Source organism: Nicotiana tabacum, chromosome 23 (genome assembly GCF_000715075.1).
Source record: "Nicotiana tabacum cultivar K326 chromosome 23, ASM71507v2, whole genome shotgun sequence".
NCBI classification, from domain to species: Eukaryota; Viridiplantae; Streptophyta; class Magnoliopsida; order Solanales; family Solanaceae; genus Nicotiana; species Nicotiana tabacum.
Window position 1 is genome coordinate 92,688,660 of NC_134102.1, and position 72,089 is coordinate 92,760,748.

General features: G+C 37.3%; 4 protein-coding genes across 6 annotated transcripts; 1 reads left to right on the forward strand and 3 right to left on the reverse strand.

The window, feature by feature from the left end:
- Nucleotides 1–15,822: 15,822 nt before the first annotated feature.
- Nucleotides 15,823–19,200, reverse strand: LOC107803084 (carotenoid 9,10(9',10')-cleavage dioxygenase 1-like). The gene is made up of 12 exons (XM_016626693.2): nt 19,025–19,200; nt 18,800–18,934; nt 18,512–18,614; nt 18,094–18,356; nt 17,634–17,813; nt 17,430–17,508; nt 17,246–17,327; nt 17,068–17,130; nt 16,835–16,973; nt 16,446–16,734; nt 16,157–16,353; nt 15,823–15,946 (listed from the first exon to the last, which is right to left on the reverse strand). Exons 1-12 carry the CDS (start codon nt 19,127–19,129, stop codon nt 15,842–15,844), a joined length of 1,740 nt encoding a protein of 579 aa, XP_016482179.1. The 5' UTR covers nt 19,130–19,200; the 3' UTR covers nt 15,823–15,841.
- A 7,518-nt stretch (nt 19,201–26,718) lies between these two features.
- Nucleotides 26,719–27,210, reverse strand: LOC142177272 (serine/threonine-protein phosphatase 7 long form homolog). Its single transcript, XM_075245744.1, has one exon. The coding sequence runs from the start codon at nt 27,208–27,210 to the stop codon at nt 26,719–26,721; it is 492 nt and encodes a 163-aa protein (XP_075101845.1).
- Nucleotides 27,211–28,531: 1,321 nt separating this feature from the next.
- Nucleotides 28,532–35,160, reverse strand: LOC107802221 (exosome complex exonuclease RRP46 homolog). The gene is made up of 8 exons (XM_016625677.2): nt 34,941–35,160; nt 34,398–34,511; nt 33,904–34,004; nt 32,088–32,108; nt 31,269–31,341; nt 31,092–31,159; nt 30,848–30,980; nt 28,532–28,872 (listed from the first exon to the last, which is right to left on the reverse strand). Exons 1-8 carry the CDS (start codon nt 35,044–35,046, stop codon nt 28,757–28,759), a joined length of 732 nt encoding a protein of 243 aa, XP_016481163.2. The 5' UTR covers nt 35,047–35,160; the 3' UTR covers nt 28,532–28,756.
- Nucleotides 35,161–68,015: 32,855 nt separating this feature from the next.
- Nucleotides 68,016–71,744, forward strand: LOC107828146 (putative glycosyltransferase At5g03795). Of its 3 annotated transcripts, none has more exons than XM_075246926.1 (5): nt 68,016–68,414; nt 68,878–69,889; nt 69,977–70,107; nt 70,509–70,857; nt 70,995–71,744. In XM_075246926.1, the coding sequence occupies exons 2-5, from the start codon at nt 69,032–69,034 to the stop codon at nt 71,640–71,642; spliced, it is 1,986 nt and encodes a 661-aa protein (XP_075103027.1). In that variant the 5' UTR covers nt 68,016–68,414; nt 68,878–69,031; the 3' UTR covers nt 71,643–71,744. The 3 variants fall into 3 exon arrangements, with proteins under 3 accessions (XP_075103027.1, XP_016510893.2, XP_075103028.1); XM_016655407.2 differs by having other exon boundaries at nt 68,910–69,889; XM_075246927.1 differs by having other exon boundaries at nt 68,016–68,390; nt 68,910–69,889.
- Nucleotides 71,745–72,089: the final 345 nt, after the last annotated feature.

The window sequence follows — 72,089 nt, forward strand, 5'->3', positions numbered from 1 at the left end:
GTTATTAGATGAAGTAGAACTAGATAGAGATTGAGGACAAGATCCAGTTGAATACTTTTTTAGATACTCTTCAAACAAAGAATTCATATAAGCATACACCTTGGCATTTATTTTCTTCCCTTTAGTATTTTTTTATGCAACTTCTAATCCCTATCAATGAAGTGGGTTGTCAAATACATATAATTTATTCTTTACAATAAAGTCCATGTATCTGTTGTGAGGCAAATATTTAGTTGTACTTCTCTAAAAGATCTTCTTAGATTTTGCTTTAATTCGCCGTAAACTTCATAACAATCCTTTGTTATTGTTCTACGAGAAGGAAGATGAAATAGTGGTTGAGTCATTCTCATAAACATCATAAAGCCTTCCTTTTCTACAAAACTAAATGGTAGTTCATTAATAACTATCATCTCAATTAAGGCCCTCCTAACCACTTCTTGATCAAATTTCCAAAGTGATGCTCCATCATTTTGGCAAGATTGAAAATTTATTTTTGTTTGACTATTATCTTTATCAATGTTAGGTGGGTATTCTTTGCATCTAGTCAAATGATTTTTCAATCCTATTGTTCCATTCCTAGATGTATTAGCAGCATAAGCTTGCTTACAATGCCTAGACCTTGCTTTACCGACCCCATTTACATCAAATTTATCAAAATGTAGCCAAACTTCGGATCTAGGTTGCATGGCTTTTTTTTTCTTAGAATCTTGAGTATTAATTTTGTTGGTGTTGCTATCTTCAGTAATAGGTAAACTTTCAATTGAACCGACATCACTTACTCTACTTTCATCTCCCATATATATAAAATTAAAATAAATATAAACATAAATTAAGACTAATTCTAACAAATTGAGACTAATGCTAAGTTGCTAACAAATTGAAAACTTGCTCATAGAATTGAACACTTTTGGGAACAGACTCATCATTTTTAACTCACTAGATTTATGTCTAATGACTTTTGATGACATTCACATTCACTGTATATAGTAAATTGTAAAGTAATTTTTTGGACATTCTTAAGTGCAAACAACAGTAAATTAGAATCAAGGAAAGAAGTAAGCCTTTGAATAACATAGATCTTCATTATTTCAGCATCAAGTGGATTAAAATACCATGATATGAAAAACTGATCTAAATTGATATAAAAGAAGCTAACCAAACTAAAAGTGTTCTATATGCATAATAATAGGGCATTCAATAAGCAAAAAAGATGACATAAGTACATTGTACATCTCTCGTGCTAATACCTATAAAATGTAGGAAATGTGTGCATCTTCAAGTACATTACAATTTACATGCATGCCTTAATTCATTCATTATGAGTATCAGCTTATTCTCCAGTTTGGTAGTGAGCTTTGCTATTCCAAAGCAGCAGAGTGGAGAAGTTTTGCAGTACGTTCAAAAGGCAAGTAAACATCATAAGTATAATACATTATGTGTTATAAAAGGTAAAGGAAAGATCATTTACATGGTCCTAAAAGGTGGCATAAACCTTAATATAGCCAATTACTCATAAATAACAGAGAAATTTAAATGGAAAACTATTTACAACATTTACAATATATCTAGTGAGTTAAAAATAATGAGTTAAAGTTCATCAAAAGTCATTGAACTGGGCAACCAACTCACCCGAACAGATCTCAATTTAAATGTCTAACTGTCTTCCTTTCATACGATATGGAACAAAGACTTGGGATTAAGAATAACAATGATCTTATTGAATTAAAAATGTGCACTTTTGTTATGCGAAAAGCTTTACCACGATATCAATAGCTCAAAATAAAGTTTGAGATGAATCATTCAACTCCCATCTCATACCCAACCTGCCGCCGCAAAGAAATCCAACTCTATTTTTTAATTACTAGGTGCTTAAAGTTTCATAATAAATCTGACATATACAATAGTCAAGAAATTTCGAGATGTTTACTAAAATAACATTCCTTCTCCAACAGTACAACTATTATTATAAAAAAAACTGAAGATTGAAGAATGAAAAGTTATGAACCTGTTGAAGAGTTGAAGATTCAAGAATAAAGGTAAAAAATGAGGAAACCAACAGTCACACTTGAGATTCATTGGCACCGAAGTCGTGAAGTCGCCGTGACGTCGTCTCTATCGCACTCCAGTACTTAGGTTTCTCAGTTCTCACTTCTCTGAGTTCTCCCTCACAGCCGATCTCTTCAGTATATGTTAGGTTTCTAATTACTAATTCCTATAGTGACGTGAAACTAGGGAAAAGGGGTAAGGAAGTTGGGCCTAGTCTTATTGGGTTGGGCTGGGCAGTGTAGAGATACAACATTAAAACTTGGGCTGGGCAGTATAGGTCCTACATGAAATTCTTTAAAAATTCGGTATTTCGGTATACCTAAATTTCAAGATCCTAATACCGAGGACCATACTGTTATACAAAAATACCGAAAATTTAATACCGAACTATACCGAAATATCGAAAAAACTCAAACCGAAATAGCGAATTAATTCGGTCCGGTTCGGAACTCGGTTTTTCAGATTTTATGCCCACCCTAGTCCCTTACTCGATTTATTTTATCAGGAATCGGGCCGACTTATGGGTTCGGTTCACCCGTATATAGATAGTCCTCTCGTTTCTCGGAGAGTAAGTTTTACGGAAACGACGAGGAACGACATGAGTTTTGTGATCTCTTCTTCAACACGATGTGACACCAAACGACAGAGAAACCGAAACGTCCCGTCAGTCATTTCATTATGACCTCAAATGTGTGTCAGCCATCGGTTGGCTACCCCTAGACACGAAATGTCGTGGAAACCCTATAAATATCCCCTCATTCGTTCATTTTTCACTTTTCATCCAAACTTCTACCCTCGTGTCTTCAGGAATTCATTACCCTTTTATACTCTAGCATTTTTACCTTCGTTACTCAAAATTTCTCAGTACGTTGCAGAATTTTTACTCATCCTCTACTCAAGCTAACACATCTGAGCTTTCAACTTTCACCATTTCTCTATCTTTTTCAAGTTTTTCCAAGATAACAATGGCCAAAACATCCAAATTTGTTCCTCAAAAGGTCGCTTCTATCTCCCAACCGACTGCCAAAATTAACAAAACCGCTCCAGATGTGGTCGATCTCGAGAGGTCTGCCGCTAATGTGGCTACGGATGAACCGGCTCTTGAACCTCCCTTGAATATGTTCATTTCTGGGGGTTGTTCGGTCGCTGACGACTTCAAAGTTGAGAATCCCTCTTCGATGTAGGGTCGGCGTGAGGAGGCATCGAGATATATTTGCTTAATCATCAAAGATGACATCCCCACAGTCCGAAAGGACTGCAACTGGGATGACAAGGACATAGTGGTCCCCGACTCTGAGGAGGCCAGCCATTACTACCCATGTTGAGGGATACCTAAGTGTTTACACTTATCCCTTCACACTTGGCCCGGTGGACCCGCTCATTTTAGACTTCTGTAAGAGGTACGAAGTATGCCTCGGTCAGATCCACCCATCGTTGTGGAGAATCGTAATCCTCCTTCGATTTTTTGTGAACAAGATCGACTCTTGTCAGCTCACCGTGGATCATCTACTCCACCTGTACAGTCCCCGAATCTTTCGAGGGGGATTGATAAAGCTCATGTGTTGGGCTAGTAAAGCCCCATTCTCAAGCATCGATGAAGGTCGGGATCGAGGCTGGCAGGGACACTTTGTCCGGGTGAGGATCTTGGACTTGATTCCAGCTGAATTTAGGCTATTCCCTGAGAAGTGGAATGCATCACGTAAGTACAACTTTCCTTTGAATGTTGATTTCATGCTCATCTCCTTTTTCCTCATTGGTATTCGTGGTGGTGCATCTGTTGCTCAAGTCCCAAATGTTGTCCCTCGATTAAAGGAGTGGATCAAACACATTGTCTCATAGATGCCCTATTCCGAGCGCTCGTGGCGCAAACTCTCAAAGGGTCATTGGGAGGCCCGTTCCCATGGTAAGATCTCTTTCCCGAATAAGTTGCGCTAGGCTTCTTCTTCTAGCATCACGTTATTATTTCCTTTTTGCATGTTTTCCTAAGACCGTCGAGCTTAGGCCTCTGATCTGGGACGAGGACTTAACTGCTGATTCTTCTACTTCGGGGCAGCCCGGAGCCACAACAGGAGAGAAGAAAAGGAAGAGGGCCCTAAGTTCCCCGAGCTTGGAGAAAAAGAAACCAAGGAAAAGGTTGGTTCGTAAGTCAAAGGAAAGCTCCAACTCCCGAGTGCCTGACTCGGACTCACTCTACCGGCTCAGGGACGAGCCTGAGGAGGACGAAATTTTTGTGGCTCACGAGCCGTCTGTCCCTGAGGAGCAGGTGGCAGCCAAGGGGGAAACGGCGGAGGCTAATCCCCCTCAAGTGCACGAAGCTGGTGTAGGGGCGAGGGTCAAGACACCATCTCTGCCCCGCCCGGTGTCATAGAAATTTTAGGATCGCCTTCGTTCACGGAGTCTATGTTTGATGAAGCCCGAGCGACGATGGAGCGATCCAACGAAGGGGTCCATGGAGCGGGCGATCCCCTTCGATGCTTCTTTGATGGTATGGACTCAACCGCCCTGGAAGATTTCACCGGGTTGGGCGATTTAGAGGTGTCGAGGAAAAGTCCATCCTCGAAGGTCGGAGGTTGGCGGGTCGAACTTGAGCCCGAGGTTGATCAACAGGTTCCCCGCCCCGAACACAGATCCTGGTCGGAGGCGGTCTGTTGTTATCACCGTTCCGGAGGATGCCCGAGTTCTTTCCCCCTGTAGGGATAGCTAGTTACCTCCGATGCCTGGTAACCGAAGAAAACCAAGCAAAAAGGAACGAGGTGGATGTGCTATGCTTGTTCAACGAAGCACAACAGGTGCTGAATCGGGTAAGGTGTTATCACACTCTTTTATCTTCGGGTTCAGTTTTTGATGGCTCTAATGCCTTTAGGACGAGCTCGAAACACACACTTAAATTATGTTCGCTAATCAAATATAGTATAATATAATACCGTATCCACAGAGATTGGATTTAAATAGTATTCTCATAGTTTCTAGCTTTAAATGATTTCTAACTATTGAGATTTGGTTCAACAATTCGTATCCACAGAGATTTGGTTCAAAAATTGAGATTTAAATGATTTCTAACTTAAATTAACTAAGAGTCTAAAGCTATTGACTAATGACAATCGAAACAAGGAATAAACAAAGAAAGTTATCAATAGGAATAAGCAAAGAAGGTTGATAGGATAGGTGCAAGATAATTAGTTGGGATCTAACTCTAGATAATTCACTTCTAATGTTCAAGTGAGTCTCTCGAATTCACTCAATTATTAGTTCAAACGTTCAGCAAAAACTCCTCTCTCGATTAAGTCTTAACCTCACAAGATGAACCAATTTAAGCACGTGAAGATATGCAAGAATGCGTAGTGGATTGGTCTTTAGGAAAACCTCTTTCGATTATTCTCCTAACTAGGTTTAATCAACGATTCAACTAGCCTCTTTCGATTACTAAGAAAAATCTATGAACTCAACCAACAATATAATGCAAAGATATCACAAGTTATGCCTCTCTCGATTACATGAACAAATGAATATAGATGCAACAGTTAAATCATCCAAAAACTCTTCAATACATAAAACTAGAGTTATAATCCACAAACAATCATCAATACACCAAATTCATCAAACCCTAAAGAGAACTACTCCATAGATATGGAGCAATTCATCTCAAATATAATAAAAGTATAGAAAAACATAAATTCAAACCAAACTCGGGTCTTGAGTGAGGAAGGAATGATGAAATCCTTGTGCTTTTGCTCATCCAACTCCTCATTGGCTTCCTTAGGTCTAAAGTATGTCCAAAGTCCAGAAAATAACGTTTTTATGTATTTATACCAAGTAGGGTCGGGCCCAAACGAAATCACCCTTTCCTACTTGAAATAGGAAAACTTGCAAACTTAATGCTTTTCATGCGTCGCACTATGCTACGCCCAGTGCGTCGCATTAGTGCAATTTTCTCGGTCGTAAACTCTCTGAACTTAGCTTGTCTGATAGAATTTTGTACCGATGCTACGCACTATGCCACACACTATGCCTAGCATTAGTGTATTTTTCTTTCAGACCTCGGAAACCCATCCTTTGAACTTTGTCAATCTTCTGACATAAATTTACCCTACTGCGTCGCACTATAAGTTTCCCATTGCGTCGCACTAGTGCATTTCTTCAATTGTTGCTTCTTCCTTGATTTTTGATGTCCATAAGTGATCCTCCACCCTCGAACACAATCCCGGCTTAATCCTTTGGGCTTTTACTCAGATTTTAAAACTTCAAATAGCTCGAATTAGTTCTTTAACATCTACATAAGTTGGAATCATTCCTACAAGTCATAAAATACGCAATAAATGCAAAATACTACCAATTAAAGCTCAACACAAGTAAAGTGCAGTGAATTAGAGTGCAATAAGCGACTAAAATACGGGATTATAGCCTACCATGAATACCCCACACTTAAACCATTGCTCGTCCTCGAGCAATCAAACTATACTTCATATAGACACGACCTTTTTAAACAACTCTCCTAACTCATCACACCAAGAATATTTAAAATTGATTAAGTACAATATCATAACATCCTCGCCTCAAGATTTGACTCACAAGCTCCACGCATTATTTATAACCCGCTCACTTACTCTAACATAGAGGTCAACGACATTACCTTTCCTTCGTGAATCAAGTGCCCTCACACAACAATGGAGAGTAGTTCCACACACAATAAAATTTAAGAACAATTAGGAACTCAAGATAGAAAGAATTCGCTCACTCTCAGAAACAACATTCATGTGCGACAAAAGACATACCATAAGCTTGTCCATGATGTAATACTCTACTAATTGAGCTCATTCAGTCAAGGATCAAGTAGGACTTCAACTAGTTGTAATGTAGGCTGCGGGACGGGTAGGAGAAATTTAGATATAAGAGTGACTACACCTCCCTAAGTACTTTAATACATACAATTAACCATTCAAAAACCCACACTTATGTCAAACCATGACTCCACCTTCACATCAATATACATTAACTCCCTACTTCTTTAAGCACAATTACATCAAGTTACCACTATCAAAGAACACTTTTCACAATCATACACTTATTATTTTCTTTTTTTTCAATTCAAGTGGCTCTTACTTCTTCAAAACAATGCACATTTATCCTTATTTCAATAATTCCACTCAAAATCCAAACCAACCACCCCAAACTATAACTTTTACAAAGTTCATAACAAATTCAAGTGCTCACGAGAGGTACACGGTTCATATAGATGGTCAATTCAAACAAATGGGTAAGGCTTGCAATGTGGTTGCCAAGGAAAGAGGATTACAGGCTCAAAGGGGTTAACTAAGATACATAACAATTAGGTGGGTAAAAACATATAACTGGCTCAACAAAGAAATACCTATATCACTTCCAAGACTTAATACAACTACTATTTTGCTTTGCAAACACACGGGAAAAATTCTAGACATCAAATGCAATGCACCGAATAACATAAAACCTCTCACACACATGGCACATAACTCACTCAATATTGGATTATCAAGACACTCTAGTCAAAGCAGTTAAGCAAAGTTAAGATCATACAGTTTAAGGTACTATACAAGAGTCAAAATTGAGCCTAAGCATCACAACTAAAGCACTCACTATTCTCAAGGCATAATAAAGTCAAGAGACATTGCTTTCAATTCAAATCATAGCAGCTGGCATCGACGGAGTCCCAACTTCGAACGGCGGGGGAGAAAATTGAGGCCCGATCCCAAAAAATCAATGACCTCCAGTCTCAACTGGGCTCGGCCGCCGCGGAACGGGATACCCTTGCCAAGGAGCTTAAAGCAGCCAAGTTAGTGGCCGAAACAACCAGGGCTGACGCCGATGAGATGGTGGCCAGTACAAAGCTGACGCTGAGGCAGCCTAGGATCGCCTGAAAGTTATTGTCGAATACGTGAAATGGCAGTCCTGAAGGGAGGCTCTCGAGGAAGTTTATGCCCCGGGTTTTGACTTAACGGTCGAGATCAAAAACGTTAAGAGGCTTGAGGCCAAGGACAAAAAGTTGGCATTTCCCGAGAACGAGGAAGGCTCAGAGGGCTCTGACGGATCCGAGGGCGGAGAAGACCCCGATGGTGACGAGGCGGGCTCCGGCGAAGATCAGGCTTAGGCGCCTAGTAGAGTTTTCTTTGTTTTTGTATTTTTGTATATTTTGTTGAGGCCGTTTGGCCTTAGTAAAGATCTTTATATATATACAAGGTTTTTCTTTTTTTCCTTTGGCAATTTTCAAGTTTGTTTCTTTTGGCTTTTTCTTTATGATTGCAAAGATTTCAAATGCCTTAGCACGTAGTAATAAGGTCTTGTTCGGAGGTTCGAACAAGGCTTGTTTTTGATGTGATTTTGTTTATAACTCGTGGGGGCTTGGTATGACCGGAAGCTTTCCCCAAAGTGCTTATTTGGAAGTTTTTAGATTATAATTTTTCCGAGGGTAGCCTTTGGACCGGTTTGGAAATTTTGAAGGCATTATGTTTTGGTTACGGGTTTCGGACGTCTCCGAGCCATTTCTAGGATGACCGTAGCCTATTAAGTTTGGGTATTGCCTAATAGGCTTATTACCCTGGGCTTCGATGCCCGAGCTATCCGGGCTTGCCTAGGACGACAGTCCCCGAATAGGGGTGGCCATAGCCTTTAAAGTTCGGGCACTGCCTAATAGGTTTTTATGCCCCTTGGCTTCGATAGCCCGAGTTGTCCGAGTTTGCCTTGGATGACAATCCCCAAGTGGGGTGATCCCTTGGATCCGAATAGAGGTGGCCCTTGGCCCCAATGTCCTTAAGGAGCAAAATGTGGTGATTTTTAAGAGACAACATATGTATCTGCAAAGTAGAAACTTTCTTTCATTTCTGTGCGCAACATACAAGATGGAAAATGTGTACAAGCTTCGTGTTATGGCTTAGGTGATTTATGTGGGCACGATTCATTTGACCGTTTGTCCCTTACAATAAATCATATCCACCAAGCCCAGATTGTTCGAGCACAAAGTTTCCTTCCTCGCTAAAATCATTATCAAGGGTGATGGCCCCCAGTATCCGAGGCCGATTATAGAGAGGGTTCGGATACTGTTGATGTGACCCTTGACTCCGGTTCATAGCCGGTCTTCAATTCTAAGTTAGCACGATCCACTGTTGCCTCGTTAAAAACCTTGCCAAAAAACCCATTTGGGAGAAAATCGATTCAAGGAAAAAAGAGTGCAATGCGTGCTTTCATGCCTAATAACTACATCATTCTTTAGACGTTACCTGCAAGTGTTAGTTCAATTCGTAATATAGGTAAAGAAAAGAATGAGTGGGTTGTACCTTAGCAGTAGTACTGTTTTAAGTGGGTCACATTCCAGTTGTTCGATAGTCTCTCACCATTACCTGCTTCGAATTTGTATGACCCTTTGCTGGTGATCTCGATAATTCGATATGGACCTGCCCAAATCGGTCCCAGCTTGCCTTCGTTCGGGTTCCAGGTGTTTAGTGTCACTTTTCTTAACACCAAGTCCCCGATATTGAAGTGTCAGAGGTTGGCTCTCCGGTTGTAATATATTTCGATCCGTTGTTTTTGGGCGGCCAACCGGATGAAGGCGGCCTCGCGCCTTTTGTCCAACAATTTCAGACTCGTACTCATGGCCTCATTATTTGACTCTTCGGTCACATATCGGAACCTGAGACTCGGTTCCCCTACTTCGACCGGTATTAGCGCTTTAGCACCATAGACCACGGGGTAGCCCCGGTACTAGATTTTGAGGTTGTTCGATATGCCCACAGGACTTCGGGCAAAATTTCCTTCCATTTACCTTTGGCGTCGGCCAACCTCTTCTTAAGATTCTGGAGTATGGTTTTGTTCGTAGATTCTGCCTACTTGTTTCCACTAAGGTGGTAGGGTGTCGATAAGATCCTTTTGATTTTATGGTCCTCAAAAAATTTACTCACTTTATTGTCGATGAACTACTTCCCATTGTTGCAAACGATCTCGGCCGGCATTCCGAACCGGCATATTATGTGGTCCCAAATGAAGTCAATAACTTCTTTCTCCCTGACTTTCTCAAATGCCTAGGCTTCCACCCATTTAGAAATATAGTCAGTCATAAATAATATAAATTGAGCCTTACCATGTGCCTATGGCAGGGGGTCAACGATGTCCATTCCCCATTTCATGAATGGCCAGGGCGATAAGACCGAATGTAGCAGCTCACCGGGCTAATGAATCATCGGTGCATGTCTCTGACATCCGTCGCATTTTCGTACGAACTCCTTTGTGTCTTTTTCCATGTCGATCCAGTAGTATCCGACTCTAATTATCTTACGAACCAACGATTCGGCATCCGAATGATTCCCACAGGTGCCTTCGTGAACTTCCCTCAAAACATACTCGGTATCTCCCGGTCCCAGACATATGGCGAGTGGGCCATCAAACGTTCTCCTGAATAGGCTGTTGTGTTTGGACAAGCTGAACCTGGCCGCCTTCGTGCGCAAAACTCTCAATTCTTTAGGGTACGAGGGTAGTTTTCTGGTCTTTAGATAATCTATATACTTGTTTCTCTAATCCCATGTTAAGCTTGTCGAGTTTATCTAGGCATGGCCTTCCTCCACTACCGATCTCATGAGTTGTACAACCGTTCCCGAGTTGAATTTATCACCATCAACCGACGATCCTAAGTTGGCAAGAGCATCGGTTTCGCTGTTTTGATCTCGAGGTATATGTTGCAAAGTCCATTCCTTGAACCAATGTAACGCCGCCTGTAGTTTATCCACGTACCTTCGCATTCGTTCTTCTTTGACTTCGAACGTTCCATTGACTTGGTTCACCACAAGGAGGGAATCACACTTAGCTTCAATCACCTCGGCCCCCAGGCTTTTATCCAGTTTGAGACCTGCAATCATGGCCTCTTACTCGACCTCGTTATTAGTCAATTTTATAGGTCTAAAAGATTGCCTAACTATATTACCCATCGGTGGCTTCAACACGATGCCAAGTTCGGACCCCTTTGCGTTCGAGGCACCGTTTGTAAAGAGGGTCTAGATTCCGGAGGAGGTCCCCGATTTCAACAACAACTCCTTCTTGACCTCGGGTATTAGGACCGATGTGAAGTCGGCCACGAAGTCCGCCAAAATTTGAGATTTGATGGCGGTTCGGGGTCGATATTCGATATCGTACCCGCTGATTTCCATGGCCCATTTGGCCAATCATTTCAAGAATTCGGGCTTATGCATTATGTTCCTCAACGGGTAAGTAGTCACGATAGATATAGGATTGCATTGAAAATACGATTTTAACTTCCTAGAGGCGCTTAGCAAAGCGAGCGCCAATTTTTCCAGGTGAGGATACCTAGTTTCGGCCTGGCCCAGAGTTCTGCTAACATAGTAGATAGGAAATTACGTACCTTCTTCTTCCCGGACTAGGACTCCACTTTTCACTAACTCGGATACCGCTAAGTACAGGTACAACTGTTCATCTGCCTTCGGAGTATGAAGCAAAGGCGGGCTCAAACGGTACCGCTTGAGTTCTTCCAAGGCTTGTTGACACTTCGGGGTCCATGAGAAATTATTTTTCTTCTTCTTCTATAACAAGAAGAACTGATGACTCTTGTCGGAGAACCTTGAAATGAATCGGCCCAAAGCGGTTATGCGCCCGGTTAACCTTTGAACGGCCTTGACATTGTCCACCACTGTAATGTCCTCTATGGCCTTGATTTTATCGGGGTTGATCTCGATTCCCCGGTTATATACCATAAATCCGAGAAATCTCCCGGATCCGACTCCGAATGCGCATTTTTCCAGGTTGAGCTTCATATTATATTTCTTCAATATGTTGAAGGTTTCATGAAAATATTTCAAATGGTCCTCTGCTCGCAGGGACTTAACTAACATATCGTCAATGTAAACCTCCATTAATTTTCCTATTTGGTCTTCGAACATCCGATTTACTAGGTGTTGGTAAGTGGCACCGGCATTTTTTAGTCCGAAAGGCATCACGTTATAGAATTAGGTGTCGTACTTAGTGATGAAGTTTTTTCCTGGTCGTCCAGGTCCATTCGAATTTGGTTGTACCTGGAATAGGCATCGAGAAAATTGAGAATCTCGTGGATAGCCGTCCCATCGATCATGCGATCGATGTTGGGCGGAGGGAAAGAGTCCTTGGGGCATGCCTTATTCAAGTCTTTGTAGTCTACATACATTCTTAATTTATTCCCCTTTTTGGGACTACCACTACGTTTGCTAACCAATCCGGGTATTTAACCTCCCGGATGGACCTTATTTTAAGGAGCTTTGATACCTCGTCTTTGATGAATGCATGCTTGACTTCGAACTGAGGCCTCATTTTCTGTTTGCCCAGGTGGAACTTCATATCCAGGCTTAGCTTATGGGTAGTTATCTCCGGCGGGATCCCTGTCATGTCGAGGTGGGACCAAGCGAAACAATCTATGTTAGCCATAAGGAATTTAATGAGTTTATTCCTGAGCTCGGGATTTAATCCCGTGCCCAGGTATACCTTACGATCGGGCAGGTGCTCGATCAATATGACTTGCTCCAGTTCTTCGACCATTGATTTGGTGGCATCGGAATTGTCGGGGACTATGAAAGATCTGGGAACTTCGTAATCGTCATCCTTATCCGTCCCCCGCTTCTCCAGTTTGGTCGGGGCCGGTGTCGGTGATTTCTATTGGGTTCCTTCCTTGGCGAACGAACTCGGATCCTTTGGTGTAGAAAGTGCGGATATCGGAACCACCTCGTCGATCGTGAACATCTCTTTTGCTTCTGGTTGCTCTCTGTAACCTGTTTTAATCCCTCCTGATGTTGGGAATTTCAACACCTGGTTTAGTGTCGAGGGTACTGCCCTTATGTTGTGAATACACGGCCTCCCGAACAGAGCATTGTATCTCATATCTCCTTCAATCATGTAGAACTTTGCCTCCTGAATGGCTCCGACGGTGTTCACCGGTAGTGTTATCTCCCCTTTAGTGGTCTCATATGCCATGTTGAATCCATTTAGAACTCGAACTGTAGGCACAATTTGGTCTTGTAGACCCAGCTGCTCTAAGACTCTCGATCTGATGATATTGGCCGAGCTACCTGGATTAATTAACACATGCTTAAGTCGAGATTTATTTATGAGTACAGATATTACAAGTGCATCATTGTGTGGCTGCACGATGCCTTCAACGTCCTCGTCATTGAAAGATAAGGTTCCTTCTGGCATGTAATCTCGAGTCCATTTTTCTCTAGTGATGGACAATTTGGTGCGCTTTAACATCGGCCCCTGGGGGACGTCGACCCCACTGATGACCATGTTAATGATGTGCTGAGGTTCTTCCTGCTCGATCTGCTTATTAGAGTCCCTATTCCTGAAATGGTTTTTGGCTCGATCGCTCAGGAACTCTCAGAGATGTCCGTTGTTGAATAACCGGGCTACTTCCTCTCTCAATTGTCGGCAATCTTCCGTTCTGTGGCCGTGAGTGCTGTGATACTTACACATTATGTTTGGGTCCATTTGGTGTCTTTGATGCATCCGATGGCATATACGATGGCAGCAACATCGACATTGAAGTTGTACTCCGATAACTTTAGCGCTTCTTTAGGCCCGATAGGCCTGTCAAAACCACTTTTGCTCATGAGTCCCCGGTTATTTTGACCTCGATCGCTTCACCTTTCACTTCTCACAGGATTTTGTCCAGACCCATTGCCTCTTCGGTCCCCATTGTATGGTTAATACCGATCCCTATTTGATCTCGGTTCACGATCAATATCTCTTTTGGGTCTGTCGATAGTTCTGATGGGGTAAACGGACCCGGAAGGGTCCCCAAGCTGATCATCTTCGACCTTAATTTTTGATTGATACTTGTTATGTATGTCGGCCCAAGTTACAGCTGGATACGCTACCAGATTTTCTTCAACTGTTGTGAAGCCAATGAGCTTCGAGCATTGAGTCCTTGGGTGAAGGCCTAAACGGCCCAATCGTACGCAACTGGAGGCAGGTCCATCCGTTCCATTTGAAACCAGGACACGAATTCCCTAAGCATCTCATTGTCCCTCTGTTTCACTTTGAAAAGGTCTGACTTCCTGGTCTCGACCTTGATGGCCCCGGCGTGTGCTTTCACGAAGGAGTCTGTAAGTATAGCAAACGAGTCAATAGAATTAGGGGGTAAGTTGTGATACCATATCATAGCTCCCTTCGACAAAGTTTTCCCAAATATTTTTAGCAGGACGGACTCGATCTCATCCTCCTCCAAGTCGTTCCCTTTGATGGCGCATGTGTAGGAGGTCACATGCTCATTTGAGTCAGTTGTTCCGATGTACTTAGGAATTTCGGGCATGCGGAACTTCTTTGGAATTGGCTTCGGAGCCGCGCTCGGAGGGAAAGGTTTCTGAACAAACTTCTTGGAATCCAGACCCTTCAATATCGGTGGTGCTCCTGGGATTTGGTCGACCCTGGAATTGTATGTTTCCACATTTTTGTCATTGGCCTCAATTTGTTTTTCTCCAGATTCTACCCGTTTTGTCAGTTCCTCGAGCTTTTTTATGATCTCGGGGTTAGTCCCGGGTTCAGCTTCACTCGGACTCTCCGTAATTGGTTCATTTTTGTGAGTGATTTCCCGAGACAGCTCAGGCTCAATTCTGCTAGGGTGGCTTTGGTTCTGCAGCTGGTCTATCGCTGCCTGTTGGGCCTGCAGCATTTCGAAGATCACTCGGAAGTTGATCTCACCTCCTTCACCGTCATGTGTATTTTGGGCTGTTGATCGAACTCCTCGCGGATGCTGTTCTCAGGATCGGTAGGCAGATTCGCATTGATTGCCACATGTGAGTTAGTGTCGATCGGGTCCGCGATCGGAACTCCGCTGGGATCGATAGGGAGCACCTCGTTACTAGGTACCATATTGTTGTTCTCGCCGTGGTGACCGGACTCAGAATCCACGTTTAGAGGTGCAGATTGAGAGTTAGACATTTTGAACTTTGACCTGAAATTGAAGACACTTCAAAGAACAAGTGTAAAATAGGGTGCGTTATGAAAATTTGTATCAAATTGCCACTATTATCCTTAGTCACACCGTGGGCGCCAAACTGTTTACCCTAAAAATGAATAACAATTAAATTTGTAGGTAGTTTTAAGGATATGTGGATTAATTCGATACAAACGATAAATTGCGTTAGATTAAACAAATAAAGATATAGTAAATTCAAACCACGCGAGGAGGAGGATTCTAGCCTTGATGAAATATCCACCCTCGATTCGGATTCACAATGGCTAGCACTGATGAACGAGAAAAAGAGCTATGAATAACAGTGAAAAATAATAGTATATTACTTTGGGATGCGCGTTACCATGTTTTCAACGAACAATTTGACTCCCCTTTATATAGTAGGGAAGTTATACCCTAAGTACAATTCTATAAAAGGTAAAAATCTCTCGTTTAACTTATTACTGGATTCCCTCGGTACGTGCCGAGATCTGCGCCGTGATACCCGGTTGGTCGCGGATATTACGACCTTCCGATAATCGTGTTCGATTTTCCAATAATGCTCTCCGAAGTCTCTTGGGATTTGGACCGATCACGGGGTCATGGCCTCGATATACTCGAGGGCGGGTGTAGTGCCCCCGATGCCTGACTCGATGAGTCCCCTACCTCGATTCCGGTTTCTTGTCATCGCGTCCTTACTCGATTTATTTTATCAGGAACCGGGCCGGCTTATGGGTTCGGTTTCACCCGTATACATAACGTTTATAGACTATTTATTCATATGTATCAAGAATTGCAAGTTTTACACTATGTTTATTTTCTCTTGTTGTAAATAGCATTGAATTATAAAGGCATGAAAGCTCCATGAAATCCATAGGGCACTCTACTTGGTAATGTGATTGTTGCAACAGACTGTGTTGCAAAATTCTTTGCATCAACTACATAGACCTGCATGAAATATTATGCACCTAAAATTAGTATTGGCTTTCACTTGCAACATTTTAATACCCTACTTAAGTTTTCGGAAAGATTATATCGTTATGATAGGTTGTCTACATCACACCCCTTGGGGTACGATCCTTTCCTGAACCCTGCGTGAATGCGAGATGCTTTGTACACCGGATTTCCCTATATTCAGCTATAATTATGATAACTCACTTGAGATACATTTGTACTTTCATTGTGTGTGAATGTCACAACCCAACCATCATCCTCATCAGTGCCTTGAGTTTTTGGAACAAAGGTTGCTCCACTGCAAAAAGTGCCCTTTGGGAACATATGATACTCAACTTTAGCCAATTCCTCATCTTCTTTAAAATGAAGTTTGGCGAGCCCTCCATATTTAGCTAATCCTTCTGATTATAATTTCAAAATATCAAGTTACGTAGTCATAAGCAACCAAAAAAGGAAGAAATTCAGAAGGCTGTCAAGTGCAAATGATAGTTACCTGATATAGAGCTGGCTTCTAAATCTACCACTTGTAGATAACCAAATCTGTTTCTTAGACCGACGAACTTTTCATTTATCACAGGGAATTCCATAGAGAACTCAGTCGTGGCATTTTTCTCCTTTACTTCCCCTGTTCTCATGTTTAGTCTCCATTCACAAACATGAACAAAGAATGGTTCTACTGAAGATTCATTGTTGTTTTCTATGGAACTTATCTCCTTAGAACCTTTGAAACTTTGTTGTCTCGGTAATACTGATTCACGAGCTCTGCATGCCCTTACTACCACCTTTTACCGAACAAAATGGAATCACATATAAGTTATATTGGTCAATCACTCATATATAAGATGTTGAACTAAGTTTAGTTATAAACAGAAGTAAAATTACCTCATCATTGTCTTCAAAACAATTTACTAGGTGAAGTACACAGCAGGTTTGAACCTCAAACCATTTAACAGAATTAGCATCACCATAGCGAGGCATTACTCCAATCCGCGCATATCCATCTTTGTCATACTTTATTAATCTATAAACCAGAAGATATAGCAAATTATACTAATAAAAACGATTTCAGTAGATGGCAACATCGTTAATGGAACCGGATAAATTAAAGTACTCACGGGTCTCCCCTAAAGAGTCGATTTATATCAATGGTTAACGGAAAATCCATGATCACATTGTACCTATGGATGATTAGTATTACAGAATTAGCGAAAACATTAGCTTAATAATATCATAGGTTGAAACTTAGCTTTCTCTAAAGCTTGGATTTGAAGTAAAAGAATAAAGAGAGATTACTTTTGTGTAACTCCTATTTCATGGCAAAGGCTGCACCTATTGAAGTTGAGATCCACTTTGTGAACCATTTTCTTGCCATCAGCTGAAAATACGATTACACTAATTAACAAATTGTTACCTAATTTCTACACAAGTTTAAATTCCCATTTTAGAAGTTTAAAAGGAAATACTGCATGTAACATGCCTGAAATAACTCCTAGCTCAAAATAAGGTTTTCTTGGATATATCCCCATTATAACAAGTTCACCAGATCCAGGGGCTTTCTGCATAAAACAAGAAGGTTATCAATAAAAGAATCCTAAATAAATTGATAAATATTAGTTTAAGACGTTGAACAGTACTCTTACACAGACTCGCACACAATGAGATTTTTTTAGAAATTAATTACCTTTGGATGGCTAGTGAATGGTCGATCCCAAGCTCCATTGATATTCCAATTGCCCAGAGTTTCGAGGGAACTTATGTCTATCTCTTGAGGCATATGATTTTCAGCAATAGAGTAGTATTTCTTTGAGTGCTCAAAAATATTTGTATTGCTTAGATGTTTGTTTTCCATGCCAAATCTCAACTGCAACGCGCGCAAAACAAACAATACTGAGATTCTCACATCATATCAATCCACCCAGAGGCGGACCTATAAATGAGGGGTTACCGCCACCTGTAATGTTCGACATAAATTCCATATATACATCTATACGTCTTTAAAAAATAGTGATATATTAACATGACACCCTATACAAAACAAACAATACTGAGATTCTCACATCATATCCACCCCATTTCTTGTTCCTAAGATACAATTAATACTACTATCTCAGATACTAATAGTTATTCGAATAGTATCATACCCCATTCAAAATGTAAGCCACCAAAATGGCAGGAGAATCTCCTTCAATAGCAGGAAGAAAACCTGGTTTCTTTCTATCTTTTTCCATCTTGAAAGTGTCCGTTTGGACATGTTTGTTATTGTAGAAGGTAGTCCAAGTTCCTCTTATTTTTTCTCTAGTGAAATACAAAGCATGAAGCATTCCTTCCCCTTCAATCCAAACATGGCTTGATTTCCCAAATATAGACTTGGTCGATTTCAGTCCTCCAAACAGAGGATTTGAGCCTGCAAAGGGAGTTATTTAAGTTTAGAAGAGTCTAGCAAAAACACTTTATACATGTATCGTTAATTTTAATGTATTGATCACAACTTTCTTTGCATGGAAAAAGAAAAATGAAAATTAAGAGAAGGACAGGAGGTGAAAATGTAAGCATACTGACCATTTCTTATGTAAACTCCTTCCGGAAAATCATCTGGAATTTTTCCTTCCACTGTAGTTACTAGGACAGCTTCTCCAATTTCTTCCACTGGTGCAAAATTACTCTATCAAAATTAATTACATAAGTGAGCAGAAACAAGTAGCTAATTTTCAAGAACCAATAACAACAGACTCAGTTTAATTCTACAAGTGAGGTCTGGGGAAGGTAGTGTGTACGCAGCCTTACCCCTAACTTGTGAAGGTAAAAATGTTATTTCTGATAGACCCAGTAATTAATTAATGGACATACCTGAGATGGGAGTAATGGCTGGTCAACAAATTCAAATGCTAAGTCCACAAAGGCATCTAATAATTTGAAAGAAGTCTCCTTGATAGCTTTTGGAATGTTAACAATTGGAAAATGCACCAACTCCCTCGATATTGGCTGTTTCATTAATTTAAAACCAAGCAATATAAGATTTTCTTTTGAAGAATGATAGAAAATTTTTTGCACAAGGACTAAAGGGAAGTTTACGTTCAAAGCAGATGAGATTGAGCCTCTCAAGTCCTGAACTTTGCTTGGAACAGAAGGCCTTTGAAAAGAGCAATTTACTTGAAATGTGTAACTACAAAAGGCCATCCTCCCCCTCTCTATCACTGCCTCTTAGTTATACTGTTAAAAAATTACTTGCCGTCTAATTTTTTGGCATAAATGAGAGGATATTTATAGTTAGAAGGAGACAGGCGTAAACAATGAGGATCCAATTCCTAGGGTAGGAGCATATTTTGGTTGGCGTTATGTATCACTTTTACTTTTGAAAATGGTATTTCTCAGAATTGAAAATTATCAAGCTACTGTCAAGTATTTTTTGTATTTACTATCCATTTAGTGTCCGTAATTCACTAACTTGACTAATCCCGATTCATGTTGCGTAGGGGCTATTAAAGAGGAAGTGTTGCTTACTAGGAGTTTCTCTATCTCATGAACTCAAACTCGAAAAATGGAGGGATCTCATTCATCCTACCACCTTTTCGAGGACATATTTCTTTTAATTAATTTGCTTAATGATCAAGTGACTGTATTTATTTACTAGTCAAGCACACAAGACCAGCCAACTACTGATATAGTGTCCGGCAACTGCGTCGCTTGGACGTTTCTGGTTCTCAAGATGGATATATTAATCATTATTAGATGTGGCATATTCCTATTATTAAGTGCTTATTGGCTAAGGCTATGACATTGTGATTGTAATTATGAATTTAGTAGAACAAAAACTTTGTAACTTTCATGAGACTGGAGTATAGGTTTCATATGTAAGGCCAAAAAAGAATTTAGCCTATGCATTTATATGAGTTGTAAAGGACGATAAGATGAGGTGGGTGCAAGATAGAGTTTAGTCTTTGTTTATTTGAAGACCACTATTATTGTTGTTGTTGGACACGAAAATATTCTTAACATGGTATGATATTTTTCGTTGGTATAATTTTTCTAAAAAAACCTCACATCATTAAGAGATCTCTCCGACTTATATGTAGGCACCCAATCTTTTCAGCTACCAATATAAAACTTTGTTCGCACACCCAACAGTTTTCCCTTCGAACTAAATTCCACGTGGCGCACTACCAGCACCTTCACCCTGCCTTCCAGTTGTTGGAGTAAACCAGCCCAAAGATATTTTTTACATAGTATGATATTGTCCGCTTTGGACCAAACCCGCATGGTTTTTCTCAAAAGTCCTAACACCGTTAAGAGATCACTAAACTTTATCCGTAGGCTCCCAATCTTTTCACACTTTATTCAGCTGAGTTGGCTACAGTATCAAACGAAGTTAGACTTAACAGATCAACTGATCTTTTACAATATGAAGGGAGTTGAGCTAGAACCAAGTTCAGCTGAGTTTGCCAGAGCAAAATGTTCAATATTCAAGCCTAAATTGACACTTTAATGTTCATATCCGCGATGTGACTGTCTTTTGAAAAAATTAAAGTTATACAACTGGTTCATTAAGAGGAAAATTTACATATTAATCAATAGTTCATATTGAAAATTGAATTTGAATGTTACCTGATTATATAAACTAGAAACTAAATTAAAGACAAATTAATTAAACATAGTATATATAATTGAAATTAAAAGACAAACAATAAAATTACCGACGGACCAACCAGTATATACCAAAATAGATTCCCATCAATAATTGGAATTGCATATATACTAAATTTCTTAATCGTATTTTACATGCATCACTAGATGCTTTATGAGGTACAATCTCAATAAAAGTTTCATTACATCACATAAAGAAGAATTAGTACAATAATTACAATTATAATCTTAGCATCTAACTAGGGGAAGATTCGCCATTAGCATCTTAGCTGTAGACAAAATTTATGTGGACTTTCAATTAAATGGCTACACTAGCATCTTTTTTCATGCAAAAATGGTTCTTGTACTCATTACTGAAACCTTCATGAATCGTGGAATCCATACAACAACAGCAACATAAGCAACATACCCAGCGTAATCCTACAAATACGGTCTTGGGAGGATGGGATGTACGCAAACCTTACCCCTATCTTGTGTAAAGTAGAGATAAGGTTTTGATAGAACCTCAGCTCAAAAAAAGTGTTTCCAAAATATATTTGAAAAATACAGGAGTAATATATATATATATATCATATCACATTATACTAAAAGTGGGAAGGTCCTAAAGTAAAAGTTAAATTAGCAAGATAACCATCAAAAACTAAATGGCTATTCTACCCTTCTCTTAATTCTATCCATCAAAAAGTTAAATTTCACCTGCTGCTTCTTTGTCTCATCTCCACACTGCATATTCTTTCTTATTGAACGAAGAATTGATAAAATCATATAATTGCTCAATATCTTGCATGATTGCATAACCAACAACAGAAGAAGCATGGAAATCTTATTCATAGTCCCTTGATGACATTGCTTCTAAGGAATTAGAAATAGGAATTCACGTCTTACTGCGAACAAAAATGTGAATATTGTTGTCGTTTTGGAGATACTCCGGTAAATTTATCATTCTTCGAGTCTTTGGTTTTATCTTTGTGATACAGCAATTCTGCAAATAAATGCAAAGTATAACTTTCGCAACTGTCTGACCAGTGACCACACAAATTGATTATCTTCTCGTATTTTTTATCCATAAGGTATATATCAATGGAAGAGCTTTTTGCGCTGATAACGTACTTAAAGTATCTATAAATTATCATCGCCTTTGGTGTAGATTTCACAGTTTACACCCCGGCATGTATATATAGCAATGCTCCCTTATTAAGAAGAGAATTGTATTAGTTGTAGAACCTTAGAAGCACTTCACGTTCAATCCCACGTGTTCATTTCTCTCTATTTCTCTTCTTCTTTTTTTTCATTGTTTTGTCATTATCAAAATACTTTTGAGAAGTGTTTTTTTCTTTGAAGCGCTTTTTTTAAAATTAGTTTTATTGAGAATCAGTTTTTGTTTGAGTATTTAATTTAAAAAGCACTTAAGAGCAATAATTAGTGTTTGCTCGGGATTTTAAAAAGTATTTCTAAATATATTTTTCTCAAAAGTTCTTTTCAAAAAAAGTGATTTTGCGGAGAAATTATTTTTCTGCCTCTCCAAAACTGATTCTGCTTCTACTAAGTTTGACCAATCACTTTAGAGGACTTTTGTTGGACATAGTTTATTCGTATATTATGTTAGTTAAAAAATATTAATATTTATCATTTTCAGGAGCTTGAAGTTTCTTTTTATCTTTATTTTATAAATCAAATACACTTTGATAATATATATATTTTTCACAAAGTTTATAGTCATTTATGTCCTTCAAAAACTGAGTGACCATTTTATCCGTCTATCATACAATATTAGTTTTACTATTTTGAATTGTAAGTTACAATTAGTTATACAACAAAAACTCTTTAATTATATATGTAGAATAATTAGTCATAAGGTAAATGCGCTTGAGTTAACAAATTGAATATGAGCAATCAACAACGGATACAATAAAAAAAAGTTGATGCAATTATTAGACCAAGGTTGTGCTTTCAATTTTGAACTGTATATTCAATTGCAAGAAAAACAACACCAAAATAAAGATAGAGTAAAAATATTGGGTGACGTAAGAAAGAAATTGGGTAACACAAATAGGGAGTCCAGAACCCATTTCTGGTTCTTTTGGACAAGTGTGACGAAAATGTTTGTTTAAAAAAAAGAGTGACATTTTTATATATAGTACTCTTTTAAAGAGCATTATACTTTAACGGAGTTTTGGCCGTTAAAGTATAGCGTTCTTTAAAAAGCGCTATATATATATAACGCTATTGTAAACCGCGCTATACAGCTATATATAACGCCACTATAAACCGCGCTATATACATAGCGCGGTATATAACCGCGCTATACTTGTTTTATGGGCCCATCAATAAGTCTCTTGCGTTTAACTGACATAACAATAGCGCTATACCTAAAAATATTCAGCCCACCGAGCTAGGCATTGCCTTATTTAAAGGCGTTAGGATTTTACAAAAATCCATTCAAAAATATTCCTAACTCTCGTTCAAATTTTTCTTCTTGTTAAATTCTCGAGTATTTTTTCATAATGTCTGAAGAGCGAAAAGTAACAGTTTCATTATATTGGAGGGGTGAGGTTGTGGTGGCGAATAACTCTGTTAGTTATAGTCTATCTCCACAGTGTCATATTAAGTTGCCACTTACAATGCAGTACGATAGATTGGTATCGTTGTTATGTAATAAAATGAGTGTAAGGAAACGTTCGGTGAACCTTAAAGTAACCGGAAGATATCCGTATTCCGTCACTCCGCAAGGGGTTGCTTATTATGTTGAGTTTAACATCGACGATGATGAAACTTTGAGGGATTTTTTGAGGACTCCGGATGAATACCAGAAATTTCTTGTGATAAAAATGTTGGAAATGTACGTCAAGGTCGAAGACGTTCGCAATAATGAGGTTGCGTATAGTAGGGATAACCCTCAGTCATCGGGTGGTTATTCTGGAGTAGTTTTTGCCGGACAGGTTCCGGATGAAAGAGTTTGCCCTGATTTAAACTTATCACCACGAGCGAATGAGGAGCGAGAAAATAATTTCTCTCTTGCTTTACATAATCTACAAGACGAGTGGTAAACTTTAATTTTCCTTAGTGTTATGATGTATATTTTTGTTGTATTGAATTTGTATTAACACTCATATATTTCACAGGGGGTACCGGCCAGATATGACTTTTACAAGTTATGAACCCACGCCCAGTTAAAATATGCGTAGTTCTGGTATGTTGGATCATGGTGGTCCATCCGGGAGTCATTACCAACAGGATAATGTCCATCAAGGAATGTCAACACATTACGACTTGTAAGTGAAGTGATACAACTATATGGAAAGTATTTATTAATTTCAGTAACTTATTATTTTGTTGTTTGTGCAGTGAAAACGAGCAAGTTGAATCACTTGTTCTCACTCAATTGCCCGAAGACGACATATTAAATCGGGATCTGGCAGATGCACAGAGTGAGGAAGAGAACAGTGATTATGACAACAATGCCGATGATTCCGGAGACGACACACCCTTCCCTCGTGAGGATGGTGACGAGGAGGAAGAGAATGAAGGACCTGATTTGACGAGAGAGTATGCACCACCCCCCGTTAGACCAAGAGTGTACGAGTTCCAAGTGTCGTTTCATTCAAATAAGATTCCCTACCTTGATAACTTGCCAAGTATGCCGGATGTGGATGCTCTCACAAGGGATTTTGATGAAATTCGGACAGCAATGTGGGATGATTCTAGACCAACGGTGCTGGCAAAGGGCATGCTTTTTCCTGATAAAGTGCGCCTAAGCAGGGCGGCAAAAATATACAGCGTAAAAGAGTGTCGTGAGATGACGGTATAGGAGTCAAGTCCGGATGTATACAAGGTTGTTTGTCGCAGATGGTTTACGGGTTTTCATTGGATTCTGCATGCGAGCAAGAAGAACAAAGGTCTGTGGAAAGTGGGTAAATATATTTCCACCCACATATGTGAAATGGACACATTCAATGGGAATTACTACAACTTGGATATTGACTTGATTTCTCTTGTCCTTATTCCACACCTTGAAGCGTCCATAATGTATAAAATCAAAGAGTGCATTACATCATTCCACCAGAATATGGCCATACCATTACCAAAAGAAAGGCATTTCTCGGGCGCAAACGTGCATTTGAAATTATTTATGGTAACTGGGATAAGTCATTTGCAGCTCTACCCAAGTACATGGTCGCACTGCAACACTTTAACCCCGGGACGGTTGTTGAATGGAAGCTTGAGCGGAGTCCGAAAAAACCAGAACATATATATATTCAATTACGTGTTCTGGGCATTTAAACTAACAATTGATGGTTTTCCGCATTGCCGGCCGGTAATATCCATAGACGGCACTCATATCTATAGAAAGTATGATATCATGTTGTTGATAGCCGTTACAATAGATACTAATGGACAAATATTTCCTCTAGCTTTTGCTATTTGTGCCAATGAAAGCCAAGAGACGTGAACGTTGTTTTTGAACCATTTGAAAGAGCACGTTGTCAAATAGCGTTCCGGCATTTGTCTAATATCTGATCGGCATGGTGGTATCTTAAGTTCTGTAGAGAACTTGCCTGCATGGCAAGAACCTTATGCCTACCACAGTTACTGTGTGAGGCACTTTAAGGCCAATTTCCAGAAGGCACATCCCAACAAGGATCTGCATGATTTGATGTGGATGGCAGCAACACACCACCAAGAGCATAAATTCCGGAGACACATGGAATCTATCAGGCAGGAAGACGAGAGAGCCTATCATTGGTTGATGCGACATGAGCTTCACAAGTGGACTTTACTTGCGGATGGTGGAAGAAGATGAGGAATTCTGACTACAAATGTGTCAGAGTCTTTCAACGGGTTATTGAAGTCGGCAAAAGGATCACTGCCATGGTGCGGATGTCGTTCAAGAAGATGGCGGAGAGGTTTGTTGAAAGGGCTGCAGCTGCAACATCATTGATGGAAAGAGGTGTTGAATTTATGCCACTGTCGATGAAGAGATTTGAGAAATGTAGGCGGTGAGCACATTGGCATTCATTTTTGCAGTATGATCACGACAGAAATATTTTTAAAGTTCACACCGTTATCCATCAAAATCGGGGGAATAATGTACATACCATAAATGAATCTAGAAGGTTATGCTCTTGTGAAAAATGGTCCATCTACCACATGTCGTTCTTACATGCCATCAGGTGCTTTCAACATATAGGTTTAAGGCCAACCAACTACGTTGATAAACAATATAGTGTTGCTGCTTGCTTAAACACCTATAGTGGGCAGTTGCAGCCAGTGGGTGCTGAGCATTATTGGCCGCCGGAACCATTTAAAATGGTGTGTAACAAGGACTATTTGCGTTGAATACATGTGCAGAAGAGAACGCGTATACGGAACCAAATGGATGTTAGCGATACTATTTATGCACGCAAATGTGGTATATGCTCGCAAACAGGACACGACCGTCGAAAATGTCCTTCGGCTGGTTTGGGTGGCGGTGGTAATCAAGCTCGTGGCATGATGCTCCACAATATCGAGGCACATGAGCGGGACGGAAGTGCTCCAAATTAGTCGGCCGGCCGAGCAATAATCGGGCAAGCCACCTATCAAGTCGTCGTTGTATGGCATCCAGATGAACTATCAAATAACAACAGAAAACGTGAGTATGCGCAACACATGTGAAGCTATACAAAGTAAGTTTAGGTACACATTTACCTGTGTGCCCTCCAGCATATCCAACACATCCCTGCAAAGGGGGAGATTATGCCGAGCCTCGTAATCTCGTACATAACCACGCCGGAGAACCCACCTCCTAGCTAGAGGGAGAAACGGAGGTGATACATCCGGAGGTAATGGTGGTAGAGGTGGCTGCAACTGCAGGAACCGCTCCCAGGCCCAAACCTAACATACCAAGTTGACGTAAAGTTTAAGAAAATTTTTGACTAGATAGAATTGGAAGGAATGGACAGAGTATTCGAATATGTTATCACCTGTAGAAGCGGCAAATATCCACATACGTCATGCTGGGTGCCCATGCTCGCCCGTCACAGATGCCTGTACAAGTAGGCGAGAACAGCAGCACCCCAGCTGTACTGGGGTAAATCATCTAGCAGCTGAAGATGATGAAGAAATCGCAAGCTGACTAGGTTCCCCTAAGTGTTCGGGAACAAGACCCCTCCAAACAGAAGGAGCAACAGCAACCTCGTATACCGGTGAATATGCAGATCATCTGTCTCCCCGATGATGTCGGGGTGCAATATCTCCAAATGTTGTCGAATAGCTGTCAAACTCATGCGACTGGCCCCTGAGTGTGCAGTCTCATCCTGTGGCCTGAAACCAGTGAGCTGCTGCAGCATGTCCAAATACTGCCCACGCGTCATCTCTCTCATGGCCAGAGGCAGTGCAACGGGCAGTCCATCAACAGGCATCCCATATAAAACCTCCATGTCCTGCAGCGTGATGGTGGCCTCGCCAATGGGCAGGTGGAAAGTGTACGTCACCGGTCGCCACCGCTCTATCAGGGCCGTGATCAAAGACCAGTCAAGCTGCAGCTGTCCGATCTCCAAAATCATGTAGAAGCCCGTATCCCGCAGGCGCTGGACTACACGAGGATGGAGATCTCTGTCCTTCATAAAATCCCACATGTCGTCCACTCTCCTAGCGCGGAGAGTCTGGACCAATAACTCTCCCTCCCATACGTAGGCGGACCTATGATCGCCCTGTAACACTAATAGCTCATCGGAGACAGGTCCGGGATGCATAGGCGGCACGTCCATGTCGTCTACTGTAAATTAAACAACATTAATTGTATGTTTGATCTGTAAATTAAATAATTATTTTTTATAATTATACAATATTTAATTGGACAGAGTATATATCTATGGGTTCCAGACTCCATATTTGATGCCCAGTAGGACCAAGCTATCCTGAGTTCTTGTATGTGTCAATTTTATTATTTTCGTAATTTTGTATGTTTGTTTTGTAAATTAAATAATTAATTTTTATCATATTTAATTGGACAGAGTATATACCTATGGGTTCCAGGCTCGATATTTGAGGTCCAGTAGCACCAAGCTATCCTGAATTCTTATGTGTGTCAATTTTAATATTTTCATAATTTTGACTGTTTGTTTTGTAAATTAAATAATTAATTTTTATCATATTTAATTGGACAGAGTATATACCTATGGGTTCCAGGCTCGATATTTGAGGCCCAGTAGCACCAAGCTATCCTGAATTCTTGTGTGTGTCAATTTAAATATTTTCATAATTTTGTATGTTTGTTTTGTAAATTAAATAATTAATTTTTATCATATTTAATTGGACAGAGATTGTGTTTGATCTATCAGTATAAAAGATACTTAAACTACAGGGATTCTACGCTAAAAGGCTCTACATTTTACTACGCTAAAAGGGCACTAGTCTTTAAACAAATAAATAATCACATTACCACAAGTTTTGGCCTAGAGTTTCCTAGGGATTTACATGAAGTTTTTCATGGGAAATTACTTGTGAACTTTTTCCCAAAAAAAAATTCAAATAAACTTCTTTTGTTGACACTACTTAATCAAAGTTTTCTTGTGAAAGAATTCGCAAGTAGTTTACAAAACAAATCTGTAGTTCCTAGGTAACTTATCTAAGAATTTAAAACCTCTAATTAACTTACTTGAAGATTTACATATTTCTTTACATGGGTCAATTTTACATTGCATTTTCAAGAGAGATATTAATTTAGACAAACAAGAGTCTTAATCATGAAAGAAACTAATCGAAACAGATGAAAGCAAATTACATCGGGAATAACCTAAAACAAGTCATCATACAACGATCAACATTAATCATTTACAGAAACTTGCACTTTATTCATTTGTGTATAATTATTCACTAAAATCTTTATTTTGATAATATTGATATTATTTTATAAAATCGTATACAATGATTCGGTATATGCCGAAAAACTAGTCGTGAATAAATGCAGGGGCAGAATGAAATTCTTTTTCAAAATCAACATCATTGTCTCATACATTTTCCCCGGGGAATATGCTAAAATGACATTCCACACCGGAGCCATTTGATTAATAGCCAAAATCATCAAAGAAATTTACAACGGCGAGGACAGGGAATACCCAACAAGAAGGAATCATGGGACTTGCAATGTCGTGATATTCTCACTCTTGCCAACCCTTCAACTTAACCCAACTTGGATGACTCACTTTGGACTTGTGATTGCAAGCTTCTCCGGAGAAAATCGGACAACTTTGCAGTGGCAGCACGTCCTCGCTCCAAACAGCGAATGTAGTCATCAACTGAATACAGGAAAATTCTTAGTCATAATTGTAGATTAACTCACTCTTAAGGAACAAAAGCCAAATTGCAACTATCAAAAACTCTTTCCACACAACATTAACTCCCCCTAAAGTGAATGTACTCTTCTCTCAGTTTAGTTTATCAAAAATGATGTCCATTTTCTGAAAAAGAAAAATGCTACTCTTTTCTTTTTAAATTGGTAAACACAATTATCTTCTTACATTACAAAAAAATTCGAAAAGTGATGAGACTCCAAAATGCCAATCTAACAGAAAGTGAATCGTTTTAACTCTCATCCAGATACCATGCAATGTGAAAATGCAAGGGTCAGATGGCAGGGAGAGTGACATATATAAGAGGAGGTTAGGGGGAAGCAACATACGTCTCTGCTAAATTCAAATTTACCAGAAGATCTGATGCTGCTTCTAAGTTCCATAAGATACATCTCCCAATCAAAGCAACTTTACAGTATTAATTCCATTTATTGACTCTGCAATCAAACTACAACTACAAACTTTTTGACAAGTAAACTACAACTACAACCGTTGCAATTACTTAACTCACTGCCCCCCCTCCCCCCTTTTTTTTTTCCAAAAATAACAATGATGTCTGGACCAACTTGTGCGTAACTTGACTATTCTCCGGGTACCAGTATCCTTCCACCAGTACAGCCACCAAATAACTTTGTCCCACCAGGACTTAAAATCATTTTTTAATCACCTATCTTTCTTGCTTAATTCGAACATTGGCCTCCCCCGCTGTCTTAATTCCAACTCCATAGACCGCTACACTATATCCTTCAGTCTATTTAACTCATATTCATATATTTTCAACTTATTTCATTTTATGTTTATGCTTTCAATACTTACGGAGAAAGGCTAACCCTCCAAAATAAAACTGGGAGTTAAGAGTGGTGCTGCACAACAGAATTATCCACAACCCCAAAAAAATAGAGTAGCGCTGCACTATAATGCTGTAATAATCAATCATAACAAGCATATGTTCAGATAAAAAATGTTCTGATTCGAGTGAGTCTTCTATTTGACCTAAGCTCCTGCTGGACAATATACTTCCATGGCTCTTTATAACTAAACCTTATCCTATTTCTCCTACTTCGAATCAAAATTGAATTGATTTATTGCAAGTTCAGCTTAGTGCAAGCGAGCAGTGAAGCTTGTTAACATTGGTCAATGAAAATGCTAAGTTCAAAATAATCTTTTTGTCGTTCAAAGTAGTTTTGGCTTTACACATAAGCTGCAGAGAAGGATAAGCAGAGCATGTTGATATATCCATAATGAAATTCTAACATGTTAAAGAAAGAAATGTTGATACATTGTTTCAAACAAGGGGATTTAAGAAAAAAATTGAGAGGTGAGCCAAAACCCAAGGTGTTTCTATTTAAACGTGTAATCAGAAAGAACAAATCCCGTGGCAACCAAAACAAGAAATTCACTAATGGTATCACTCGAGAGTCATGATGATGCAGAGCTACAAGATATTGCCATTTTAAATGCAACCACACTACAAACTCCCAAACTTACGTTTGTATCTATAGTGAACCACAAAACTAAGAGCGATGGTAAAACATCATGCTGAAGGTAAACAGCTAAAATGCATCTCTGTTGAAGAGAGAAATTATAAAGAAACCAGACAAATAACTATCCCCTAGAGACAAACTGCATCAACAAACTGCTGACAAACCTCTCAGCATTGACAAATTTACTGTAAGAACCACAAGCTCCAACCGAAACCCATAATTTCAGAACCAGGCAGAATAACAAAGAACTGTGAGGTAATGAAGCTCCAATCAAACATAATAAAAGTATAGTGCTAAGCATAGACTGCTTATTTCCGGGCATATAAGCACATACTGATACAACTTTGATGCTATAAAAATCACATCAGTAAAAAGAACTTCTACGAAATATTATTATAAATGACATTAGGAATGTAACTACATAGATTCCGACTTACCTGACATTACACCGTGTGTAAAAGATGTTATAAGTCCATGTTCCGTGGGTTCACCTCTCACTTTCAATGATTCATCAGGAAGCACAGATAATGTCGAGTTAGGAAAAACTAGATATACAAACGCCTTCATTTTCTGTTATCATCAGGAAAGAAAATTATACACCAGTATTATTATATGAGTACGAGATCGTTAAGAATGCCAAAAAAGCTTAATGAATTACATAAAAGACTAAACGGATACAACCTGCTCTTCTAGCTTGCTAGGGTCCAGTAGAATATGTCCACTCTCTGATAGACTACAACATATTGCAACTACAAAAAACAATAACCCTCCATCATTTCATCTTTCCTCATACTGAAGCATTAAGTAAATCATCAAATAATTATGCTTCATCACAATATGCACATGGAAGATTAATACCAGCAAGGTGCTTCAAAGGAATCCCAGCATCCACAAGGGCAGCACATACTGCATTTATGGCACATGGAAGAAGCTTAAGAAAAGTGCAGTCAAGGAAGTTTCCTGACTGACGAATCAAAGTTGAAGAATGATCTTAACTTCAGTAATATGCAGAATTTAAACATCACACGATAGACGAGACATAGGCAGTCTTTAAAAAGATAGGTCATTTTGCGGAGTTTCTTCAAAATAAATGTTTCGTTGTTACATAATATTCTCCTTATTAGAAGTCACTTCCTGAAAATTTTAACATTCTTGATATTACAAAAGTCAAAATGAGACCATAAAGAGAGTTAGGACTTCTGGCGGGTAGGTATACCCTGTCCTCACGCTTACCCTTCTCTCAAGGGCCTCACAAAATAGGTCACCAAACTATAAAATACCAACTGTCCTAAAAAATGAATGACTCTTGAAAATATAGCCAGCATTCTAATCTAGAAGCAAGATTCTTGGAGCACTATACTGAAAAGTGAATTCTGAAAATCTAGGAGGAACCAAATAAGGGATGATTATAACATAATTACAATTCAAAGTGCAAGATAAATAAATACACACGTATAGAATATGAAGAAGCAGTTAATCCCAGGCCCTTATGACAGCAGAATTATTCTAAGTAATCTGGGATAAATTAGCGGTGTGCTCATTCACTTATTTATTTGATGGTTTGATCATTTATTCAAATTGGCGAGAGCTCTTTTCCCATTATCCCTGAGCACTCTCAGATATCAGTGTAAATCGTCCAAACTGTAGCAAGAGAAGGAGTTTAATAACTAAGGATACAGCTCCATCATCGTTGACAACCTGCATAAAAATTAACTACTTCAGTTTGATTGGAGCTATCATTATGATCAAACAAATATATATACACTTCGCAAACAAAAAGAAATGAGCTAACAAAATGACAATGCATAGAAATACCCAAAAGACCAAACCTACTTTTATGTCAGGAAGTTGCAACAGCACATTGAACTCATAAGCTATCTGATATTACGATTTTCAGATGACACATAACCACCCAACTAAGATGTCAAAACCTCAACACAACTGTCTTAGATGGGCATAAACGTAATGTTCATCAATGCGTACCCTGCATTCCAATATCATAGCACACTGATGCGAATAATTTTTAGCCCCCAAATAAAGTGGCTAGAACTTGCACTTCAGCTTTCATGCTTAATAGACTAAATGATGAAACAAAGTGAAAAGGCCGATAAATAAACAAGAAATAATATGCATACCGTCTATGTTGCCCAATTGTCTCTAATCCTTCAAAAGTGAATTAGAGGGATTTTAAAAGGTCCTACTGCAGGCCTGGGCTCTAAGTGACTGTAACATAACCATTGTCGTCTAAGTTACTATGTCTTCATCTAAGTACCCTATCCTCTTTATATGCATTGTACTACGCTCTTTGAATCAGATCACAGCCTAATATGCTTTGAGTTAATTGCATGGTGCCGGTCCCTTGTAAAGAGGGGATATCCTATGCTTGTTCCTCTACATTTATCCTACGGCCTCTCTCTTCCTATTTTCCTATTACTGTTCTTCTCTTTAGACAACTGTAACTGCTACAATGAACATCTTTCTACTTTGCTTTTCCCTTCTGCCTCGAAAATTCTGATTTACATGGTACGTTCTTTATCTTCTTACTGTTGTTAGTGTTCACACAGAACAACAGGCTTCTGTTTTCTTAACTTTGAAAATTTTCAGTGCAATATTGAGCAGTATTTTCATATAAGCCTGCGTAAAAACTATCCAACATTTTCTTGGGAGTACAATGAGTGATGCTGAGAACACTAAAGAAGCTTTGTTCAGTGAATTAGGAAAAGAAGACCATCAGCATGGAATGTTGCTCCTCTAGCTCTTATATGAGTAGTTTGGAAGGCGAGAAATAGAAAGGCGTTCGAAGGGGTAGAGAAAGACCTTGTTTATTTGGGGAATAGCTTGATGTCTCTAATTTCCTTTTGGTGCACCCTTGAGTTTCCAGTTTGCATATAGGTGACTTTAGTAGAGACCCATGTTTTCTTGTAAGGGGCTCTACTTTCTGGTATATTGCTTGTATACCGGAATTTCCCCAATAACAACAAAATTACTCACCTTATAAGAAGAGACTGTCCAAAATTTCATTACTGCCCTAGAAATATTTTTACCTTCTGACTTCCTTCAAGAACTACAATCTTTGTAAACATGTAAGAGTTGTAAGTTATGGGGTGTTAATTACTTTTCCATTCAAGAACAAATTCAAGTTCTCTATCCAGACTACAGCTACAGTACAAAGCTAACAACTCGTCCACCACCAACACGAAGAATTAAACCCATATATATAGCAGCAACAACAACAAACAACTCCATCCTTAGCTAGTCGGAGTCAGCTATAAGAATACTCACTATCCATCTTGCTCCATTTGAACCAGTTTCATTCTAGTGTTAAATAGTTTAGGTTGTCTTACACTATAAGTTCTTTCCATTTTCTACTAACATTCAAATCTCTAACAGTTACACAACTGGCAAAACCACGAAGTAATCATCTTAATTGTTGCAGGCAAGGTTAACAAATGCCTATGGAATGAACTTCCTCTTAACTTTTAGACTGTCTCACCTGAATGATAATTGACGTGGTGGTATTTGGATGAACATTCAAAACACAAATGCTTTGCACAGTCCTCTTCAAAATCATCTCATACTCCTTCTCCGCTTTACCTAAACACAAAGTGAACTTTTGAGATAACGAAAGGAGAATCTTCTATTGCGATCATGCCCCATTATTACATCCCAGTCAAATAACAAGGAGGTCTCTAAAACCAATATTACAATCATCAGACATATAATGCAACAAAAGAGATACACACCAAACAATTTGTGAATGAAAATATCAAATATCCAATACTGCAATTTGCCTTGTCATCAATTAGTAACAAGAAGTGCATGAAAAAGGCCAATTTAGAAAGTTCAAATAGCAGTAGTGTCAAGCATCTGTAGTAACTTTGGATGTGTGTTTCTCCGCAAGAAGAAACTATTCTGAACATAAACTTTGATCAGATACCAAGCACCTTGGAAATAATGAAGTAATGAACTGCATTTTGGGGAACTCACCACTCTGCCCCGTTTTTGGCTTCCAAATTACTTCAAAGCAGGCTTTTTCCGGGTTCTCGTTCTTCTTTGTTCCAGCCTTTGGTCCATAAACAGCGGCAAGAACTTTTGTCTCCCCTATACAAGTATAAACCCATCTCAAGACTTCTATGAAATCCAACTTTAAATGAAAATTAAATAAGGCAATTCCAAGAACACAAGAATATCATTAACCATGAGAGAAGAACAAAGTGATACAAAATCTCATGAAATCAGTTTTAAATGAGCAAAATTAGCTAACTCTAAACCATGCGAAAAATTGTTCAACAGACACCAATATTTTTTTTTTAACTCAATTCATCCCACTTTAAGTGTGGTAAATTAACTTCCACAGAACAAAATTGACCACATCCTGATAGTGATATTTCAGGTGACGAATAACTTGTTTCAAAGTCGACAGTTAATTATTTAAAAAGGAGTACTAAATTTTCCACCACAAGTAAACGAAGAGAAATTAGAACTGTAGTTCAAAATGTATCAAGAGTTCAAAGGGTAGATATAAAATACCTTGAGACCAACTAGCAGAGCCATGAGCCCGATTAAGAACGTTACGAATGCAAGCCAACGGCCTCAATTGGTTCGCTGTTCGCCCATCCTTCCTATCTGTTTCCATTGCTCTGTAAGTGCAACAACCCTCTCTCTCTCTCTCTCTCTCTCTCTCTCTTCAGGGTTTTAGTTAGGGTTTATGGGGTTGCAAGTTAGGAAGAAGAAGAAGAAGGAAAAAAATAAAATTACATTGCAGCCCCTGTTATTTTCTTTTTCTTTTAAAACTTTTCGCGCTTTACAATACATATGTGATAGAACATCTGGTGAAAATAAAATTTAGTAGTTTTTTTTTTCTCATGTGATAAAAGTAATAAACAGCGCCATTTGGGCACCAAATATTAGTTCAATATTTAAGATATACATGAAATATTGAAACAATGGATTGAAAATACTTCAATTCAAATAATTATTTCATTCACAAAACTTTAAATTTAACAAACAAAAAAAAATCCAAATACAGTTCATACAAGCAATTTCCAATTACTCACTTTCCGCTCCAATTTTAAACACCTTCTCTTTTCAACTTCAAGTAAATATTTTTCAAAAAGAAGTAAGGCCTCATTTATTTTTATTAAGATTAAAATGTTTGAATCTGAATACACATTTGAATATTAGTATATATATTAAGATTAAAATATTTTGAATCTGAATACACATTTGAATATTGAATAATTAAGAGTGTTTGTTTTCTCTGAATGAGTAAATTTTTCTTTATTTAAAAATTAATAAGTATAAATTCAAATTGAATAGTACTAATTAATTCAATACTATATTAATAAAGTATTTTTAAAAAAATTATATGGTGGTTGGTGGTGATGATGGCTAACAGCGGTGGTTATGGGTGTCGACATGGTAGTAGTAGCTGGTAGTGGTGTTGATTGATAGTAGTTATTATGGGTAGTAGATAGTGGATGATAATAGTAGTTAACGGTAGTATTTAATGATGGTAGTGGTTGATAATAGTGATGGGTAACATATTGTGGTGGTTGATCGCGATGATCGGTGGTTGTTGTGGTAATGATGGTTGGTGGGGATGGTTGTAAATGATGGCTAGTGGAAGTGGCAACTAACATTCATGCTTGGCGGGGGTAGTGGTTGTGGCTGAGGACGACGGTAATGAGTTATGGGTAGTTAAGTGGTGGTAGTCAATAATGGTAAGGTGGAAGGTGGTGAATAGTGGTGAAAGTGTAGAACCAACAATGAAATATCTTTTTTATAAAATTCTTGAAATAATAACATAATGATATAAGATTTTGTTATAGATCTTAATTAGTCTTAATGGTTAAGATCTAAATGATTAAGATTCATGCATCCATCTATATTATATTAAAAACACGAAAACTTTTAGCGAAATGTTGTTTTCTTTTTTTTACCCTATAATAAAGTATAACATTGGACAAACTTATAATTTAAGTTATTTTTTTAATATTTAGTACTTCAAAATCAATTAATTTTGCTTATCAAAACATTCCTTATTTGAACTAGGTAAAAAAGTCCTAAATATTAAAATATTAATATAAAAAAGTTTTATTTACTTGTAGGTGACTAATTTTCTGAACATGAAACGCGGTGATGCTTGTCCTAAGTTTTTGTCCATTTCCTTTCTTACTTTGTTATAGCTAATTTAATCAATTTAGACTAAATTAATTAGATTATTAATAAATTTATTCGTTAAAACTTAATACAACTATAAACGATAAATATATAAAATTTAACATATACTAATTATCCATTAGTTGATTTTTTTCATCCTATGTAGTTAAATTTGTGTCTCATATTCCTATCATGAAAAAATATATACGTAGTTATATTTAGAGTTACAAAAGTATATTTATTGAGTTACATATTTCTTCCTTCTATATTAGCTCAAAAACTCTATATCATTTTGAAAAAAGAAATATGCAACACCTTTTTATAGCTTTTTTTCTTAATGTATTGGTGATTGTGATATGGCTATGTAGTGTACCCTAACAATATAAGTATTTTTTAAACTATAGTGAGTTGTAACATGTGTTAAAAATTATTTGCAATATATTCCCAATTAATATTTAGATGTAAGTAGTCATTATCTTATAAATAACTTGCCGTATAAAAACTTTAACATATTTGAATTCTTGCATCTATCTCTCTACATTACCATCTACCAACGAAACTTGAACACTTCTGATCAACTTAGAAATCTAAAAACAAAGAAATAACTATTTTCCCCATTTTAGATTAAATATAAAAGATACAAAAAGTTTCTGAAGCTTCAGTTTTGATGAGTGTTGTTCATTATCTTCATCTTAAATTCGGTGAAAAATCATGAATGATTACTATGTTTTTATCATAGCGATAAAAGTAGGACCAAAAGATATACTTAATTGACAGGTACTAAAGTTGTCGAGAATCCGAGTAGTGTAAAATTTAACCAAAAACGGTATAATGACAATAATAAAAACAATGAAAGTTAATAATAACAACAATTAAAGCATATAAAGAAGACACCAATTTAATGTGGTTCGATCAGTGTGCCCTACGTCCACAAGCGGAGAGGAGTAATTTCACTATAATAATAAGAGTACAAAAGAAAGTACAAAATTAGAGTAAATACTCTAATTAATCCCAAATACCCTAAGAGAATAACCTCACAAGATCACTCCAAATAAAATGCTCACACAAGTGCTTCCCAACACTCAACTCTCATACAAAACACTCTTAGTAAAGGGGAAAGGAAAGAAACAAGAAATGAAGACTCAAGTCTTGTTGGTGTGTCTAAAATGAACTAATGGCCTTCCCTTTTACAGGCAAAAAAGTCTTGGCCTCTTAGGTGTAAAAGAAGAGATACAACTTGTGCAAATGATGTTCACCACACAATGCAATATTTTTGGGTCCCAAAGAATATTGCCAACAAAGTTTACACTTTGCAAAGATGCTTATGTTTATGCGAGATGGACTCTATTAGCCAAAATATTGACCATAATTACAAATCTCCACCTTGGCCTAATTTGGCTGATATAGTAAATTTGCTCCACCTTCTCCGCAAAAGTCCCAATGGACATATGTTAAAATTTAATGCCATCAAAATCAGATAAGTTGTCTGATACCGAAACTGTAGTAGGGCCTATAACAGTGGATCCCAATAAAGTATACAACGAACCAGATCTGTGTGCTTTCATGATCACAAGAGCACCATGAGAAACTTTCAGAACTCCACCTTCACATGTGTACTTGCACCAAAGAGAATCTAGAATGCCCAAAGAGATTAGACGTTTCTTCAAGTCAGGAACATGTCTAACATCGGTGAGAGTTCTCACCACACCATCGTGCATTTTGATTCGGACTGTACCTTTTCCAATAACTTTGCAGGCAGCATTGTTGTCCATCAAGATAACTTCACCTCCAATAGATTCATATGTGGTAACTAAATCACGATTGGGACACATATGATAAGAACAACCCGGATCTAAAACCCACTAATTGTTAGATTTGAAACTATTATTAGTTGCTAAAAAAAATAGTTCCCTCAGTCTCATCAGCAACTACACTTATTTCGGCAGTGTCAGTATTTTTGTGCTCATTTTTCCTTTCCTTATGCTTTTCTTTATTTTCAGTTTATAGCATTCGGATATAATGTAACATTTCTTATGACAATAGCGACACTCTAAATTATTGTATCTGGATACGGAATCGGATTTGCCCCTAACAAACAAGTCAACTTGCGCTTGAGTTCTACTAGCTTCCCTAGTAATATCACTATCTATCTGTTCTTTTGATTTTAAAATAGATTTAATATCCTTATAAAAGATATGATCATTTGCATAAGACATAGTATCTCTTATATGCTTAAAATATGGGGTAGAGAATAAAGTAGTCACACGACTTGATCCTCATCTTTATTTCAGCATCTATATTACTCAAATCCATAAGAAAGGAATCAAATCGTATTTTCCATACAAATTGTATAAAGCTTCTCCTTCAGGTAAAGTCTATTTTCCACTGTCATCTTCATATATAAGGTTTTTAATTTTTTTCACATGCCTTTGGCTGTGGTTTCTACATAAACTTCATGTAAAACCTCATTTGATAGATTTAAGATGATACATGATTTTGCCTTTTTATCTATGATGGCAAACTCCTCATCCGTCATTTTATCTGGCTTCTTCTCCTTTCCCTGCAACGCCAAATCTAAGTCATCCTGAATTAGGATAGTTTCCATCTTTAATTGCCACATTCCGAAGTTTGCACCTCGATCAAATTTCTCAACATAAGTCTTTGTTAGGGTCATTTTGGCTATTGAAACTAAACCGGTTAGATTCGGCTCTGATACCAATCTGTTAGTATCCGAAACCCGAGTAGTGCAGAATTTAGTGAAATAACGGTATAATGACAATAGCAAAGACAATGGAAGTTGATAATAACGGCAATTAAAGCATATAAAGAAGATATCAATTTAACGTGGTTCAGTCAGTGTGACCTACGTTCACAAGCGGAGAGGAGCAATTTCACTATAACAATAAAAGTACAAAAGAGAGTACAAAATTAGAGTAAATACTCTAATTAACCCCAAATATCCTAAGAGAATAACCTCACAAGATCACTCCAAAGAAAGGGTTCACACAAGTGCTTCCCAACATTCAACTCTCATACAAAACACTCTTAATAAATGGTAAAAGAAAGAAATACAACTTGTGCAAATGATGTCCACCACACAATACAATATTTTTGGGTCCCAAAGAATATTGCCAACAAAGTCTACACTTTACAAAGATACTTATGCTTATCTGGGATGGACTCCATTAGTCAAAATATTGGCTATAATTACAAAAGTACTGAGTTTTCAATTCAAAAGAAAGTTAGGAGAACTCTTTTTACTAAAACTAGTTTTAGTGTACGTGCGTTGCACATGTTTTTTGGGGTTTATTGATAAAAATTATACATAGAGTAAAAACAATATGTGTAATAACAATTAACGCTATGCAATATTCATTTTAACGAAAACATAAATATTATGACATTGACACAATAGTTGAATTGAAAGAATCTGTATCTTCTGATTTTAGGTGAATTACTTATATAGTATTTGATTATTGATATTTTATTGTATGATATCTTTGTGGACAATATTATTGGTGTATGTTATTTCTTTGTTATTATTTTTCTTTTATAGATTTATTGTTTACATAGTTCAAATAACAAAGGATTTAATAGATGCAATCTAGTTGATTTCAAATTTTTAAATATTAAATGACTATTATTATTCTTAAATATTAGAAAAATAATAAAATAATTAATTTTACCTAGTGTGAGATTTATTTTTAAAGGGTAAAAATAATGAACGGTATTTTGCTACGGTTTTCGTACTTTTAATATACTATAAAATATAGAATCTAGTCTATGTGTGTTGTCGTGTGTCCTGCATTGAGTAAGAAATTTTAAAAATCACATAAATATTATTGAAAATTATATCTTGAGTTATAAATAGACGTTAAAGGATATCGTATAAATTTTAAAAATGAGAATGTTAATTTTATTTATCCGAATCAATAACGCAATAAACTTTGCTCTACATAAGTCCTCATAGTCTTAACTAAGATTATTTACCATTTGTTATTATTTGAAGAAACATTTTATTTATTCCTCGAGAATGATTTCTAATCGCAATTCGCAAAATATTAGACAGAGTCTTGACTTATTTTTTAATTTTATCTCAATGTATCTAAGAGGACTGCAAAAACGATGCGAGACAAAGTACAAAAATTACTAAAATTCCTAAAATAAATAAAAGAGGAAAATATCTTTTCAAGAAGTAATCAGATTGATTTCAATGATTGACATAAATGAAAAAAACATTTTCAAGAAAGATTAAAATTATTTTGATTCTAAAGTACTGGAAAGAACAATCTTAAAGAAACGTGCCAATCACAAAATCAAACACTTCATAATTCTTTTGAGCATCTCAAGAATATTATAAGCATATTGAAAGAATACATATTGTACTTTAAAAAAAAGATAAATTTTATATATTTGACTACTATTGTGATGACCCAAAATATTATTTTTAAATTCAATAATTAATTATGTGGTCTAAAACCTCGAAAAGTACTATTTATTATTCTTCGACTTGCGTGCGCATTACGTAAAATTTTCCGGAAAAGTTTTTATGCGAAAAATGAATTAAAATGTGAATTAGAGCTTTAAAACTCAACTGAGTTGACCTTGGTCAATAAATATTAGCAAACGGACTCGGATCAGTATTTTGACAGTTTCGGTAGGTCCGTATCGTGATTTGGGACTTGGGCGTATACCCGGAATCAAATTTCGAGATCCTTATCCCGAGATATGGAATTTTGAAGAAATATTAAAAGTTTAATTTCAAACATTGACCGGATGTCGAATTATGTGCAAACGACCCCGGAATAGAATTTTGATGATTCCAACAGCTCCGTATGGTAATTTTGGACTTAGGAACGTGATCGGAATTATATTTGGAAGTTCGTAGTGGAGTTATGCTTTTAAATGCCGAAAGTTAAATTTTTGGGAAGTTTGACCGAGGGGTTGACTTTTTGATATCGGAGTCAAAATCCGATTCTGAAAATTTGAGTACCTCCGTTATGTCATTTATGACTTGTGCGCAAAATTCGAGGTAAATCAGACGTGATTTGATAGGTTACGGAGTTATTTGTAGAAATTGAAAGTTTCAAAGTTCATTAGGCTTGAATCTATGTGTGATTCGTGTTTTTAGTGTTGTTGGATGTGATTTGAAAACTCGACTAAGTCTGTATGATATTTTAGGACTTGTTGGTATATTTGGTTGAGGTCTCGAGGGGCTCAGGCGTGTTTCGGATGGTATTCAGAGTATTTTCCTTCATTTTGGCACTATTGGTAGCTGCTGATTTCTGGTATTTTAAACCTTGTTCGCGATCGCGAAGATTGGGACGCGATCGCGTAGGCTTAGTTGAGGCAGTGTTAATTTTGTTCTTCGCAATCGCGTGAGGTCAACCGCGACCGCGTAGGTTGGGCTAGTATGTGCATCGCGATCGCGTGGCATTGTTTGCGACCGCGTAAGGTTAATTGAGGGCTGCTAAGTTTTGTGCTTCGCGATAGCGTGAAGCGGGATGCGATCGCGTAGCTTTGAGACCTTGTGACTCGCGAACGCGTGAAAAGGGCTGCGATCGAGTAGAGCTGGGAATTCTGTGCTCTGCGGTCGCGTAGAGTTAATTTGAGCAGTGGTAATTTGTATTTCGCGATCGCGACACGCGATCGCGATGAGTAAAAGCCTCAGCAGAATGTTTAAGTTCTGACATTTTTAACGAATTGGAGCTCGAATTGAGGCGATTTTTGGGAAAGATTTTAAGTGAAAACATCGGGGTAAGTGTTCTTAACTCAATCTTGGTTAGATTAGCCGAATTCATCACTGTTTTTAACATTTAATTGGTGATTTAAGTTGGAAAAAAAATTAAAAACCATCTTGGAAAGATTTGAGGATTTGAGGGTCGAATTGTTATTGGAATTTAGTCATTTTGGTATGGTTAGACTCGTGATTGAATGGGCGTTCATATTTCGTAACTTTCGCCGGATTCCGAGACGTGGGCCCCACGAGCCATTTTTTAGTTAATTTCGGATTTTTATTGAAAAATGTAGTATTTTCTTATAGAATTAATTCTATAATTTTTGTTGACTGTATCGAATTAATTATGACTAGATACGAGTCGACCGGAATCGGAAAATCGAGAAAAAAACATACTACTTGATTAAATTAGAGCAAGTCGAGGTGACAAGTGTGTACACGGGCTAAATATGGAAGATTATATTTTTAAAATTGTGTAGATCATTGTTGCGCATTTATTAAACTATTTTATCTTTTTATATTCTTCATCATTGATCTGAGATATATACCTCAAATTTGTTTGACCTTTTCCTACTAATTGTTATACCTGTTTAGTTGAAACTTGGTTTATTTTATTCTGTGCATTATTTGAAGGGTGTTTTTCGTTAAATTAAACATTTTGTAAGATTTTTGTCCACTGCTAAGCTCTACTTGGCCACTAATCATATTTCATGTTTACGAATACTGATATGATTATCAGTTTTTGTAAAATTCTAAACTTAAATATTTATGATATTTGAAAAATATGAAAAAACTTATTTTAGGAGTATTCCAAATATAAATACTTATGTCAAACACAATTTCATTATTTCGTCTAAGGGTGGCATGTGGGCCGGACCCAGTCCTAAGTGAGCCGGTCCTAAGTGGTTCCAATCTTCTTGTTGGAACCGACCCGGGGCCGGGACCACGAACTAATGGTTCCGAGTTAAGTGGGTCGGTTCCGGGCCTAAGTGGGCCTAAGTGAGTCAAATGAATACTTTCTATTTTTTTATTTTTTTTTATAGAAGTTAGAGACAAACAAATGGTGATAAAAATATTTAAGGCAATTCCTTTTAAATTATATTATAGAATTGTGACCTAAATTTTTTAATTCAAATTTAAAGACAAAAATATTTTAAAGAGATATTCAAAGCAATGCGTTATAATTTTATTATAGCATTATAAACTTTTCTAATATAATGGACAAAGTGAGGGTTAGAAGGAAAACTATATGGTAAGCACATAACAGTAACTATTTTTGCCAATTCTTCCCGAATTTTTTTTGGATCATAATATAAAATACCACCGGTAACAGTGTTAATTTTCGGTTAAAATTGATTTGACCCGATACTAAGGTCAGCCTGACTAGGTGCGCTTGTCCCCTCGGCCAAAGCTTTCATACGAAAATATCTAGCTTTATCTTGAGGGTGTAGCAATATGTGTCTAGTCAAACTTTCCGTCCCCCTCGACTTCCAACATATTTAAAAACTAATTTTTTGCCACAAATTTTACACTTAGCCCTATTTTTTTCTCTTAGTTGAGTAAAAAAATGGCCAAACAACATGTCACGACCCAATTTTACTTATAGGTCATGATGGCGCCCAACACTATAGCTAGGCAAGCCAACTAATAAATTAAACATATATCGATAAAATTTAAATCCAAGAAAAATAATAAGACACCAAATTCTACCAATGTGTGTGCCAAGACCTGGTGTCACAAGTGTATGAGCATCTAGTAGATTATACAAAACTCCAAATACTGTCTGAAATGAAAATAGACAGAATTAAAAATACAAGAAGAGACACTGGTAGCTGCAGAACGTCTCAAAAAGGCAGCTCACCACTATACCTCGGGATGACGTGGATATGTGATGATAGGTCCTTCGGATATGTAATGATAGGTCCTCCACTAGTACATGTCTCAGATCCTACACAAAAAGTGCATCAAGTGTAGTATGAGTACGTAAATAACGTGTACCCAGTAAGTATCAAGCCTAATGTCACGACCCAAAATCCAACTAGTCGTGATGACACCTAACCTAACCCAACCTGCTAGGTAAGCCAACTTTTAACTATCCAATTCCAATAATAATTATTAAAAAAATTTAAGTAAATAATTATCTTAACATTATACATTCTCCAAGAACTAGTAGTACAAATCATGAGCTTCTAAGAATAGAATATACAAAGCGGAAATGAAATAATACATAGTCTGTTTGAATAATACATAAATAGAGCTTTTATAAATCTAAGGCTACCCTGAACCAAAGGCAGCTACAACAGAAACGCAGGTACATCTTCAAGTCCCGCAACCATTGAACACAGCAACAACATCAACCAACATCTGCACGCAATGTGCAGAAGTATAGTATCAGTACAACCGACCCCATGTACTGAGTAAGTAACAAACCTAGCCGTAGGTTGAAAGTAGTGACGAGCTTCCACCAAGGTGGGGTCCAAAACTAATAGTCCACAACAATCCACTACAACATAAAGCAAATAATGCCAGAAGTAACTCAAGGATAAAATACCCAGCCAAATCATGATTTCAAAAATAGTAGTTCTTTCTTTCAAATACATCAGTGAAAAAAAAAACAAATCATTTGCTGGAGTTGCCAAAAATATGAATAGTTTGAAAACAATAAATTTCTCCCAAAATCTTGTCAATAATAAATAAGATGTTTCATTTTCCTTCCGGATAACCCGTGTAAAAACAAATACATTACTATGCCCATCTGTCAACAATGTGTGAAAAATCATGAATGATGTGATGCAGTACAACACGAGAAAATATATCTCTATGCATGTATGTCATGTGTGCATGCCAATGCAATGCAACTCAATGACAAGATCATAAACAGCCTCTCGGGCAGAACATCACTCATATACAGCCCCTTGGGCAAAACCTCACAGTCACTCGTGCCTAAGGGTGGCATGTGGGCCGGTTAGGATCAGGCCCGATCCATGACCACAAGCCCAAATGGGCAGTGGGCCTAAACGGTTCTAACCGGATAGGACCGGGACCGTGGGGAGGTAGGCTGGGTAGTGGGCCGGTCCCATACGCGAGACCGGGACCGGATGGGAAATGGGCTGGTTCAAGCGGTCCTAAACGGGCCTATCCAGGCCCAAGGACTGATTTAAAAAAAAAAAAATCAGCCACATTATAGCCTTTATGGCATTTAAAATATGGCCGTTTTACCTGCCAAAATAGCCGTTAGCTATTTATAAATAGGCAATTAACCTACCTCCCCCCCCCCAACTTTGTTTTCATAATGTTCTTTTTTTTGTTGTTTTTTTTTCTTTTATATATATATATATATATATATATATATATAAGCTTATATTTATACTATACTATATATACATCTCATAAGATATATAAGCTATATATGAGATAGATATGAAATATTCGACATAGATATGTTTCTGAAATATAGATTTAGGAGAAACTAGTATGAAAAATGCTAGGTTGGAAGAGGTAGATATACCTCAAAACCTCGATTTGTTAAACAAATGGACGATTCCTAAAGTCCCTATTAGAACAATCTATGATTATGGATGGTTTGATAAACTTTCTTCTAAACAACATGTTAAAACAACAGAGCAATCTTTAGCTTTAAATTCGTCTGAACAGACTATTCGTTTGTTAAACAAACATGATGTAGATATTTATAAAAACCAGTATAATTATCTACATATTGGTATGGTTCAAATTGCTTTTAAGCCATTAACCCTTAAAGGGTTACCAGATGCTAGAAATCTGAATTTCAGACAGTCTCTAATGGGTTCTATTGAATCTACTGTGCCCTACGGTCCAGTATATTTTAATACTCAACCCAATCTTCAATTATATTTATCTGATGTTAATATACTTGATGCATTAACATTAAATGTGAAAACGCATAATTATAATTATGCGCCTGGTTCTGAACTTATATGCTTACCGTATAGAATTTATTTTAAATTGCTATCTAAGTTAAACCCTAGATGTAAATTATATAATACATCTGATCAGACTATATTAGTGGAAACGAATTTTGCAAAGTCTAAGGTCACCACGAGGAGACCTATTAAGTGGGAAGAAATTAATTTTCCAACTACATGGACTTTGGACTCGGTTATATCGCCAAGTCAGATTACAAATGCTGTCAGTAATACTGAATATTCTCACATTACTCAAAATTCGGATGGTAGGATTTGCATTCAATTTGATAATAATAGTTCCACTTATAATAGACAGTCATTTTCTGATAATAGAATTTTGCCTGCTATTAGTTCTAATTATATTAGACATTCATTTACCAATCGTAGACTGTTGCCTGATATTCAACATATTTCTCCTGTTGAACCAGTCTATGGACCAGCTAGAAATCGTGCTGCATCTTTACACACAATTTCTACTAAAGTAGGTGATAAGCCTGTTGAAAGGGTTAAGATTAACCCCCAGACAAATATTGTTCAGGATAGTGATAATATTTCTGATAAGGATATTCCTTCTGCGTCCGAGATGGATTTTGACCCCAATAATACTTAATGATCCCACACCAAATTGATTTTAGTCCAGGGTCACAAGCTAGAGGTTATATTCAAAAAGAATTTTTCAGTGATAAATGGAACCAGTTTAAAACTTGGTTTTTTGATACTTATAGTAAAGAAGATTTAAATAATATTTCCCAAGAGTTTTATGAAACTTGTGCTTTACATAATCAAATTATGTATTTTGTTCCTTGGTTTATAACCACATATTTATCACTTTTTATAAAAGTTTTGGAAAGATCTTATAAAGAGGGGAATGACAATATAACTAAAGTCATTTATCCTCCTCGAGCACCTTTTGTTTTACCTAATAATATAGGTATTACTTTTACTGCATTTCAAAAATTTATTAATGAAAATGTTGCTGCAGTCAGTATCGCAGAAATTAATAAATTAATTTCACAAAATAATTATTTGAGTTTATATGTTAAAGTTTTGGGTGAAAACATCAGTTTTCTTAATAAAAAACTTGATGATTTGACAGTCTTGATTAAGGATATGAGTACTAGTAAACTTTTGACTGATATTGCCTCTACAAGCAAATCAGAACCTCAAACTGTTCTTACTCATGTTCAAAGACCCCCTGAGATTCAGGATTTTAATTTAGATCTTTTTATGATTTAGAAGAACTTCTTGATAAAAAGTTATCCGGTTTGAATATCAAACCCATTGATTTATCAAATAATTTTGCTGATAAATTAGATACTACTTTTGACTATAAAAATGATGTTTTGTCAGAGTTTAATAAACTCAGAGGTTATCCCAAAAAGAATAATAAGTTTACTGATAGCAAATATGCTGATAAACCCAGAATGCAAACTTATTATTACAATCGTCCTACTCCTCAAGATATTTTAATAGAGGAACGTGATTGGAATCAGACTAATACGTCTTACAGTGGTTCCGAAATTTATGAATGGAATCTTGATGGATTGACTGATAGGCAATTGACTATTCTTGTGCATAGAATGCTTATGTATGAGACTATATGTAAAAGTGTGAAAAATACAGATAGAACTATTTGCAAAATGATTGTTGCAGAATTTACTAGCCAACTTCGTGGCTGGTGGGATAATTATTTGACTCTCGAAGAAAGGGCAATGGTTATTAATGCTAAAGCCCCTGACGAAGGAGTTGATAACTTAGGCATGGCCCTAGTGGCAAATAGAGAGGATGTCGTTTACACCCTTATTCTTACTATATTAGAACACTTCAACGGTAGATTTACCAACCAGCATGAGACAGTTCGTACTCTCCTTAATGGTCTTAGATGTAGGACCTTAAATGAATTCAGATGGTATAAAGATACCTTTATGAGTAGGGTTATGGAACTACCCGAAAATAAATTTGACCATTGGAAAGCCAAGTTTATAGATGGCCTTCCCTCCTTATTTGCTGAAAGAGTTAGAAAGACTCTAAGAGGTAGTTATGGTGAAATTCCGTACAATAATTATACTTATGGTAAATTAATAGGAATATGCACACAAGAAGGATTAAACTTGTGCAATGAGTTAAGGTTATCCAGACAGCTTAAGATGGATAAGCTTAAAGAAAAATCCCAGTTAGGAGATTTTTGTACCCAGTTCGGTCTACCCGAGACTTCTACTCATAAGAAGAAGAAACATAAGTATCATAGATACCCAAATTTAGATAGTCCTTATAAGAAGAAGAGATCTAGATATAGATTCAAAGAAGAGTGTGATGCCAAGAAAGCCTATCGTACGGCTACTAGATTTATCAAAAATAGGTCTAAGCGAAATCTTGCTGACATTAAGTGTTACAAGTGTGGTAAATTTGGCCATATAGCCCCGAATTGTAAGCTTCAAAAGCTGAAAATCTTAGAACTAGACAATGAGTTACGTGATAAGGTTTATGATTTGTTATACACTTCTGGATCAGAATCTGATTATTATTATTCTGAGTCAGAATCCGAAGCTGAAATAGATTTACTTGATTTATCTGATAGTGATAAAAATATTGATAATACTTGTACTGCCTGTAAAAGTAATACATGTACTTGTGATGATGATGAATTTTATAAATTGCAATCTTAGTTTCAATATTTGAACATGAAAACTATTACATTCGATAATGTGATAGAACTTTTAAAAGAAGTTACTGATGAAAAATTTCGTGAAAAAATTATAAATTTGGCTACAAATTCAAGTTCTAGATTTTCAAAACCTTTTGAAAAAGAATTTGAATATTTCCCGCCTTATTCTTTGCAAGAGGTTAATAACCGTCTTTTAAATAAAAATACAACTCTAGCAAGAGATTCTTCTGTCGATGATTTAAAAGTTGAAGTTGAAAACTTGAAACGAGAAATCAAATCTCTTAAACAAAATCAAATGATTTGTGATCATAGGATTACTCAGATTGAGAAAATCAATTCTCCAGCTGAGAAATCTAATGATAAAAACAAAGGTATTTCTGAAAATGATATTGAAGAAAAACCTATTAGTTTTGATCCTAAACATGATATGTTTTTAGGAATGATACAAATTATTACTGCTCATAAATGGTATATCAAATGTACTATTCTCATTAATAATAGTTTTTCTATTACAAACATTGCCATGATTGATAGTGGAGCAGATGTTAGCTGCATTCAAGAAGGTTTAATACCTATGAAATATTTTCAAAAAACTACTCATATGGTTAGATCTGCATCCGGACATGCTTTAGATATAAAGTATAAATTGCCTAATACGGGTATTTGTCAGAATAAAGTTTGTATTCCTCACTTCTTTTTCTTGGTTAAAAATCAGTTATACCCTCCAATTATACTTGGAACACCGTTTATTAACGCTATTTATCCTTTTACCAGCATTGAACTCGAAAGGTTTTACTGCTACTTATAAGGATAAAGAAATAAGTTATACTTTTGTTACAGATCCAATAACTAGAGATATTAATACTTTAATTGATATGAAGCAGAAACATATTGATTCTTTATAGTTAGAATTGTTTAGTATGAATATATTTGATACTTTGAATTCTACTAAAGTACAGGAAAAGATCAAATTGATTTCCGAAAATATTGCTATTGATATTTGTGCAGAACATCCCAGTGCTTTTTGGAATAGAAAAAAGCATATTGTCACTCTCCCTTATGAAGATAATTTCTCTGAAGATGATATTCCTACTAAATCTCGACCATGTCAGATGAACACAGAATTAGTGGAATTCTGCAAAAAAAGAGATTGATAATTTATTTCAAAAGGGTTTGATAAAACCTTCAAAATCTCCTTGGTCTTGCACAACTTTTTATGTTAATAACGCAGCTGAAAAGGAACGTGATATTCCTAGATTGGTCATTAATTATAAACCCTTGAATAAATATTTGAAGTGGGTTAGGTATCCTATTCCCAATAAAAGAGATTTATTGTCAAGGTTATATGATGCCAATATATTTTCAAAATTTGATTTAAAATCTGGATATTAGCAGATTCAAATATTTAAAGAACATACTTATAGAACTGCTTATAATTTTCTATTTGGACAATACAAATGGAATGTTATGCCTTTTGGTTTGAAGAATGCCCCTTCTGAATTCCAAAAAATTATGAATGATATTTTCAACACCTATCTAGATTTTATCATTGTTTTTATCGATGACATTTTGGTATTTTTCAAAATACTTGAAATGCATATTAAGCATTTAGATATTTTTAAAAGAATTGTTATACAAAATGGTTTGGTTATCTCAAAACAAAAAATGAGTTTATTCCAAACTAACATCCGATTTTTAGGACATTATATTTGTCAAGAAAAGATTACTCCTATTCAAAGATCGATCGATTTTGCTTCAAAATTTCCCGATGTTATTACTGATAGAACTCAGTTACAAAGATTTTTGGGAAGTTTAAATTATATATCACCTTTTTATAAAGATTTATCGCGTGATTTAGCCCCCTTATATGATAGGCTAAAAAAGGATTATAAAAACCCTTGGACTGATAGTCATACTACTTTGGTTAAAAATATTAAACAACGTGTTAAATCTTTACCTTGCTTGACTCTTGCTAATCCTGCATGGCAAAAGATTATCGAGACTGATGCGTCTAATATTGGTTACAGAGGGATTTTGAAACAGATAAATCCTAATAATAAGCATGAATATCTGATTAGATTCTACTCTGGTAAATGGCCTGAAGCCCAGAGAAAATACGTTACTGTGGCACATGAAATGTTAACCATAGTAAAATGTGTTTTAAAATTTCAAGACGATTTATACAATCAAAAGTTTTTGATAAAAACTGACGCACAATCTGTTAAATATATGTTTAACAAAGACTTTAAACATGATGCCTCAAAAATGATATTTGCAAGATGGCAGGCTCAATTAGCCCCTTTTGATTTTGAAATACAATACAAAAAGGGAATTGATAATTCTCTGCCAGATTTCTTATCTCGTGAATATTTACAGGATAGAACCCTCCTGGGGTAGGGAAAGAGGTAGAGGTTGGGGAAGATCATCCCCACAGTCCAGGGGAAGATCATCACCTTCGGGATCGTCATACGGATCCACATCAAACTCCCCAGTTATACAAATGGGAAGAAAGAATTTAATCAATGAGACGATATATCTCAGAGAAGAATCATCGATCGGACCATCCGTCCATCTGGAAGATATTCCAGAAGATAGTCCGTTATACGCACACTTGCAGGTATATTTGATTGCTCAAAAACAAAATGATACTTTTGCTAAGCAAAGTGATACTTTTGCTTCCATTACAAAAGATGACAATGATGATATCAAGTCATATGAGAAAGTGTCTAAAAAAGAAATGATATTTCTTTTAGAAAATTCGGATATTCAGAGAAAAGAAGAGCCGTGAAAGATATTCCAAAGGTATTTGATAAATGGATTGTATTATCCGGGTGAGTCATATAAAACCCGCTCTTATTATGAAATAATACTAACCAGTACTGGCAGTGCAGAGTTTCAGCACTTTTCTGGTTATAGCACAGACGAGAACGTTTATAACTTCTCGAAGATTATAATTAAACAGATTATATCTGTTGAAGACTGGGGTATATCCACAATGAAAGAAAGGCAGATAAGCCTTAACAAATCTCGAATGAGTTTTACCTATTGGGATTATATCCAGGCATTTGACAAAGTGTTATACTACAATAATGATCGACACAAACATACTTGGTTTATTAAAATATGTGCAAAGATATTTGCAGAGACTATTCTTAATTGGTTTCTAAACTGGTGGTCATACCACGGTCCGACAGTAAAATTTTTACCTGATCCATTTCTCATGTTATACAAAGAATGGATAAAAATTTCTCCTTTTATAAACGATTTATATCACACAGATCATATCTGTTACCCAAAAAAAATTGACCAGATTTATTTCTTTCTGAAATTCTCTATTCCCTAGATTCATAAATGGACTCTAAAAGTTGGATTCACCGAAGAACAAGTCCCATGCTTATACAGGACATTTTACAACAATTTTTGGGATAAAGTAATGAAAAAGGATCCCAAAACAAAGACATTATACGGTCAAGAACTCTTGGATTCCATCAAAATAAAAATCCAAGAATATTCCAGCAAACCTCAGAAAGAGGTGATTGATGACAGCTCAGTACGGCATATTGCCAGAAAAATCTCCTTTCAGGAAGGAGATAAAAAAGAAATGATTAACAACTACTTAGAAGAAGTTAAAAGAAATTTATTTCGTTCCATTAATCAATATGAGAAATCAGACACTTCTATGCAGAGTGAAACCAGCAACCATGATATCGCTGTAACAGGGACCCACGAGACCTACTTTTACTGTTCATAGATTCTTTTCTTTTTCTATTTATACGTTTCATTCGTTCAGAAGAAAGAGAAGGAAGCGAGACCCTCTCTCTCTCTAGAATTCTCTCTCTCTCTCTCTTCAAGTGTAATTAAAGTTTAAAGTTTAGAAGTTTGTAACAGAAGAACAAAGTAAATAAAGTTTTTCGTTCTTCATCTTCAGGGCCTTGCATCCTTGGCCAAAAGGTACTGATTTCTTTCTTAGTTAGTTTTTCTTCTAGTCTCTCCTCTCTGGCCGTGACGATGTCCGGCTAAGAGACTTCATATCTATGTTGAGTATCTAACTTCTCTCCTATATAAACCATGAAAGAGACGACATCTATTTAAATATAAATGAACTTTATATATAGAGTTTTGACTTGGTGTCAAGATGGTTGGTACAGTCTAATATAACACTGCTCTTATTGGCTTTGCCTTAGTGGCTTCGTCTAGCCAGCCGTGAACCTCAACCCGATAAAGGAGTTAAAAAGGACATCTTCTTTCACGGTTAGAACTGCTAGACACATGGGCTCAATAAAAGTATGTATTATATTAAGACAGACCCCTTCCTTGAGTAAAGGTTTTAACCTTCCATACAGTCATTAAACTATACATAAAATTCAAGTATATTTCAATTCTTATATCCTTACTGATTGTGCGATTTACCGCCAGTCTTTAAATATAAGGGTACTCAATTAGCTAGGTTGAGAATTTTTTATCGTGTTAAAATAAGAGATCTTTAACTGGTGGAAACCTCGGTGGACATTTAAAAGTCAGCAGAGGTACGAAACAATTCCAGTTCCCGATAACTCGGTGATCTCTGTTTTAGCTCAGTCAAGAAGGCCGTGTGGATTACCGCCCGCCACTTGATCTCTTATACTATACTATATATACATCTTAGGATATATATATATATATATATATATATATATATATATATATATATAAATCGAATATAGCTTATATATTTTTATTACCATTTTTTTCTCTAACTTCTATAAAAAAATTTAAAAATAGACAGTATCTGTTGGGCCCACTTAGGCCCGCTTGGGCCCACTTTGACCCGGGACCGGCCCACTTAATTCGGGACCGTTAGTTCGTGGTCCCGGTCCCGAGCCAGTTCCAACAAGAAGCCTGGGACCGCTTAGGATCGGCCCGCATAGGACCGGCCCACTTAGGATCGGGCCCGCGAAACCCACTTAGGACCGGGCCCGGCCCACATGCCACCCATACTCGTGCCACTCGGGCATACCTCACAATCACTCTTACCACTCGGGCATACCTCCCAATCACTCTTGCCACTTGGGCATACCACACAATCACTCATGCCTCCCAGTCACTCGGCACTCGGCACTCGCACTCACTAGGTACCTGCGCTCACTGGGGGTGTGTACAGACTCCGGAGGGGCTCCTACAGTCCAAGCGCTATAATCTGCACGGACAACTCATGTGCTGTACGAACAACTCACGTTCTATAATTATAAAGTATGCTGCAGGCCGGCAGCCCCGATCCACACTCATCCTCACAAATCAGGCCCTCGGCCTCACTCAGTCATAAATATGCTGCAGGCGGGCAGCCCCGATCCACACTCATCCTCACAAATCAGGCCCTCAGCCGATATCAAACATGCTACGGCATGCAGCCCGATCCCATAAATATGCAACATAAATCAGGCCCTCGGCCTCACTCAGTCATAAACCTCTCAAGCCACTCGGGCATTTCAGTAAAACAGAGCATTCGACCCAAAATATTTATATGCATCAAAATAGAGTCATAAAATTGAGTTATGATATGCAATGAAATAAATATGACTGAGTATGAATTTTTAATTTAACACAATAATTCACAGCAATATGACCTCTGAGGGTTCTATTAATACTGGCACATGGCCTCAACATGATTTCTAATATGCTTTTCAGCTCAATTTCTTTAACACATAAAATCGCATGGAAAATGTCAAGATTATTTAACTATAAAATTTCACATAAATAATTACGTCACAATTTCTATAGTGCACGCCCACACACCCGTCACCTAGCATGTGCGTCACCTACCAACAATTCACAAAATATATATATTCAGGGTTCATACCCTCAACTCCAAGATTAGAAGAGTTACTTACCTCGAATAAGCGAAATCCAATGTCGAGCAAGTTAAGCAATGCTCCAGAAATTCCACTCTGCGTGTAACAACTTCCAAACGGCTCGAATCTAGTCACAATTAATTTGATTCAGCCCACAAATTTTATAGAAATTAATTTCATATGACAATACTAATATTTCCATAAAATCCGAAATTACGCCCCAAAAAACCTGTGGGGCCCATATCTCGGAATCCGAAGAAAGTTACAAAATATTAACACCCATTCAACCATGAATCCAACCATATAAATTTTACTCAAATCCGACATCAACTCGACCCTCAAATCTCCAAATTAAACCAAGAGGGTTTTCACAAATTTTTCCAACTTAATTCACCAATTAAATGCTAAAAACAACCATGGATTCGGGTAATTTAATCAATATTGAGTTAAGAACACTTACCCCATTGTTTCCTCTGAAAATCTCCCAAACATCGCTCTAATTCGAGCTCCAAATCGTTAAAAATGGAAAATAGGACGAAGTCCCATTTTCTGAGACCTCTCTTCTTCGCGAACGCGACAGGTCCCTCGCGTTCGCGAAGCACAAAATGTGCTTCCCAACATTTGCTCTTCGCGAACGCGAGACACTGTTCACGAACGCGATGCTTTACGGAGCCCTTCTTCGCGAATGCGAGCTCCCCCTTCGCGAACTCGAAGGCAAAAGTCCATGACCACTATGTTTCCCTTTGCGAACGCGATGCACAACCCAGCTTCTCTTCGCGAACACGAGACCTCCTCGCGAACGCGAAGAGTAAATCCTGTCTGCCACAAATTCCTCTTCGTGAACGCGAGGGCCCACTCGCGAACGCGAAAGAGAAAATCCAAAAAATGCAGCAACAGATATCATCAATCTCACCAAGGCCAAAAATGATCCGTTAACCATCCAAAACTCACCCGGGCCCCTCGGGACCTCAACCAAATATACCAACAAGTCCTAAAACATCATACGGACTTTGTCGAATCCTCAAATCATCTCAAATAATGCTAAAACCATGAATTATACCCCAATTCAAGCCTAATTAACTTTAAAATTTCTAGTTTCTACAACTTGCGCCGAAACACATCAAATCACGTCTGATTGACCTCAAATTTTGCACACAAGTCATAAACGACATAACAGAGCTATTCCAATTTCCAGAATCGGATTCCGACCTCGATATCAAAAAGTCAACTCCCCGGTCAAGCTTTCCAAAAATTCAACTTTCGGCATTTCAAGCCTAATTCCACTACGGACTTCCAAATAATTTTCCGGACACGCTCCTAGGTCCAAAATCACCATACGGAGCTATTTGAATCATTAGAATTAAATTCTGAGGTCGTTTACACATAAGTCGATATCCGGTCACTATTTTAACTTAAGCTTTAAACCTTGGAACTAAGTGTTCCAATTCATTCCAAAACCTCACCGGACCCGCACCAATTACCCCAGCAATTCACACAACAACTGTGAAGTACAATTTGAGTAGTAAAGTGGGGAAGCGGGGTTGTAATACTCAAAACGACCGACCGGGTTGTTACATTCTTCCCCACTTAAACATACATTCGTCCTCGAACGTGCCAAGAGTTGTTTCCAAGCCATCAAATCACTGTTCCATCTTACCACACACGTACCCGGGGTTGAACCCACGTCACCCTATCCCACATAGGCTTGACTACACAATGCAACTGAAAATCATTAATTTAACCTTAGCTCATAAACCTTGGAGTTTAATTTCCAACCTTTAAAATTTCTTTCAAGACACGAATCTTACATTTACACACTGTATAAGTCTGAATAAGTTGCATCGAGCTATAACTATAACCACAGATATAATCACCCAGCATATTACATAACTCGCATGCTCTTAGCACTATTCCTGATCGTAGTGACTACTCCAAAACCAACCGCATACTGGTATCAAACCCATATCGAACCAAACCTTATCCCAAAACCTTCGTACACTGTTGATAATAAAAGAAACATGCAGAATCTCGTAACCCTTTATCAGATCAACAAGTCATGGAGGTCTCTTGCCCCAACCGGAACCATAATCACTTTCTAAGTCGACTTTCAATATTATACTCCCGAATATACCGAAATTAAACCTGATAGTACCTATTCCAGGTCCAATGATCTTATATTACTAAACATAACTACTCCACAGACATACCGCACCAATATAACTCGGAGCCACAACTCGTGCCATCCGTGCACTAATACACAACAATTCAAATGTACCCAGTCATGAAAAATGAATCAAATGAGAGAACTGCCCCCACCAGATTAACAAGTACTTCCACAACGAAACACTAAAAATTCATCATACACTGTAGAACCATCACCCGATTCTAACACGAGGTTCATATTATATACTCCGAGCCACCCTGCTCCAATTTAATAACGACGGAGAGGCAAATGACAAAAATACCACACAAAAACCTGAAAGGACATAACCATTACACTATCGATCATGCAATACCCAATTACTCATCACACTTAAATTCCGCTATAAAGCTCAAATAGAACCGCACCATCTGTGCACATAACCAATGAATCACAACTCCTCGTAGCATAAAGAAATAACTCCCAGATCATTTGAGAACACAAATAAATTTAACATCAACCAAATGACACATTCCTCAATAATAGCAGTATGGAGCCAACCATTCTGGCTCGGTGTAGAATACACATCTTAATTGGGCCTACCTATGAACCCCCAAATCAATTCGGGTTAACCACAAATAGATAAGAATTCTTCCAAAAATCCATAATGACTGAATCATAATATATTCTATCATATGGCTAGCTCCGGCCACAACTTCACAGTCCACAACTATGAAACAATCCGCTCCTGAGAATTCCCAATCTCCAAATCCATAGAACACGCGAATCACCATATTTGATTCCATCTCCACCGGTCGAATGCCTAATAACTCTCTCATACACGATCATCCCACGAGAAATACTTTAAAAGTTCTTCTGTGCCAATTGATAAAATTTGAATATCAGCAGTCTATCAACCATGTGAGTACCGCAATACTAATTCATACCTCCGTAAGTAAAAAATACAATGCGCCTTCTGAAGTCCGCCCCTTTCTCATACAACACCACCAAGTAGTAATAGTATTTATCTAATTATTTGAAACCGTCCATGTTGTCCAACATTCGTTACCTTCTCTTCAAGACTGTACTGCCACCTTGCGCATAAAAATCTAGCTTTTGTACAACACGTAATATCTATATTGCCATCATGTAAAAAACACAAGAATCTTATTATCAACTTTGAGTCACCAATAATTTACATACCATTTTAGTTAGAAACCTTTCTCTTGCTTCTTTCCAGGAGGAAATCATAATACATAACACGTTCTCCACACCGGTAGAAACCATCAAGAATACTTTGGAATCCATTTGCACATAATCAAGCCCTTAAAACTAAATTCCTCTAACTCGACCAAGCCACGCAGGTCGCCAAGTCCAGGTGTATTGCCACAAAGTACCTGTAGAAAACCCCCACATCATAAGCACTCAAAGAACCGATCATATCCATTACCATACTGATCCAACCTACTACCAAGCTGTCCTATTTCTCCAAGTCCCTTCAGAATTTGTCTTCAGATTGATAATTCTTTTTGCTAAAATACCATGATTTTTAACCACAACTTACCCCACAAACATTAGCATAGAACCACAACGCCCTACGACCCATAAGCAATTGTATTCTTCTTAAGCATCTTCAAAAATACCACAACTACAACACTCACTCTGAGAATACATTATGTGAATTTAAAATTGTTCTTCTTACCTTCCTTACACAAAAATGTAGAATCCATACACAAGTCCGGAAACATTCTCAATTGCTATATATAATTCTCAAACCTACTGGAATCTTCTCGGGAGTCACCCACTTTGCTCAAATCTAATTGCACCGCCCAAATGGGTCAAAAGACACGTGCCCCATTAGCACCACAACACTCAAAGAAGTAACTCTACTTTAACACCACATATCAAATTTATACTCCGCGCGCACTACATCATTCACCAATAACAACTCACTCATCCCGCGAATTTCATTTACTCATACGTGAAATATAATCCTTAACCAGAAATTTTCTTATTCGAGTCATCCTCGATCTCAACTTCTGCAAGTCATAGCTAACCCACAAGTATGCCTCAGACCAAAATTAAAATTTAACACCTAACCATGAAATCAAATTGTCAATAGCATACTTCCCCACTTGGCTCAAAGCCATAAATTTAAACACTAGATAACTCGCAATATCCATACTCTATTATTGTCATAATACCGCAGTCAGTTCAACGAAAAATCATTCTCAAGCTCATACAACGCCAACCATAAAATACCTTAATCATCCACTAAGCTCGTATTTATTCTCTTGACACTCAAGTCAACTTTACCAGCCAGATTCAAATTCAAATCTCTACCCATACACCCCATCGGTAGAAAAGAAACTCTTCACTCACATCATAAGAAATACTCCTACATAGATTACTCCGCAGGGGATAATCCACCTGCTTAGCCTCAATCTGGTATCTTGTTATATCTTTTTGCAGTCATAATTACTATGCAATCACTTAGTCAATCTGCGTCCAAACTCATTACCCAGATATGGGAATTTAATTTACCCCAAAATTTAACAATATAAAAGATCCTTCAAAACATTCATACTCTAGACTATGCGTCACATTAAAACGAAAATCAAGCATCCCGTGGCCATTTCTTTACATTTCAAGGAAACACTTCTCATCACATTCAAATCATCTTAACACATCTCGCGGTCACATCATACCCATCATACCGCCATTCCACCACTCATCGAGCCACAAATTCCACTGTAGGGTCATTACCGGACATATGAATCCAAATGTACAGGTTACAACTGAAGCTACCGAGCCTAAGCTGCAGTCTAAACCTGGCCTCAAGTCCTCCAGACTGGCCCATCACCAAAACACAGAATACTCACCTCGAACCTCGTTCATAGAGTCACAATCCGGCGATGCACAACTGATACTAAGCGCTCATGTGCACATACGAATACGTGGAAGGAATTCAAAGAGCTTATATCTCAAGCTGAATCAATCTCGCACGATAAGGAAAGAAAAATGGGAAGTATATATCCTAAATGCACTGTAGCCTCTCGAAGATAAGTATAGACGTCATCATACCGATCCGCAAGACTCTACTGGACACTTGCTCATGACTTGTAGAACCTATGAACTTAGAGCTCTGATACCACCTTGTCACGACTCAAAATCCAACTAGTCGTGATGGCACCTAACCCAACCCGCTAGGTAAGCCAACTTTCAACTATCCAATTCCAATAACAATTATTAAAAAAGTTTAAGTAAATAATTATCTTAACCTTATACATTCCCCAAGAACTGGTAGTACAAATCATGAGCTTCTAAGAATAGAATATACAAAGCGGAAATGAAATAATACATAGTTTGTTTGAATAATACATAAACAGAGCTTTTATAAATCTAAGGCTACCCTGAATAAAAGGCAGCTACAACAGAAATACAGGTACATCTTCAAGTCCCGCAACCATTGAGCACAGCAACAACAACAACCAACATCTGCACGCAATGTGCAGAAGTGTAGTATCAGTACAACCGACCCCATATACTGAGTAAGTAACAAACCTAGCCGTAGATTGAAAGTAGTGACGAGCTTCCACCAAGGTCGGATCCAAAACCAATAGTCCACAACAATCCATTACAACATAAAGCAAATAATGCCAGAAGTAACTCAGGGATAAAATACCCAGCCAAATCATGATTTCAAAAATAGTAGTTCTTTCTTTCAAATACATCAGTGAAAAATAAACCAAATTGTTTGCTGGAGTTGCCAAAAATATAAATAGTTTGAAAACAATAAATTTCTCCCAAAATCTTGTCAATAATAAATAAGATGTTTCATTTTCCTTCCGGATAACCCGTGTAAAAACAAATGCATCACTATGCCCATCTGTCAACAATGTGTGAAAAATCATGAATGATGTGATGCAGTACAACACGAGAAAATACATCTCTATGCATGTATGTCATGCGTGCATGCCAATGCAATGCAACTCAATGATAAAATCATAAACAGCCCCTCAGGTAGAACATCACTCATATACAGCCCCTCGGGCAAAACCTCACAGTCACTCGTGCCACTTGGGCATACCTCCCAATCACTCTTGCCACTCGGGCATACCTCCCAATCACTCTTGCCACTCGGGCATACCTCACAATTACTCATGCCTCCCAGTCACTCGGCACTCGCACTCAGTAGGTACCTGCGCTCACTGGGGGTGTGTACAGACTCCGGAGGGGCTCCTACAGCCCAAGCGCTATAATCTGCACGGACAACTCACGTGCTATACGGACAACTCACGTGCTATAATTATAAAGTATGCTACAGGCGGGCAGCCCCGATCCACACTCATCCTCACAAATCAGGCCATCGGCCTCACTCAGTCATAAATATGTTGCAGGCGGGCAACCCCGATTCTCACTCATCCTCACAAATCAGTCCCTCAGCCGATATCAAACATGCTGCGGCGTGCAACCCGATCCCATAAATATGCAATATAAATCAGGACCTCGGCCTCATTCAGTCATAAACCTCTCAAGCCACTCGGGTATTTCAGTAAAATAGGGCATTCGACCCAAAACATTTATATCCATCAAAATAGAGTCATAAAACTGAGTTATGATATGCAATGAAATGAATATGACTGAGTATGAATTTTTAACTTAATACAATAATTCACAGCAATACGACCTCTGAGGGTTCCAATAATACTGGCACATGACCTCAACATGATTTCTAATATGCTTTTCAGCTCAATTTCTTTAACACATAAAACCGTATGGAAAATGTCAAGATTATTTAACTATAAAATTCTACATAAATAATTACGTCATAATTTCTATAGTGCACGCCCACACGCCTGTCACCTAGCATGTGCGTCACCTACCAACAATTCACAAAAATATATATATTCAGGGTTCATACCCTCAACTCCAAGATTAGAAGAGTTACTTACCTCGAACAAGCCAAATCCAATGTCGAGCAAGTTAAGCAATGCTCCAGCAATTCCACTCTGCGTGTATCAACTTCCAAACCGCTCAAATCTAGTCACAATTAATTTGATTCAGCCAACAAATTTTATAGGAATTAATTCCATATCAAAATACTAATATTTCCACAAAATCCGAAATTACGCCCCAAAAATCACCTGTGGGGCCCACATCTCGGAATCCGACGAAAGTTACAAAATATTAACACCCATTCAACCACGAGTCCAACCATATAAATTTTACTCAAATCCGACATCAACTCGACCCTCAAATCTCCAAATTAAATCAAGAGAGTTTTCACAAACTTTTCCAACTTAATTCACCAATTAAATGCTAAAAATAACCATGGATTCGAGTAATTTAATCAATATTGAGTTAAGAATACTTACCCCGTTGTTTCCTCTGAAAATATCCCAAACATCGCCTCAATCCGAGCTCCAAATCATTAAAAATGAAAAATGGGACGAAGTCCCATTTTCTGAACTTAAACTTTCTGTCCAGACCTCTCTTCTTCGCGAAGCACAAAATGTGCTTCCCAACATTTGCTCTTCGCGAACGCGATGCTTTACGGAGCCCTTCTTCGCTAACGCGAGCTCCCCTTTCGCGAACGCGAAGGCAAAAGTCCATGCCCACTATGTTTCCCTTCGCTAACGCGATACCCCATACGCGAATGCGATGCACAACCCAGCTTCTCTTCGCGAACGCGAAGGGTAAATCCTACCTGCCACAAATTCTTTTTCGCGAACGCGAGGGCCCACTCGCGAACGCAAAAGAGAAAATCCGAAAAATGCAGAAACAGATATGAGCAATCTCACCAAGGCCAAAAATAATCCGTTAACCATCCAAAACTCACCCGAGCCCCTCGGGACCTCAACCAAATATACCAACAAATCTTAAAATATCATACGGACATAGTCGAACCCTCAAATCACCTCAAACAACGCTAAAACCATGAATTGCACCCCAATTCAAGCCTAATGAACTTTGGAATTTCTAGTTTCTACAATTTGCTCCGAAATATATCAAATCACGTCTGATTGACCTCAAATTTTACACACAAGTCATAAACGACATAACAGAGCTATTTTAATTTTCAGAATCGGATTCCGACCTCGATATCAAAAAGTCAACTCCCCGGTCAAACTTTCAAAAAATTCAACTTTCGATATTTCAAGCCTAATTCCACTACGGATCTCCAAATAATTTTTCGGACACACTCCTAAGTTCAAAATCACCATACGGAGCTATTGGAATCATCAAAATTAAATTCCGAGGTCGTTTACACATAAGTCGACATCCAGTCACTATTTTAACTTAAGCTTTAAACCTTGGAACTAAGTGTTCTAATTCATTCCAAAACCTCACCGAATCCGAACCAATTACCCCAACAATTCACACAACAACTGTAAAATACAATTTGAGCAGTAAAGGGGGAAGCGGGGTTATAATACTCAAAACGACTGGCCGAGTCGTTACACCTAATCTCGAAGTGGTAGAGAAGAGATGAACGACTTTGACACTCACTATGGGTCAATAATAAAAATTAAAATAAAACTAGAATATCTAAATCAACACAATTCATAGAATTTACAATAATTTATTTAACCACTAAAAATAATTAAATTCCTTCAAATGCAACAAATCCTCAATATATTAATTAAATTCCTTCAATTCCAATAAATTTCCAATTTATCAATTAGTTTCGCAAGCTGAAATAATAATTATTATTAAGCACGATTTCTGCCGAGGTCGTACGGCCCGATCCAGAGTATTGTGTACACTGCCGAGGGACGTGCGACACGATCCATAGATGCATCTATCCTGCCGAGACGTTCGGCCAGCTCCACAAAAAAGGAGGACATTTTCTTATGTACCTCCGGAATGAGAGTATATTTATTATAAGATAAATTCAGGAGGAAGAACAATTTTTCTTAATAATTAATTAATTTAAACATAAAATTTAAGCACTAATTAAGTAAAGACTACCATTTACACAAGTAATTCATGCTTTTGAGTCCTAAACTACCCGGACTTTAGCATTTAATAGTAGCTACGTACGGACTCTCGTCACCCCGTGCGTACGTAGCCCCCCCAATTAGCAACAATTATTTAATATAATCACCTATGGGTAATTTCTCCCTCACAAGTTTAGACAAGAGACTTACCTCGTCTTGCTCCAATTTAATCCACTAGAAGGCCCTTTCCTCGATTATCCAACTTTAATTGGCTCGAATCTAACAAAAAATAATTAGATACAATCACTAAAATTTGTAGGAATCAATTCTATAAGAAAACACTACATTTTCAATAAAAATCTCGAAGCTTAGTTATGAAATTCGTCTGTGGGGCCCGCATCTTGGAATCTGACAAAAGTTATGAAATCCGACAACCCATTCAATTACGAGTCCAACCATACCTCTTTTATAATTCTGCCCAGGCAGCCATCGATCATGGTCTCGATCCTAGCCTCGATCGTGGCTTCGATCTTGGGCTCGATCTTGGCCCAGAATTCCCAGCAGACAGCAGCTGTTTTAAGTCCAACTTTTGATCCGTTAACCATCCGAAACTCACCTGTGGCCCTCGGGACCTCAACCAAATATACCAACAAGTCCTAAAACATCATACGAACTTATTTGAAACCTCAAATCACATAAAACGACGCTAAAACCACGAATTATGCTCCAATTCAAGCTTAATGAAACTTAAAATTTCCAACTTCTACATTCGAAGTCGAAACCTATCAAATCAAGTCCGATTGACCTCAAATTTTGCACACAAGTTATAAATGACATAACAGAGTTGTAAAAATTTTCAGAACTAGATTCCGACCCCGATATCAAAAAGTCAACTCCCCGGCCAAACTTCCAAACTTTAAATTCCAATTTTAGCCATTTCAAGCCTAATTTCACTACGGACTTCCAAATAAAATTCCTATCATGCTCCTAAGTCCAAAATCACCATACGGAGCTGTTGGAATCATCAAAATTCTATTTCGGGGTCGTTTACACATAATTCGACATCCGGTCACTATTTGAACTTAAACTTTCAATTTTTTTCATCAAAATTCCTTATCTCGGGCTAGGGACCTTGGAATTTGATTTCGGGCATACGCCCAAGTCCCAAATTACGATACAGACCTACAAGAACTGTCAAAATACTGATCTGAGTCCGTTTGCTCAAAATGTTGACCAAAGTCAACTCAGTTGAGTTTTAAAGCTCTAATTCACATTTTAATCCATTTTTCACATAAAAACTTTCTAAAAAATTTTACGGACTGCGCACGCAAGTCGGGGAATGATAAATAGTACTTTTTGAGGTCTCAGAACACCGAATTAATTATTAAATTTAAAGATGATATTTTGGGTCATCACACAACAGATGTTTTTGCCCGTATAGAATTGTCTAAAAAAAGTAGGGACAGTAACAGGAGGGTCAGGAAGAACATCATTTGGATTATTATTAGTTGGGTTAACTTCAGGAGTAGGACTAGTGGGTGTATCATCATCCGGTTGTGTTTCATCAAAATCTATTTCTTCATCATCATTTTCATCAATAGTTGGATTACCATAAAGAGCATTCATATATTCATGGTTTAATTGTTCATCGGGTAAAAAATATTATGGCAAAATTGACTCTCGGTAAATTGTAATAAACTATTATCGCTATCAAGAATAGCAGGTGTAGGGCGGGTAACAGGTTTGGGTCAGGGAGCCGGGGGAAGTGGAGGAGGTACAGATTGGCCACTAGATTCACCACTCTTGGATTTTCCCTTATTTTTACTAAATATTCTTTTTAAGGAATAAACCATCTTAACTAATCAAGCAATACAAAGTAAATACAACAAACAAAACTATAATATTAAAACTTAAGAGTTGGAACGAGTTTACCGAATTGACGAACAACTTGTTAAAAATTAATTATCGTTGAAGACTTGAAGACTTCAATTCACTAACTTCACAATTTTGCACAAATTGTAACAATAAAGTAAGCAATTATAGAAGAAAATTAGAGAGAGATATTGAGAGAGATTGATGATTTTGTGAGAAAAATGAAAGAATGAGGGGGTATTTATAGTTGAAAATAAGGAAAAGTATAATTATAAAAAGTTTGGGGTTAAATGACTATTTTATAAATAGCCAACGACTATTTTGGCAGGTAAAATGGCCATATTTTAAATGCCATAACGGCTATAATGTGGCAGATTTTGTTTTTTTAAAAAATTAGCCGTTGGGCTCGGATAGGACCGCTTGAACCGACCCACTTCCCAACCGGTCGCGATCTCACGGGGACTTGCGGTCCTGGACCGGGCCCGATCCTAACCGGCCCACATACCACTCTTAGTTTCGTCGTATATATATTGCTTGAGAATCAAGTAAAATTACTATCAATTATTTTGCGTTTGAGAGAATAAAGTAAAATTACTATCAGTTAGTTTGTGAGAAAAATTAATAGGGTGAACATGGTAATTAAACACTTATTCGCATTCAGAATTTAAACTAAGCCAGAAAATGTAAGATATTTATTTGTCATCGTATATTTATCAATTCCATTTCCAACCGTATGAGAGACAAAAGAAATATGAAAATTCAAAGTTTAAATCAGAGGATATTGTTCTAACATAATAAACTTCGATATAAAAAAATGGGAGAAGGATCAAATATACCCATCCTTCTACATGTTTAAATATACCAGTACTGTTAACAAACTTATCACAAATACCCCTGTCCCTAATGGAACGTCCGTCATCACCAACGGCCGCCCCTCTATTCTTCTTCTCCATAAAACAATAACTTTCTTCTTCACCTCATCTTCATATTTTAACCCATATATTTAGCTAGAAAATACTGATTATGAATTCAGTCCAAATAAGAAGCTAAACTCTCACAAAATTATAAATTATCCAAAACCTTTTTAACCCAAAATATAAAAGATCAGTGAAGACCACCAAATTCACTACAACCATTAAAAAGTTTTATGCAAGATAAGCAAAATAGAATACTAATGAACATCAAAGAATGTTAATTTTTTTTCATATTCAAGAGAAATGAGATTGAAGAAATTTATAGTGAGTATGGTATTGTTAACCGTTTGTTTCTAATTCTTCCAATATTTCTAGTGCTACAAAATTGTACAATTTAATTGCTTGAAAGTATCCAAATTTGCGGAAATTTGATTGCGTTGGATTCAAATTCAACGTTTACTTAAAAACAAATTGTAGATCAGAGGATATTTTAAATTTGAGAAGACCCTCCAAATAAAGGTTATTGACAGTGTTCTCGACTACGGATCTGAGGATTTATGAATAGGGTGCATGGTCGAGTTTATCTCATGTGGGTTGAAGAAGAATGAGAGTGAATGATTTTTTTATCTAACTGTGTTTACATTGGGCGGAATGGTGGTGATGGTTATGGTGGAAAGGAAACAGTGATTTTCCCCTTTTAGAAGAAAGTTAATACTAGAGGTGAGCCTAACGATCTAAAATGATGGAGCCCTGAAGGTGAAGAAAATGGTGGTTTATCATTTTAGGCAGGGGCGGAGCTACAGTAGTGGGTGCGGGTTCGGGCGAACCCAGTGACTTTTTCCGGAATCCTGTATTTGTATTGAAATATTTACTAAATCTATATAAATATATACTGCCGAACCCAGTTACAAAAGGGGTCTTGGTTCAATGGTAAAGGTTGTGGGTTCGCTGGAAAAGATGAGGGTTCGATTCCCCCTGAAAGTAATATTTAAAAATATTAAAATTTAGAACCCACACACTTAAATCCCTGGCTCCACCTCTGACGGAGGAGGCAATGGAGAAGAAGGTTGGAGTGGGGGCAGTTGGATGGAGTTTCTGTTAGGATTAGGGGTACTTGTGATAAGTTTATTAACGGCAGAGATATATTTATACGTAAAGTATAACGAATATTAAATATAAATAATTTTTAAAAAGTATAGAGGTATATTTGATCATTTTCTCATTTTTTTTTTTTATAGTGAACTACAAAATGAATTGACCGTTTAAATCACCACGTCAATATCTAGATAGTATGAACTCTAACAACTTACCATATTTAAGCAATCCCAAGACTAAAAAGAGAATAAAATCCAATTTAAGGATCAATAAATTGAGGAAATAAAATAAAAACGGAGTGGCATTTACGCCAAATTACGTGTCTATCAATGTCAAACGGCACCACCTTCTTCTGAAATTCGTGCTAAGCTTTATTTTGTACTACTGTAATACTTCCGTCTCGCATTTATTGAAATTCCAAACGCCTAAAAAAACCAAAAATGCTGACTGTAGGAGGACGTGTGGCATTCATGAAGTAATACTTGGAATTCTAAAACAGCACCCAGAATCAGAAACCAACGTCTTGCATGGCTTTGCAGAATTCTTGAATTTTCAATACTCACAATTCTTTATTCTACAGTCATTGTTTCAATATTACTATTCAAATTCTTGATATTCATAGTTCATAGATTGTAGAGAAAAGAAGAAAAAAGAAGAAGTGGCAGAGGGAAACTCAGCTGTAAGTAGCTTTTGCATGCTAGAGGTAATTCTTCAATTTTGGAATTTTATCTTTGGAACCCCTTTTGGTCTCAGATATAGTTTATTTACCCTTATTTTGTAAGGATTTAAATTGTAAATTATAATAATTTAGTGCTATTTTTGTCATGTACGGCTCATTTTTCTTTTAAGAAGATTTATTTGGAGTTAGAAACTTCAAACTTGCTGAACTATAGGTAACACTTATTCTGCTAGGGCAAAGCTGTGCATGTTGTATTTACCCATATAGAGGAGAGTCCTAGTACATGTAGAATACAATCTTAACCTATATCTAACAATTATTATCTTTGTGTTTTTTCTTTCTTCTCTTTTTGTTTTTGGTCTAAAATCTTGATTTACTATTCTCAGGAATTTTTTGCTAGTTAAGTTTTTCTTTGAAATTTCTCTGTTATACATTTTTTTGTTTTGATTCATCATCTTCCACCCCCATCCCCAAAAAATGGAAACAGGAAAAGACTGATTATACCTTTGTAATGGCCAGTGGTTCAATTCAAGTGATTGGCAAAGAGATGAATTTGGCTATGGTCTTTGGGATAATATTACTAGCAGGGGCTTTTAGATGAACATTGCATTGGCTAGTGATTTAATCAAAAGATAGAAATTATGGGTTCTGAGTTCCATCTATTTCTGTGCCGGGCTGAGACCAGGAGAGTATTATGGCTAATGGGAAGTGTGTTTGCATTTGTCATACTTGTTCAATACTTAGAACTTCCATATGGAACTCTTATAGGATCCCTATTTTCTGGTTTAAATTCCAATAGAATGAACAATAATAATACACACCTCAATGTTACCGCGGGATTTGATGGGAAAATCAAGATAAACGACTACAATTTTTTGATTGAGTCAAAGACGAGTGGTAATCCTGAAAATACAGCTTTAGTTCAGCAGTCCACACAGCCGAATGATAGATCTGGAGTGGAATTGCTTAAATCAAACGGGACGTTGGCACCAGATACGGCTAAGAAAGTTGGCTACATATTCAATGGTAACAATGAAAATGTAGCCCCGATGTTAGAAGATCAACGCAAAGATGATATTGTCCCTCTAGCCTGGAACGTTGCATCATTGCCAATGATTTCACCACTGAGACAATTTAATGATAATTTGACCACTCGGGTTAGTTCTCATAATCGCCATGGTGCCACAACTACTCGGAATGATGAAGTAGCTGGGCTTGTCCCTTTAAACTCGAATGCTGCATTACGGCCGATGAATTCACCAGCACCCTCTGTTTCACTTAGACATGTTGGTGATAATTCGACTGCTGTGGCTAGTTCTCATAATCCCTATAGTGTCACCACTACTCCAAATGAAGCTACCCGGGTATCAAGAAATGGATCCACTATGACCAACTCCCCGGTTGTGAAGGAAGCTACAGATAGGCCAGAGAAAGGAGTAGTGTCAATATCTGAAATGACTAAAATGATGCTCCGGAGTCATCCCTCGAGCCTTCTAACGGTATGTCTAGGTCTATGTAAGATAAGGGAAAGCTAATTCATTGAAGGAAATTGTTGTTAATCCCTTTTCTATATTGAATTCTGCCAGAAGCCAATGTGGTCTTCAGCCAGTGATGAAGGATTGCGGAGTGCAAAATCACAGATTGAATGTGCAGCCAACATTATAGTTGATCCAGGACTACATGCACCAGTTTATCTCAATGTTTCAAAATTTAAGAGGTACACATTGGTTTACCAGTAGTGGTAGTTATCGTTGTCATAAATTCTTCTTCATCTATTAAAATTGTCATAAAAAGAAAGAATCTTTTCATTGTTACTGTATCTAAATTAGACTCTTGACTTGTCCAGTATATGCAAGCATCATTTATAAGTTGCATACAGCATAATCTGCTTGATCATTCCGGGCGTCCACACCATGTTCTGTCAGTTTCAACTTTCAACTTTCAACTTATTTACTTGCATATTTGAAAAAGGAAAGAATTAGTTATCATAAAGTTACTCTGTCCCAAAGAGTCAAATTATTTTTGGTCACTAAATTGGTCCCGGTAAGACAAATTGGTTTTTTCTGGTTTGGGCGAATCAACTAAGTATATGTAACAAATTTCATTCTTCTAATGCAGGAGCTATGAGTTAATGGAACGGAATCTTAAGGTTTACATATACAGGGAGGGAAAGAGACCAGTATTCCATCAACCAAGGCTCAAGGGCATCTATGCTTCAGAAGGTTGGTTTATGAAGCAGTTAAAAGCAAGCCAACACTTCCTCACCAATGATCCAAATAAAGCACACCTATTTTACTTGCCTTTTAGTTCTCAAATTTTGGGAGAAGTTGTTTATGTGCCTGGTTCTCACAGCTTCACAAACTTAAAAGCATATTTGAAGAACTATGTTGATTTGATCAAGGGAAGATATCCATTCTGGAATAGAACGCAAGGAGCTGACCATTTTCTTATTGCTTGCCACGACTGGGTATGTTTTACAAGTTTTTATTATCATCTATATTCAATTTATTTCTTTATGTAGGATTATATGTCATCTCCAAGTTTCACTTGGATGGGAGAATAAGGAGTTGTGTATGGTTATGTCTTTCTCTTCTTTTATCCTAGGCCCCAGAAGAAACTAGGCATGAGATGGCAAATTGTATAAAGTCTTTTTGCAATGCTGATTTAAAAGAAGGATTCAAGTTAGGAAAGGATGCTTCTCTACCGGAAACAAATATTGGCTCAGCTGATCCCTCGAGAAGCCTTGGAGGCAAACGTCCTAGCCAACGAGAATTTCTTGCTTTCTTCGCAGGCAGTATGCATGGGTACGTCCGTCCAATTCTTTTAAAGTACTGGCAAAACAAAGATCCAAACATGAAAATCTTTGGGCAGATGCGCAAGACTGACTACATCCAGCACATGAAGAGCAGTAGATACTGCATTTGTGCAAGAGGTTATGAAGTCAACAGTCCACGAGTCGTGGAGGCTATTTCATATGAGTGCGTTCCCGTGATCATATCTGACAACTTCGTACCACCATTTTTGGAGACATTGAACTGGGAGTCCTTTGCTGTTTTCGTCCAGGAGAAGGACATTCCTAATCTAAAGTCTATACTCGAATCGATCCCACTAAGAAGATATCTGAAACTGTATAACAATGTGAAGAAGGTACAACAACATTTCCTTTGGCATTCTGAACCTGTAAAGTATGACATTTTCCACATGATACTTCATTCTATTTGGTACAATAGAGTTTTCCAGATTGCATACTAGTTTTTCTTTTGATCATCTTGTGGCTTTGGAAAGGAAAGCAGAGTACATAAATCTAAGCACCTTATTTCGATTGATTGCTATTGCTATTAGAGTTTTTTGTAACATTGAGTTATGTGGGTATTATAATGTTTGCGCGATGAGCAATAATGAAAGGATTGCCATTTGGTGATTAATCTTCAAATGAATGTTATATATGAATTACTTACTTTAATGGTTTTTTTGTCTTTAACTAAATTAATCTATGTATTGTTAATACATGTATTCTTATTTTTCACATTTTATCTTGCATAAAACAATACATTTATTATGCATAACTTAATGTAGGTATCTTTTTAATACCGTTGGCTAAACATTACGTTAGTTATGCAGCGATTATGTCGTGTTATATGGCTAACCAAACAATGTATTATCTTTATGCTGGAATTATTAATTATATTAGACTAACAA

Bases quoted from the DNA above. Each gene is read 5' to 3' on its own strand.
- LOC107802221 (XM_016625677.2), bottom strand. From the start codon at position 35,046: ATGGAAACAGATAGGAAGGATGGGCGAACAGCGAACCAATTGAGGCCG. The intron at 34,005-34,397 runs GTGAGTTCCCCA...CTTTGTGTTTAG, and splicing joins GCCAAAAACGGGGCAGAGTG to GTAAAGCGGAGAAGGAGTAT. The intron at 30,981-31,091 runs GTTGTATCCGTT...TGATGATAACAG, and splicing joins CTAGCAAGCTAGAAGAGCAG to AAAATGAAGGCGTTTGTATA.
- LOC107803084 (XM_016626693.2), bottom strand. From the start codon at position 19,129: ATGGCCTTTTGTAGTTACACATTTCAAGTAAATTGCTCTTTTCAAAGG. The intron at 18,935-19,024 runs GTAAACTTCCCT...TTAATGAAACAG, and splicing joins CAATCTCATCTGCTTTGAAC to CCAATATCGAGGGAGTTGGT. The intron at 16,735-16,834 runs GTAATTTTACTT...GTTCGGTAAAAG, and splicing joins GTTTTGAAGACAATGATGAG to GTGGTAGTAAGGGCATGCAG.
- LOC142177272 (XM_075245744.1), bottom strand. From the start codon at position 27,210: ATGTGGGATTTTATGAAGGACAGAGATCTCCATCCTCGTGTAGTCCAG.
- LOC107828146 (XM_075246926.1), top strand. From the start codon at position 69,032: ATGGGTTCTGAGTTCCATCTATTTCTGTGCCGGGCTGAGACCAGGAGA. The intron at 69,890-69,976 runs GTATGTCTAGGT...GAATTCTGCCAG, and splicing joins ATCCCTCGAGCCTTCTAACG to AAGCCAATGTGGTCTTCAGC. The intron at 70,858-70,994 runs GTATGTTTTACA...CTTTTATCCTAG, and splicing joins TTATTGCTTGCCACGACTGG to GCCCCAGAAGAAACTAGGCA.